At 35.4% G+C, this 72,089-nt stretch overlaps 1 long non-coding RNA gene across 1 annotated transcript; it reads left to right on the top strand.

Annotated features, from left to right (window-relative positions):
• Positions 1-12,365: 12,365 nt before the first annotated feature.
• On the top strand, positions 12,366-45,768 carry LOC147913774 (uncharacterized). Its single transcript, XR_015556307.1, has 3 exons — positions 12,366-12,509; positions 24,960-25,084; positions 44,682-45,768. It is a non-coding gene; the product is annotated as an uncharacterized LOC147913774 (long non-coding RNA).
• Positions 45,769-72,089: the final 26,321 nt, after the last annotated feature.

Genomic DNA, 72,089 nt, shown 5'->3' with positions numbered 1-72,089 from the left:
CCATAAAGTAAGTTTAGATATGAATATGTAGACATTTATTCAGAGCGTTATTACAGACTGAGATAATTGGCTCTGTAATTACGGTGTTTCTTTTTAGAAAAATGGAATCAGAGCACTTATCCTGCAATTTGTACATTGATCCCTTTATATCATTCTGTCAGACTTCTGGCCTTCAAAAGTTTCCTGAGTCTATTACAATATAGCATAATTCATCCATTTTGCTATCTGCACCATTTGCAAGAAGGTTCTCATTAATTACTTTCAATTTCAACCATTATGCCCTAATCCAAAACCATGTCCTTTTCCTCAACACTTTTGCCATGATGTTTTTAAACTCTTTCTCAGGGAAAAAATAATAGTCCCAGATCTTTGTGAAGACATGATGAACTATTTCCATTGAAGGCTCATTTACAAAAAACAACAAAGCGCTCTTATTAGAAACAAGGGAACAATCAGTTCAAATGAAAAAAGAAGTGACCTATGCCTATCCAAACCCAAATGAACCTTTGCTATGGTTAAAAATTTGGTTAGCTTATTTCTATTTGTTTTCTTTTTCATTTTCACGCTTCTATGCATTTCCAGCTGGACTGACTTTGGAAGGAGCAATATATTACAAGAACGCTTGTTCTCATATTTCCAGTCTGATTTCAACCCCTATAAGAAAAGTTAGGATAATGACAAGAATGTTGAGTATCTTATCTGGACCCCATCTTTAAACCTTGAAAGGCTTACCCATCACTAGTTCTTAATTTCCAGTATTCCCTTTTAGGCTAGAATATTTGTTATGATTAATGTATCTCTAATCTTTCCCTCTGTCTCTGTCTCCTTCTCTTTCTTCCTCTGTCTCCAAAGATAAAATCTTTCCAGTTTTCCTCTCCCATTGATTTGTTTATTTTCAGCTCTTTCATCTTTGAAAGGTTAACTTTGGAATCATGGCTAGAGAAAAACTGGAAAGTCTACTAGGAAAATATGTTAGATAAAGATTGTCAGTTAATTTTATGATTTTTCCTTTAAAAAAATCAGTCCAATATTAAGTTATTTGCATAGATTTTACAAGTAAAGTAGTATTGAACACATAATATTTCTCACTGTCAGGTAGTATGGTAATTGACTTTATTGTACAATTATATAATTAAGAGGTTTTAAACTACCTCTCTTATGTAAATATTTTCTTATTTAAAATGAAATAATTAAAAACATTATTTTCAAAATATGGTAATTTATTAGAGCAAGAAGTTGGAGTCATTATTGGCTTCATTTCAGTTTCTCTGCTCTGTGAACATAGAAATAAGAAAGAAGAAAACCAGGGACATTCAAATACTTTAAATTTAATTTACCATTTTACCACGAAGTCTGAAACTTGAGGAAAAGGGCTACATGGACGTCAGACTGAATTGAGAACCAACAAAGAGGATACTGGAGAAATAAAAAGAACTTCTCTTTATTCTCCATAATACTTTTTCTTAAATTGAGGTATTATTGACATACAACATTGTTAGTTTGAGGTATAGAACATAGTGATTCGATACTTATAAACATTAGGAAATGATCATCACAATAAGTCTAGTTACCATCTGTCCCCTATAAAGTTGCTACAATACTATTGACTATATTCTCTATGCTATATATTACATTCCCATGACTTATTTATTTTATAACTAGAAGTTTGAACCTCTTAATCCTCTTCACCTATTTTGCCCAGCCCCCCATTCCCCTCCGTTCTAGCAACCAGCAGTTTGTTCTCTGTATCTGTGAGTCTATTTCAGTTCTCCACAGCTTTGTTTTCTCGCTACATAGTGGTATTCAAAATTTCATTAAATGAGTTCTAGTCTAGGTCACTTATTATTAGAGATATTTTTAAATTCATAAAAAAATCTTTAAAAATACTATATAGGATTTTTATTTACTTAATCTTAAGACTTGTTTCTCTTGTAGGTGCTATACCTAGAATATATTTGAAAGCCAACTTCAAGAGTGGCTCAGTTTATGGAATAAGATTTAGACATTCAAAGAGATTCAAATCTCTAGCTCTTACTAACCTTCTAGATTTGGGCAAATAAATTAACTCTTAAGCCAGAATTTTCTGATAAGTATAATGGGAAAAATAGTATCTAACTTATATAATTATTGCAAGAATTAACCCTAATACAAATGGAAAAATACCATTGAGAATGCCTAAAAATGTATTCCATAGCCGTTATTGACAGCGGTGTTAAAAATTATCTGTTCAGATATTTCTCCAAAGAAGATATACAGATGGCCAACAGACACATGAAATGATGTTCAAAATCATTAACTATCAGGCAAATGCAAATCAAAACTACAATGAGATATCACCTCACGCCGGTCAGAATGGCTATAGTTAACAAGACAGGAAATAACATGTGTTGGAAAGGATGTGGAGAGAAGGGAACTCTCATACACTGCTGGTGGGAGTGCAAACTGGTGCAGCCACTGTGGAAAACACTATGGAGATTCCTCAAAAAATTAAAGATAGAACTACCATATGATCCAGCTATTCCACTGCTGGGGATTTATCCAAAGAACTTGAAAACACCAATGCGTAAAGATACATGCACCCCTGTGTTCATTGCAGCGTTATTCACAATAGCCAAGACTTGGAAGCAACCTAAGTGCCCATCAAGGGACGAATGGATAAAGAAGATGTGGTATATATACACAATGGAATACTACTCAGCCATAAGAAATGATGAAATCCAGCCATTTGTGACAACATGGATGGACATTGAGGGTATTATGCAAAGTGAAATAAGTCAGAGGGAGAAGGTCAAATACCGTATGATTTCCTTCATTAAGTAGTAGATAATAACAACAACAAACAAACACATAGAGACAGAGATTGGATTGGTGGTTACCAGAGGGGAAGGGGGGAGGGAGGAGGGTGAAAGGGATAATTGGGCACATGTGTGTGGTGGTGGGTTGTAATTAGTATTTGGGTGGTGAACATGATGTACTCTATGCAGAAATAGAAGTATAATGATGTACACCTGATATTTATACAATGCTATAAACCAATGTTACTGCAATAAACAAAAAAAATTTTTTAAAAAGGAAAAAAAAATTATCTGTTCATTTTTCTTTCCTTAAATTGAATATTAAGCTATTTATTACCCTGAAATTATTGATCTATAAAATTTATTAAACAATAACCTAAAATTAAATTGGTATATTATAATTGGCTTCCTTAGGAGAGGTATTTTAGAATACTGTATATTTCAATATGTATGTTCTCATTATACCCACATATATACATTGTTGAAGATAAATACAATAAACTGAGAAATCATAAGAAAACAAAAATGAGACTCTAGCAGATTGGACTTTGGAATCAGACAACTCCTCAGCCCAGATCAGAACTTTTCTGCTTTTAAGCTGATGACTTTATGCAAATTCCAACTTCTTGGTATCTCCAGTTTCCTCAATTGTAAAATAAAGATAATGGTGCCTGTCTCACAGAGTGGCTTTGAAAATAAATTAAGATGATGCTTAGCAGAGCTCTTCAAAGAGAGTAACAGTCAATGGGGTTAACAATAATAATTAGTATTAACATCGTTATTAATAAGATGATGCTTTCCCAGTATTTTTAAGTCAAAAGATTGACCCAGTAAGAAACTGTGGCCAACTGAAAGTGAAATGAACCTTTTAAAAATCTATAGGTCTTTATGTGATAAAGGATGCTGAGCTGACATTTTGTTACCATCACATTGGAAAACTTAAATGAGTATTTTTCATATATGTTAAATGATGGGAGGAACTAATTTTAAACACATGAACCACTTTGATGCAACCTTTTTTCCCCTGCCAAAATTCCACAAGGACTTTTTAAACTCCCTTGAGGTTATTGTCAATATGAAACTGTTTATTTCAATCTATAGAGCTGCTCTGTCCCCTTGTTCCTTCCATGGCCACATTTAACCAGTTTTAACTGGTGTCAACTCTTTGTGACCTCTAGTGAGGCAGACGGCTGAAGCGTCTGGCAGGTTCATTTGCACAGTAATGAGTTCTGTCTACTAGTCTGCTAGAGACTGATGGGGAGAAGGAGATTACCTTCCACCACTGCCTATTAAATGTGATTGACATGCCTGTATGATATCTGTCTTCCTTAACAGCCCTCTCTCTTCCCCTAGAAACAGTTCATGAGCGCGAAGAATTGTACTTAAATGAGATCTGAAGCATTGCTCTTCTACTTTCACATATTTTTGTTTCAATTCTTATTCTGTAAAACAACAGAATTTCTTTTAAAAAGGAAAAAGGATATGATACTGTGTATAACTGGTAAGAGAAGAAAACTTTTCATTATTAAAAGAATAAATTAATAAAATACTTTACCAAGTCTCCTACAGCAAAGAAATTATAATAGAAAACATTTCCTTAACTCGTTATGTTTTCTTTTGCATATTTACTTGTGCCATTTCATTTGATATTTTCAAACACTGGCATTTATTATAGCTTTGCAAGAATCATGGGCAAGTTGCATTGAAATTCTCTCCAATAGTGAAATGTGACAAGCATTTTCCATTGTTAGCTATTTAAATTCATTCTTGTGTATGTTTTATGATCTATATTTCATGTCAAACTTCAGCATGGTTCAATTTTTGAATGTGCCCAATCATAACATTATTAATGCTAAAGTCTGATGAATTAATAGCTTAAATAATTGCCCACTAACTTTGAACTACATGCATCGATCCCTGCATAAGCATCTTTCCCTATATGGCAACCAGGATATATCTATATAGTTAACATGAAGCTCTGTCGGTTTAAGTTTTGGGTCTAGCTCCAATTGGAACTACTGGAGGCATGAAATCCACCTTGCTATAACCTAGAAGTTCTGGATGTACCGGTTTAAATTCACTGCGTGACTAAAGCAATGTAGCCATGTAAGTGAGAATAGAGCAGAAACCTATTTACATTCACTCTACATTCATTTTCATCAGATGAGAGAGCAAGGGGCAGGCAGCTGCAGAAGAAAGGAGCAAAGGCTGCCGTTTGGAGTCACTAGGCAATTGTACCACATCAATTGTTTATAATATATTATTCCACAGTTTTGCTATTGCAGAACAGTAAGCGCTAAAGAAGAGAAGATAGCACACGTCAGCTCTAGCAAAACAGTTGTTCTCTATATTCTATATATGAAGACCAGAATCCTGCTTCTACACTGATGATTGCTTTATTAAAGTACAGAAAAAAAGCTATTGGGGACCCTTCTGGTATTAGTATTATAATTTAATTTAACTGAGGGCACAGCAGGAAATTGATTAATAGCTACAAAATGCCCACGTGATTAGAAAGCATGAAAAGTAATTACTTCACAGTTACAGAAAGTCCAAAACAGTTGTGATTGACAGAGCACAAGAAATACATTAGAGTTGAGAAAGTTGATTTGAAAAAAAAAGAGGAAGATATACAGTCTCTTGATTTTATTTATAAAGACACTTTTTTTGTTTGTATAATAAACTATTAAAATGAAACAATAAAATCAAGATTCATAAGTATCTCTAATCTTTAAATGACTTTAGATATGTGATGTTTTGGTGATCTGAGTCACCAAATTAAGGTTGGAACTTATCAATATTTAAAAATTATTCTAAGAAGCATTCAATGTACAATATAACAGAATACATGGTATCTTAAAGAAAAGCTGGAAGTTTTATTCAATATCAGAAATAAGGAAAAGAGAATTTGCTTTTAATTTTAAACTTTCCAAAAGGTTCAGGTATTACTTAATTTGAGAAATGGAAATGTAACCTGTGGAATTTTATTGTAGGACATGCAATCTTACGTAAATTTCAAGACACTATTCAAATCATCATTATAGAGGATATTTTTTATACATACAAAAGGCCAGGTCTTTTATTCTAGACACCTAACAGTAAAAACTTAACATTCTTCAAGCTTACAAATCTGTTTGATCTGTTTTGGTCCCTTACAAATCTGATAGATCTTTCAAATCTATCTTTTCCAAGTATCCTTTGTTTTGACAGACATTCTTATTTAATAACTCAAAAGGCCTTACATAAAACCAATTTCTTATCTTCTTTATTTCTTCACTCAATACATTTTCTGAGGGTCATGTGCTTATCACTGAGCATTACATTTACAGTCACACAGGGTGCTCAGAAAATATATATTGAAAGATTGAATATTGAACATTAGCATTGTTTTGGAGACAGTATTAATCATTGGACTTTAAATATTTTTGATCTGTGTGATAATTTATTTCAAATACAGAAATTTGGATCAGGGAATATAGTAAATAATTTCAGATATTTTGTCTTCCAATGACAGATCATACCTTTCGAAACGCAGATGTAAATAGCATTTCAAATAAGTTTTCTGCAATCTGTACTAAAACTTTCAGAATCTTTGAGTTGTATAATATTCCTTATTCTGAGACCATGCTCAGAAAGTGAATAAATAAATAAATAAGTAAACAAACTTCTGATTTCTCTATAAGTCTACCCATGTGGAAAAACTTTTTGTATTTATTGACTTCTGGAATTTCTTGTCCATGTGACAATGATTTCTGATTATGCGTTAGCTTCCCCTAAGCTGAATATATTGTTATATTCAATAATAGGTAAATAAATAATATTAAGTATTTTGAGCCAAGTAGGGTCAAGATTTGACGAAAGAAGTTGTCTCCACGGCCAGCCATTCTAGACATTTAGACATACGGTTTCTAGCATGTACCCACCAATACTGTAGTTAGTTTTTCCTCTAAAATTCCATGAATTGTCCTATGGGATGTTAATATCATTAATAGAACACCCTTTCAGAATCCATAGATAACATATTACCTGAACATACTAAAAATTTTTCCTTTCCTTAAGGATAATATACTTAGTCATGTGAACTGGTTGAAATAGTTTAGTTGTTTTAGATAAATCACTAATTGTTAAGATTTTTTAAAAGACCTTAATGAAACTGCTTGATGTACTCCATATAGTCCCAGAGGAAAAAGTAAATGTTCATTTCTGTGCCACGTTATTGCAGAAGCAATCTCAGTAGTTTCGAAAATCATAAATTGCTAGAGATTTAACATAATGAACACCCAAGGTGTACACATTAAATCATTAAAAAAGAGTTCAACCACCAAAGAAAACTTTGAATTTTAACCAAAGATCTTAAAATTAGTGCCAGATAGCTATAGAAATTCTCCATCCTTGAATGAATGAGAACAATATTGACAATGTTTAAAATTGTTTTTAAACTCTGACTTGCAAATGATCATATTAAAGTGTTGCTGTAAGAATTTGTTATAAATCTCTAATGCAGCCATTCAAGCTAATGCCCAAATCAAAGTCAACCAAAGTAAATGATTAAAACACATAATATTCATTAGAAAACAAGCTAGATACAGCACATGGACAACTAATCTTAAAATAAAAGGTTTCCTTCCAACTATAAATAGGCTAAAACTGGTAACCAATTCTTAAAATAGGCTTGTATAAAGGCAATCTTGATTCATAGATTATATCTATTTTTCCCTTTAGAAACAAAAAAAAATTATATATATACACACATATTATATATGAAGTCAGCATTTATATTTCATGTTTAATGTAAAATTTACCTAGCTTATCCTAAAGCCATTTATAACAAATTGCCTATACCTTATTCACTCTGTCGCCCTTAATGAAAAATTCATTTTCCCTTTTCTGATTTCTGGAAATAACTTGAATGTTTAGGATTCACTTTGGCCTCTTATTATTCGTTCAAATTCTCTTCTTTTCTGGGGGTAAAAGATATATATTTATGAATTATTCAGCATGTCAACCACATGTGGATTCTACAATGCTATGAGCATATGTTATTTGTACCCTGCTTTCTGATTTTCTGAATGACAGCATGAGTTTAAGGGTGACTAGACTTATTTCCTGCAGTTTAAGATCGATAGAAGTTTAGCAAAGCATATTCATTGATATATAATATTGCTTCCCTGATGACAGTGGAAATGAAAATTGACGTGCGAACTCTTTGAACTTCAGAAAGAGAAAAACTTTAACAGATTGTGGGCTTATGCAAATAGTGACTCAAATTAACTTTGAAAATGTTGAGAATACAACAGGAAGAAAGAAATTTGAAAGTGAGCCAATCATAATGTTAGGAAATTATAGAATCTTTTCAACCTTTTTTTTTATTTTCTGAATTGTACATTTGAGCATTATTCTTTTTTATAAGGTAAGTCTTACAAGTTTTACTAATTTGCATTCAGTAAAAGGAATCCAATTATATGATGACAATATTAAAATTCTACTGGAACTTCTTAAAAGAAATATATCACAACTTGGATTCTGTGATGGCAAGTTAGGACGTAAAATGTTGATATAAAACAATGAAAACTACTGAGAATATGTCATCACCACTGAAGCAGATACTGTCATAGAAGCTTAAGAAAAGAATTCAAGTTTTGATTTATATTTACAAGCAGTTAATATGGCTTCAATTTTCAAGATTTCAAGATTCAATTATTAAAGATCTCAATTATTCAAGATTTCGAAATTGGAAGATGAAGGTTCCATTTTTTTAGTCTAGCTAATCTTTCTTTTAGTCCTCAAATAGACCATAATCTCTCAGGTGTCCTTAATCTTCCTGATGCCTGGAACTCTGCAAGTACTTCGACCAGAATTTCTACCTACACTTTGGCTCTCAGCTTAGACATGACTTCCTCTAGGAAGAGATCCTCAGATACGGGTTAAATGCACCCTTCAAATGTTCCACAGACCCTTCGTTTTCTCTCTCTGAGATCTTATCATACACACTGTATTTGCCTGTTTACTTTTCTGTGTTCTTTATAAAATGTTCACGAGGACAGGAACCACATCTACTCACACAATGTCTAATATCAAGTATGTCAGCAATAAATAGTTATTGTATGAAACGAGTTAAACAGCATATCCATACACATGGGATATGAGCTTGTCTGTCTCCACATGCAATTACCATTTCTTTATAGATAACAATAGTGCATTATTAAACTCTTTATTTTCAATAACTATTACAGAGCCAGAAATATAATATATATTCAACAAATATTTTATTAAATAAATGTACATTCAAATAGGTTTTGGAGAGACACAACTGAATGAAGAGATAATCCACACCTTGTTATAAATTCCAAAACTGTTTCACTAAAGAAGAGTTCTTCCCTATGTCAGAAGAGAGCACTGCTTCCTGATCAGGAAGAGCTGTCTCTTACTTAGCAGAGTCTTTTCACTTACAATAAGTGCTGATATCATAGGCTAAAGTGAGACCCTCTTTCTGCTTCTCACCCCAGGTATAACCTAAAGTGCATCTCTCTTTTTCCCTTCAAATAGGCAAAGTAGTTTTTTGCTTAAAAAAAAAAAAAATAAGGTACTGTGTATTTTGGAGATGAAAAGAGACATATGCTCAGAATATAACATCTAAAAATAAAAAGATTTGTTGATGGCTTTTCACAATGGACAGGAACATGGATGGCCTTCACTGTCCATCTGTGTGTCTAGCTGAGTTTCACATATCGGGTTGTGGCAAAATTAGTATTCCATGATAAAAACATGGAATCATAAAAACCTCAGTGTTTTTGAATTCTGGTTCTGCTTCAGACTGGGTAAAACCTTGGGACAAATACTTAAGAATTTTAAATATCGATTCCTTCAGTTATAGATGGAGAAAATAATATCTAATTCATAGGACTTCTTGTAAGGATTAAGTGTGCAACCCTGTGAAATGCTCTTCTTTAGTTCCTCAAAAACTAGCTCTATAGCTTTCCTCTGAAAGAGCTGGAGGTCTATAATATCAAAACTAGCATTTTCCCAGATGCTCTGATTTCCTGATTATTTCAAGGCCAATGTTTCCTTATTGATCTTCTGTTTGGATGATCTATCCATTGGTGTAAGTGGAGTGTTAAAGTCCCCTACTATTATTGTGTTACTGTCTATTTCTGTTTTTATGTCTGTTAATAATTGCTTTATATATTTGGGTGCAACTACATTGGGTGCGTAGATATTTACAAGTGTTACATCCTCTTGTTGGATTGTTCCCTTGATCATTATGTAATGCCCTTCTTTGTCTCTTTTTACAGTTTTTGTTTTAAAGTCTATTTTGTCTGATATGAGTACTGCTACCCCAGCTTTATTTTCATTGCCATTTGCGTGGAGTATCTTTTTCCATCCCTTCACTTTCAGTTTGTGAGTGTCTTTAGGTCTGAAGTGTGTCTCTTGTATGTAGCATATATATGGGTCTTGTTGTTTTATCCAATCAGCCACCCTATGCCTTTTAATTGGAGCATTTAGTCCATTGACGTTTAAAGTAGCTATTGATAAGTATGTACTTACTGCCATTTTTTAACTTTTTTTTTTTCTCAGTGTTTTAGTAGTCCTTCTCTGTTCCTTACTTCTTCTATACAGAATTGATGGTCACTTTAGTTTGACCTCTGTCTGAAAGAGCTACTCTTTAACTCCCCTCCTCTCTCCTTTTATGTTTTTAATATCATATCTAACCTCTTTTTTGTGCATTTGTATCCATTACGTTCTAATCATGGAAATAGATAATTTTTCCTATTTGTGGTCTTCTCTTTTCCCCTTAAATCAGTCCCTTTAACATTTCTTGTAGCACTGGTTTCTTGGTGACAAACTCCTTTAATTTTTGCTTATCTGGGAAAATTTTGATCTCTCCTTCCATTTTGAATGATAACCTTGCTGGGTAGAGTATTCTTGGCTGTAAGTTTTTTCCTTTTAGCACTTTAAATATATCATGCCATTCTCTTCTAGCCTGTAAGGTTTCTGCTGAGAAGTCAGCTGATAGCCTTATGGGGTTTCCTTTGTATGTAACTTGACATTCTCTTGCGGCTTTTAGGATTCTCTCTTTATCTTTAATTCTGGATATTTTGATTATGATGTGTCTTGGTGTGGGCCTCTTTGGGTTTATCTTGTTTGGGGCTCTCTGTGATTCCTGTACCTGGATGTCTGTTTCCTTCCTTAGGTTAGGGAAGTTTTCATCTATTATTTCTTGAAATAGATTCTCTGCCCCCTTGTCTCGCTCTTCTCCTTCCGGGACACCTATAACACGGATGTTAGTGCGCTTGATGTTGTCCCAGAGGTCCCTTAGACTGTCCTCACTCTTTTTAATTCTTTTCTCTTTTACCTGTTCACCTTGGGTAATTTCTTCTAGTCTTTCTTCCAGCTCACAGATCCGTTCTTCTGTATCCTCTACTCTGCTTTTGAGTCCCTCTAATGAATTTTTCATTTCCAGTATTGTATTCTTCATTTCTGATTGGTTCTTTTTTATATCTTCCATTTCTTTGTTGACATTCTCACTGAGTTCATCTATTCTTCTCCCCAGATCAGTGAGCATCCTTAACACTCTTAGTTTGAACTCTCTGTTGGGTAGGTTGCTCATTTCTGTTTCACTTCATTCCTTTTCTGGGGTTTTGTCCTGTCCCCTTACTTGGAATGTATTCTTTTGCCTCCTCATTTTGCCTCTTTCCCTGTGCTTGTGTCTACGTATTAGATAGGTCAGCTACGTCTCCTGCTCTTGGATAGGTGACCTTATGTAAGTGATGCCTTAGGAGGCTTCCAGTGTGCTTCCCTCAGTTCTCAATGTTCCAGGGGTGGCCCCTATGTGGGCTACGTGTGTCCTTCTATTGTGGCCTGTTAGCTCTCCCTATAGGCGCCCAGGGAGGCTGAGTTATGCTCCTGGCCAGCTGTTGTAATGCTCAGCTGCTTGTAGTTGTTGTGGGCCCTTCAGTCTCTTTATCAGGTGTGGGGCACCCCAGCACAGTTGGCTGTAAGTTCTAATACCACATTTGTGTTGCAGTATTTCTTTTAACTGAGTAGGCCCCCAGCGTGGCAGGTTGTTTGGCTCAGGGCCTTACAATTGCTGCAAGCCTCTAGCCTATTATGTCTCTTGTCAGCTCTCTGAGGATTGCAGCTGGGTGGGGCTGGCCTCAGGCACAGGAACACCCAATTGTTTCAGGCTTTGGAAGGTGGGGCAAACCTCCTATGTGGGTCTTTGAGAAGCACAAGTCTTCTGCAGCTGACAAGCCCTGTTGCCCACAGGTCCACACACACAGTCAACACAGTCCTGCCCCGTGTGCATGCCCCAACCTCCCCAAGCAGACCCAGTCTCTCCATGGCGGGAGCCCCACACACTCCGCCACCGCCCCACACTCTCCACCCGCTCCTTGTGCACACCCTGCCCTTCTCAAGTCGGCTCAGTTGCCAGGCTGCAGAGAATCCAGTCACCAATCTATGCAGGCCCACACATTGCCTGAGGGCTTGTTGTTGGGTGGGGCCAGTCTCTAGGGTGGGCTGCCTGCCCTGGCTGAGCTGGATTAAATCGGGGCTCTAGGGGGTGGGGCAGACCCTGTGCTAGCTGGCCTCAGGGAGAACTCCAATGGCGTCTGTGTCAGCATGCCCACACCAGGCCACAACAATGGCCGCCGCCAATGTCCCAGTCCCTGGAGAGGTCTCACCCCTCGCCGAGATGCACTCAGGGCCTGTTAGGTGAGTCTGTTGTCACCAAAGCACTGTGCACCTTTCTTTCTGGTCATTTTAGGATGCTTTCTGGAACGGGTGAGTTTGTGCATGGGCCCTTTAAGAGCCAGTTTTAGTTTCTTTGTGAATCGGGTTTTCTGGGGGTCTCCCCAATGCTTTAGTAGCAGGCACAGTCAGATATTATGCCGCTGGTCTCGATTGTGCTGGGTCCACAAAATGCCCACAGCGGGGGCGCTCCCCGGCTCAGGACCTCGCGCCTCCAGGGAGGCTGTGTACCTGTGAGCTGCTCCCGGCGGCCGTGAAGCTGGCGGCTTGTGAAGGCGGTGTTTTTCTCTCCAGAAGGGAGTCTCTGCCTCTTCCACCTCAGTTAGGATTGTCCGTTGTTGTAGGAGTTCCTCTCATCCAGTTTTCAGTTCTGTCTCAGGGGTAATTTTTCCACGAGTAGTTGTAAATTGGCTGTGTCCACGGGAGGAGGTGAGTTCAGAGTCTGCCTACGCCACCATCTTGATTCCGCCCTCTCCTGACTATTTCATAGTCCCCAATAATGGTGTCCATGAGGCTTGGCAGTGACTACTGGTGACTGGATCATTCCTTTCCTAATCCAGGTACCTCCTGTGGGTGGCATTAGCCAAAGACAATCTATGTTCAAATCCTCAGGAGTGTTTAGGAATTCTTAAGGCTCTGATTCATAATTCAAACCATAGAGTCAGGGGGTAGAAAAATCATTACATTTGTCTCTAGTCAAGACACCGTATCTGATTTTCCCTTATCTGATTTGTGTTGTTAATTAAATTCTATTCTCTGGGTTCTCTAAGCTTCTTAGTTCCTTGAAGCTCAACACACATTTTCTTCTCAAATAGTCCCAATTCTACAATTATAATCCTGGCTTTCTGGAATAGTGCTTATTCTTTGGGTTTTAGGAGAAGTTTAATTTGAAATACAAAGTTGAGTGATGATGTCTTCCTTCTTGGATATATGTTCCTATCCCAAGGCAAATGGAAAGCTCTAGCAGCTGCTTAAAATATTAAGCATTTGTGACTAACTGGATCTATAAGTGATTCTGAAATAATAGTGAGTTAGTGCAAGGTTAATAATTATCTTAACCTCCATCGAGATGGAACTTCTGGCACTGCAGAAGGCCACTGTGTTGGGGGGGTGGGGATCAGCCAAACATTTTTCCATTCTCTGTTTTGCAAGTAAATTGGAGAACATTTTAGACTGGTTCCAAGCTTGCAAACCTAGTTTTACGCATCATGTAATGCCTCTCACTGCCTCCTATAACCTATAAGTAATAAAACTGAAGTTCTATAGCTATAGTTCACAAATGGTTGAGACATCTTTGTGTTCTTTCTCTTTGTTAAAACAATTTTGATTATTGCAGCCTTTTTCTTTTTACCTGTTGCTATATCTAGGAGAACAGCTCAAACTATTTTTCATCTCAAAGGAAGGCCTTGACTGGTGGTAGGTACTTAGGAATTCAGAGGAATTTGAAATAAGAGTCCACGTGCTCTTCTGACATGGCTCACCTAGGTAGCAAAACAGTTGTAAGATTTAAAAGGATCTCAGCACAAAAGACAGCAGACAGAGCTTGGCTGAGCTCAACAAGCGGCAAGCATACTCACAAACCTTTGCTTTTTGCTTCTCTGCTTCTGCCAGAGCAAACAGTCAGAATTTGATAACCAGTTGCCCTGAGCATTGTTGAAGCAAGAGATCTCAAATCATTGCTGATCCCATACTTTTGTCTTTTCCCCTGAGTTTAACCTTCCTTTGGGGGCTTTTGTGGCTGTTTAAAATTAAAGGCTAAAAGGAAGGTTTCAATGTGAGCGTCTTTGTTGCAGCGGTATTAGTTCTAGTTAATAAACTGAGTTTAAACTAGAAAGACTGTGCCAGCCATATTTCCTAAACACTGTGTAAAGAAGCGATAAACGGAAGCCATCTGCATTTCTAGTTTATCAAATTTTTATATTTTTAATAAGCCCAAGTCATTTGATAACATATGATGATAACACTTATGGCACTTGCAGATTAAAACAAATGTGCCTTGGCAAAAAGCTTTATGTAAACACGTGATTGCAAGTAGAGAGGAAGGGTGGTCACCTAGAGCAAAAGTAGAGATATGTTGGTGAGAAAAGCAAATGTCTGCTACACTTTTTTCTACAGACAAATTTTGTAGTCTGTTAAACCCCCAGTACAATATCAAGTCCTATAGAAAAAAATTATATATGTCTGTATATATGATATATGTATGTATATGCCCGTATACATGTACCTGCAAATACATATACATGTATGCATATGTACCTGCAAATACATACATACATGTGTATGTATATACACACACATATATATTTATATATTTGATGGTACTCTCATTTCTCTTAAAATAATTAAAAGTATTATGGGATGAAAGGCATAGGGAAGAACATTGAACCGATGCTTCTGTATCTTAAAATATTTAAGTCAACAAAATCAGTGTAACTACACAAAGCCATCTTTAGGAATATTACAGTTGGCTTCTATAGGCAAAACTTATCTGCACTCTTCCATTCATTTATTGATTCATTCTTGCATTCAATACAATTTATTTATCTTAACTATATACATAGAGTTGGAAAGGACAATTTTTAGTACCCTGAGGATAAAATTAGGGTCCAGGTAAGGAGCAAAAAGGGCCAGTGTAAGTGTGATGTCTCAACAGAGAGAGCACAACAGGGCCAGGCAGATGCAGCCAGCAGTATAGGAAATCTGGGTGAGTGAAGAAAGCTACATAGCTAACATGGCGCCAGGCATACAATTGGTTTCCCAGAACCACCCCCAGTCATCAAGAAGAGGGAATCATTTGCAAAAGCCAGATAGGAAGCAAGATTAGCAGATTTGAATCAGGTAATTATAACATTCATTGTTTTTTTTAAAAAAACTGCATTGGTGGTTTCTGTTTTTATAATTATTACTTTAGGTTGAACAGATAACAAGATTAATAACACAGAATATCTACCTTCAAAATCCAGCCATTTGTGACAACATGGATGGACATTGAGGGTATAATGCAAAGTGAAATAAGTCAGAGGGAGAAGGTCAAGTACCGCATGATTTCCTTCATTAAGTAGTAGATAATAACAACAATAAACAAACACATAGGGACAGAGATTGGATTGATGGTTACCAGAGGGGAAGGGGGGAGGAAGGAGGGTGAAAGGGATAATTCAGTACATGTGTGTGGTGATGGGTTGTAATTAGTATTTTGGTGGTGAACATGATGTAATCTATGCAGAAATAGAAGTACAATGATGTACACCTGAAATTTTTACAATGTCATAAGCCAATGTTTCTGCAATAAACAAAAAATTAAAAAAAAAAAATAACACAGAATATCTACCTTCAAAAACTTGACTCTCGGGGCCGGCCTGGTGGTGCAAGCAGTTAAGTGCGTGTGCTCCGCTGCAGCAGCCCAAGGTTCATAGGTTCAGATCCCAGGCACGCACTGATGCACAGCTTGTTAAGCCATGCTGTGGCAGCATCTCATATAATGTAGAGAAAGATGGCCATGGATGTTAGTTGAGGGCCAGTCTTCCTCAAGAAAAAAAGGGAGGATTGGCATCAGATGTTAGCTCAGGGCTAGTCCTCCTCACACACACACAAAAAAAAACAACTTGACTCTCAAATATGCAAAAACTTATTTGATGAGGTTGCATTTGCAATGTATTTAGAATATAGCAAGTTCCATATGAGATATTTCACAAACAAACCACAAATCAAAGAATATTTGCAAAGACAGCCTTTTGATATAAAAGGACTCGGGAAGTGGGTACGAAGACAAGGGTTCATTTATTTGAGTTGGTCTACTCCTGGGAACTAATGAAGAGACCTCCTCCTCTCTTCAGGCTGCTGATCCAGAGCATAGGTAAATCCAAAAGCTATTCTTGGCCATATTTTGCCATGCAGACCAACAAGCAGGAAAAGGTGGTTGACGACTAGAGGGAAGAATGAAGCAGATATGCAGACAGAAGTAAAAGGAAGTGAATCCAAGTGGGGGGAGTGGATGAGGGAAAACTGCAGAATAGAGGGAACGAGGGAGACAGAGAGAGAGAGAGAAGGAGAGAGAGACAGAGAGAAGTTTCTCAGTTTCCCCATTACTCTGCTTGTTTCTGTTTGTGATATGCATCTCAGACCTTGAATTCCCAGAGATACTATAGCACATGTCCAATGAATATTCTTTTTCAATTTTTAATTTTTTTTTAACACTAACCAAACAATGAAAAAACACAACTCCTTGAAGAAAATCTCAAGTCCAGAACCAGACTAGGAGAAAGGTTGATTGGATAAAGTGGCATCTGTTTTGGACCAGAAACCTGAAGCAAATTGTAGGCATAGGTGAACTTTTTGCCTGGATCTGTTTTCCTTTCTTTTGCTCCAAAGGTTTTGCTCCAAAGCCTAGTGGTTTTTTTCCCACATAAAAATGTGAACCATGTATTTGTAATCTGAATCCATCTCTTACATGTTCTAGTCAAAGTTCTTTTGGCCATAAGAAATGTAACTTGCTCAGGCTAGCTCATATAAAACTGGCAGGAATCATGAAATGAAATAATGCACAGCTAGGTCTTCAGAATCTAGAACAAGGAACCAAGAAGGTGCCAGGTTCTAAAGAAGCTATTCTCTTTATATTTCCTTACTTCTGAGATTCCTCTGGTTGCTTCTCTGTGCAAATTTACTAAATTTCTCTCCTTGAAAACTGTCATTCTCAGCTTAATCAAGATTTCTGCACACAATATAACTTGGGTTTGAATGTGACCTGAGCCAGCCAAAGTGCTGACTCTGATCCATATTATACATCAGCCACCCACTGTGAATTTACTGACTAATCTTGTTGCCTTTTGGAGATAAAGAGAAGAGAAGAGAATCTATAGTTGCTAGGTGGCTGATTGCTGGTAGATTGGACCTGGTTGGTTGAAAAAATTATTGCCAGGAGGCCATAGGATTAAAAAAGGATGTCCCTGATACATCTGAAGATTGTTTTCCAAAATATACAAAGAACTCTTAAAACTCAACAATAAGAAAACAAACAACCTGATTAAAAAATAGTCCAAAGACCTTAACAGACGCCTCACCAAAGAATATATACAGATGACAAATAAGCATATAAAAAATGCCCCATCTCATATGTCATCAGGGAAATGCAAATTAAAACAAGGATGATATACCACTACAGGCCTATTAGAATGGCCAAAATCCAAAATATTGACAACATGAAATGCTGATAAGGATGTAAAGCAACAGGAAACCTCTCATTGCTGCTAGGGATGCAAAATGATACAGCCACTTTGGAAAACAGTTTGCAGTTTCTTATAAAACTAAACATACTCTTACCATTTGATCCACAACTGTGCTCCTTGGTATTTACCCAAAGGAATTGAAACTTTATATCCACACAAAACCCTGCACATGGATGTTTATAGCAGCTTTATTCATAATAGCAAACAAGATGTCCTTCAGTAGATGAAAGAATAAACTATGGTACATCCAGACAATGGAATATTATCCAGCGATAAAAGAAAAACAAGAGCTATCGAGCCATGAAAAGACATGGAGGAAACTTAAATGCATATTACTAAGTGAAAGAAGCCAATCTGAGATGGCTATATACTCTATGATTCTAACTAAATGACATTCTGGAAAAGGCCAAACTATGAAGACAGCAAAAAGATCAGTGGTTTTGGGGGGTGGGGAGAGATGAATAGGCAGAGCACAGAAGATTTTTAGGGCAGAGAAAATATTCTGTTTGATACCATAATGATGGGTACATGTCATTACGCATTTGTCCAAACCCTTAGAAGGTACAACACCAAGAGTGAATCATAATGTAAACTACGGACTTTGCATGATTATGATGTGTCCATGTAGGTTCATCAATTGTAACGAATGCACCACTCTGGTGGGGGATGTTGTTAATGGGGGAGACTATGTACATGTAGTGGCAAGAAGTATATAGGAAATCTCTGCACTTCTCTGAACATTTTTTACAATGGTTCATTGACAGACAAGTTTGGAACAAGAGGTGTTTGTGTGTTGATTTTAAAAATACTTTTATAAATAAAATCAATTTGTAAATAAATGTGAAATTCACATTTTTTTTGGAATTCACATTTACTATCTTTAATCAAGGCAAGAGACTTTGGTTTGAACTAACTAATTGATTGACAGGAATTAATGAAATTATCTAATAGATTTTCCCTGTTACAGATTCATTTTTCAACTCTAATATACTCACAGAAATTAAAACAATCTTAAGACAAAGTATCAATGATGTACTACTGGAATTGCAAGTTAACTGAGAAGATAATTTGTCAAAGTGATTCTTATTACCCTTTATTGTTTACAAGCTGTCACTCAGTTATCTTTCCACTCCTTTCAGATGGAGAAAACAAGAGCCACCTTTTAAATCTCGTTTCAAACAGCATCTCCTCCACACTCTAGGAGGCTTTCTTGGTTCACTAGTTTGAAGTATTTTCTTTTCCTTTCAACTACTACAGCAATAATTTCCAGTATTATTCAGTTGTCTTAGGTGATACAATACCTTTTACAGGGAGCTATATGTTTTACTAGTATATTCTCTGCTAGCATACATATTCCATATCGGCAAAGACCATTTTATACTTCTCTATCTTCCTCAATTGCATGTAAACAAAATTTACTCAAAGTAATATTATATATTTTAAACAACCAAAAAGAAAAATTCCCAGTGACTGTTTGTATAAATCTAACCAAATGTGCCTCTGTCCACTCCTCAGCCCAGATCCCTCTTACCAGAGAGTTAAAACAACAACAACTTCTGTCATTGGTTCTCATTCTCTTTGCTCTACCAGTTCCTGAGGTCTTGAAGCTCCTTCTCATATTAATACATGTGACACTAGGTCCCTTAGTTTGATCAATTAATTATATAAGTTCATAGGGTCCCCAGATGGTGGACACCTCCATTGCTTTAGTATCCATTGGGAACCCTTGCCATGACAGGAAGCGCATGTTATACAGCCAGCCTTCCCAGGTACACCATGGTTCATGGATCCACTCCTATCTGAGGTCCCACTACCACTGCACAGGGGCACTGTTCTCCTGGGCTCAGGTCCTGCTATAAGGAATAAACCATTGTCCCCTTTTCAGCACTGGGAATGTTTCTATTCTCCCCTGCCAGGAGAGGTAGCTTCCACTTCTCCCTTACAAACGCTTTTCTCCATACCCTTCTCTTTGGTGATGGAAGTCTGGATCTCTCATGATTTCCCTTCAAAGAACCTTTAAAAATCCAATGTTGGTCTCTTTTTCCTTTTGTTTGACAGCTTGTTAAAAATGCTGAAATCCAAATTTTTTTTCTTACTAGGTCCCCTCGTTACACTGACGTAGCACACACAGTCCAACGCTAGCAAACATTTTTTAAATAGATTGTTTGATTTGTTAATATTTTAGTTTGTGGAAATGTAAACGGAGAGAAATAAGTCTTAGAACTTAAAAATTTCACTAAGCTTGTTAACCTGAGGCTACTATCTCACTGACTTACAGCAGACAGTATTAATAATATGCATTGCACATTATTGGACGTGAGCAAAGTTAGAAGAAATCTAATAAATTATCTTACTTCCCTTCTTGTTAAATTCCAAATTGGCCAATTTCCATATGAATAACATTTGCTCTAGATGAAAGGAAGTACTGTTCATTATTTATAATAAGTGTCTGACATCATGGACCAAATAATTAAATCATAAAATTGGCAATCCTGACCTGACATTCAGGAATAATACAGAACATAGAAACTTATATTTAAAAATAATAGCCCTTTCCTGAGTTACTAGCATGGAAAATTCTTACTAAAATGAATTATGAAATAGAACTGAGTTATTTTTAACTCTTAAAAATGTGTGCTGGGAAAGATAAAAACAATATTTAGAGCACTCACATCAACTTAAAATAAAGTGGGAAAATATTAATGAAAAAATTTAAATCATACATGTTTACAACATCAACAAACTAGAAATATCGCCATTATAAGATGTCATGTTAAGGTAGGCAAAAGATCTGGAAATTTTCATCCTCTGCAAATCCCCTAACTCTAAGGACAGGACAGAAAAAAGAAAAAGAAATTCTTAAACATTTGTTGCTACTGCCACAGATGAGTTATGTTCATTTTGAGAGTCCTCTAAAATTGGTAAACCAAACATTGCTTTTTATGCTTGATAACTTGCAGAGTTCCATGAACTCAATTAAAGTCTGTCAAGATCAATTCCAAACAACGTGCAGGAAGTTATGTAAAATAAGGTGCTTGGCAAAAAGACGTTATGCTGCTTGTCTCAACTTGTACAAAGACATTAGGACATCAAGCCTGAGGATTAGTCAAAATCAGATGTTTCTTAAAAGAAATATTGTAGCATTTCTAAAGAATATTGAAACAATATATGCTTTCAAGTTTATAGTCGATGGCAGTTATCATTAGGCCTCCTCTCCAAAGTCCCTGCTTAATCCCATCCCATACTATAAATAGTTGTGTAATTAAAGGAAATATTTTCCCAATTTATTATTTCCATTCAACTTGCATGTTCTATATAGAACTTATATTTCCTTGTCCGTGCTACATACTAGCTTCCATATTTGTGTAAATTTATTCCTGGGAAGAACTAATTTTAAGTAAAACATTTATCTTTGATTCTCACTACATCTAAATGCCAGCATGTTCACACTATGTTTATTTTATTTTAATCTATGTGCTTGATATAATATATAAATTGTGGAAGACAGACGTCCAAGATGGTACCCAAAGAGCCCAACCTGCTGGTGTCATGGCCTTGTGTAACCTCTTCCTCGGAGTAATTTGTTCTAACCAAGAGAATATGGAAACACTAAGAGGGAGTTACTTCATGATTAGGCTATAAGAGATTATGACTTTTGTCTTGCCACCAGATTCTCTTGTTGGCCTTGATGAAGCAAGATGCTGTGGAAAGGCCTACGCAACAAGGAATTGAGGGAAAACTCCAGGCCTCACCCAGTAAGGAATCAAGGGCCTCAGTTCAATAGTCCGAAAGGAACCGAATCCTGTCAACAGTCACCAAATGAGCTTGGAAGCAAATCTTTCTACACTCAAGCCTTCAGATAAGTCCCCAGCCCTGGCTGATACCTTGTGTCCAGTCTTGTGCGAGATCTTGAATCAGAGGACCCAACCAAGCCATGCCCAGACTCCTGACCAACAAGAACTATGAAAACATATACATATGCATAGTTTTAAATCACTGAATTTGTGATGATTTGTTAGGCTGTAACAGATAATGAACACATAGTATAATATAACAATCAAAATAAATCAAAAGAACAAAATTTAAAATGTCATGAATTGTTAATATGAAGAGCTTTTTTCACTCTCAAAATTATATTTATATCTTCTGAGATATTCTCTGTGTTAGTTTGGGAGTGTGGACCTAGCATTAATAATAACAAAATACCTACATCTGCTCAGTTGCTTACATCATGGTTCTTTAATCCTTGCCCCCTAACATCTATTCAATCACTAAGCCCATTTGATTCACACTCAAAAACTTTCCCATTTCCACCCACTTTTCTCCTTCCCCACTGCTTTCACAATTACCTGGCATCTGAAACACCACATCAAGCCCTCCCTGGTCACTTTCTAGGCCCTCTTTCTCCCTCTGATCCATTTTATTCAGATAATCCAGAGCCAATTTTTAAAATTCATGTCTGATCATGTTCTTAACCTTTTATGGCTTTTGTAGAATAAAGGCTCAAATCTTTAATAGAATGCACCTGTGTAAACATAACGTAGCACCTGCTGACCTCTCCAGGTTTCATATGATAGATTGCCCTCTATACATCAGATAGACTGGCATTTTGTTTTCATTTCTTCAAATGAGCTGTACTTTGTTCTTCTACACGCTTCTTCCTCTGTCTGGAGTGCTCTTTTCTTCTACACCCACCCCCCATTCTCAATCTCCTTTACTTAGCCTATTCTTTTAGAACTCTAATATCTCAGCTTACAATCACTTCTTGAAGGGGAGCTTTTACCAACCCCTGGTTTAGGTTAAACTTCCTTGTTGCATACTTTGATTTTACCCTATACCTCTTCATAGCACTTATTTAAAATTACTAGTTCAATATTTCTATTCCCTACTAGATTTTAGTTTGTTGAGGGAGCTAGAAAGCCTCTCATTTATTTTGTAATCTCAGCATCTAGCAAAATATGTAGGCTGCAACAGATATCTCTTCATTGGTGGTTCTTAATTGGGAAGGGGCTAGTTCCTCCCAGGGCACACTTGGCAATGTTTGGAGATATTTCGGTTGTCACAACTGGGTAGGGGGTGGGGGAAAAGGGATGATGCTACTAATATCTAGTGAGTAAATATCAAGGATGCTGCTATGCATCCTGCAATTCACTGGACAGCCCCCACAAGAAATATCCAGCCCAAAATGTCAATAGTGCTGAGATTGGGAAAATCTGCTCTACATATTAATATTTATTGAATGAATAAGTCAAATAACTGAGTAAACTAATCTTGTATTATGAAGAAATGCAAGGTTCAAGAACATGAATAAACAAAAATTGTTTCTATTAGTATTTTATTTTCCTCTACAATTCCTTTAATAAAGATAGATTCACTCACTTATTAAGTATTTATTGACTCTTAGGCATTGTGTTTCGTGGTGGTGGGGATTCTATGGTAAACCAGGACCCTATACTCAAGGATCTTATACACCAGTGGAAGAGAAAAATAATAAAAAGAATAAATAATTAGATTATGATAAATATTAGAAAATAAACAGAATGATATGATAGAAACTGGCATAGCAGATACAAGTTGGCAGCACTTTAACAAAGATATACAAGGAGCCAGTCATGCAAAGAACTGGGACAGAATATTACAGGTGTAGAAATAGTGGATGCAAACTCCACTAGACAGGAAAGACATTGGTGTATTCAGGAAACTTCAAGGATTCCAGTAAAGTTGGATCATACACATTTGAAATTATTTCAAAGGGCAAAGGGAATTTACTGAGTGGTTTGCAGTAGAAGAATAACATGATTTGATTTATATTTTTTAAATATCATTCTGGCTGCTGTGCGGAGCATGCATGAGGAGGAAAAGAGAGAAAGTAGAGAGTAAAATAAGACATTGCTTGCAGCAGGCCAGTGAAAAATAACGGTGATCTGGAGATGTAAAGAAATGGATGGATGTGAAGTACATTTGGAGATAAAATTTACATGACTTGCTGAACAATTGGATGTTGATGGTGAGAGAAAGAGATATATATAAATTGACACTACTTTTTTTTACTTGAGTAACTGAATTAAAGGTGATACCATTTATTGAGTTTATAAAGACTGAAGAAGAGAAAGATATGACAGGGAAAATCAAGAGTTCTGTCTTAGACATGTAATATTTGAGATACCCAAGGGTAATTCAATAAGAGATGGTATAGACTATGGTCAATTGACTATGACTCATGGGCCAAATATGGTCCACTGCTCCTTTTTGTAAGTAAAGTTTTATTAGAACACAGACACTCCTATTCATTTACATATTATCTCTGGCTGCTTCTGTGCTATAACAGCAGAATTGCAGAAATGTTGTCTTATAATAATATCATCTAAACTCTCATTAATTTATGTCTCATGCTAAAAATGTGCTTAATAACCAATAACTTTTGAGAAGAATTTAGATGCCCTAAAAGCTAATGAAGAGGACAAATGACATCATTATATACCATGTAGTTTATTTGGGGGAGCATGCACTGCAGAATATAAGAGATAATGCTGCACAAATAAAAATCAACATCAAAGGGATTATATTAATGCTTTTAGATTTATTTGCTCCAATAATGAGCATGTGCCCACACTTGCACATGTTCCCTCTTTGCATTCAAATGGAAAATTTAAACTTGAATTGTGTAGACTTTGAGGGTGAAAGGTGGATAAAATGTGACCACATTGTGTATCCACTAGAGAAAATTTTAAAATTTCCCCTTTAAAAAAATTAGTTTCTAAAGGAAGAACAAAATATGGTCATGAAGTAAGAATGAGAACAAGAAAGTATTATAAAGTGGTTTCTCTCAAAGAGAAGTCATTTAATACTATAACAAATATAAACGATAAGTCACAAACCCACTTTTGCAAGAAGTTGAATTTCTTTATATTCTATTATTCAATTAAATTTCTGGCTAAAATTCCTCAATGCAGACTAGTGAGAAACTTAACCTTGGAACTTCTTGGTATTTTCTTTCCTTTCAGTAAAGAAGGAGCTTCAAACACAAGGAGAAAAACTAATATCTACTATCCAAACACACTCTGAAAATGTAGTATAATTTTAAAACATTTTTGAGTACTCAGCTGAGGTTTGTGGTGATTACTTTAAAGTGATAAGAGCTGGCCCAGGTGTATGGCTTCTCTAACAACTTTGTGCTGCTGGAGAACAGGTGCATATGTGGAGACCATTTGGAGGGAGTGAGAAGAGTGTTACCAGACGCGTGCAGTGGAAGGAGTTTGCGTCAGTGAAGATGAGGATATTCACAACGGTGTAGTTATATATCACCATTATCAGGTATTAGTCGTGGGTTGATAGTTGTGTTATGATTTGGAGATTGTTTATGTGGTAAGTAATGTCATGGAAGGAGAATGGGCACCAGTCTCCAACCGAACTGAATATTTAAACTTTAAAAAACTAGCCTAAAAGCCTTCAGAGTGAAGTATGTATCTACTAGCATGTAAGCCGATAGCTTGAATAAGGTTGGCTCACACCAGGGATTCACCTTTGTTTCCTATTTTAGAATTTAGTAGCTTTCCGTTTTCATCATATGTGTGTATGTATATGCATGTATCTATATATATAATATTAACATAATATACTAATTATAATTAATTGAGTCATATATATAAATATAGAATACGATATAAAGATATATTTATCACGTAACAGAAACAGTTATTTGGACAGTGATTAAGAAGAAATTGAGGTTAGTATAAGAAAGTAAATCATGCTTGGGAATTTTTCTTGACATCTCAAGTGCAGGATTCTTCCCCATATCTCTTGCTTACAACTCACTAAAGTCCACATTACAGTTTCATCTGTTTTGTGCTGCTAATACAGGTGTACACACACATACACACACACACACACCTTGAGCAAGAGGCTAGTTTTTTAAAAATTACCCTATTAGAGTAGTTTGTTTCTAGTTCCAAATAAATCTTCTATAAAATCTGCTAGAGGGAACACAAAGATAAACTGCTTTTACTCCTGTCATTTTATTTACCTCTAAGGAAATATTGAATGCTGAAGGGAGTCTCAAAATACGTTGACAGATGAGGCAAATATTGAGTGTCCAAATTCTAAAGTCAATATTTACCTTGAACAATATATCTTAATACTTCCTCAAGCAAGAAACCAATATAACATATATCTATGACATCATATTTCAGTGTATATATGTCATAGATTTGATGGAATTAAAGAATTTTGGAAGTTATCCTGGCAGTTTTCATCTGGAAATTTCTCTATTATGGATATACTATAGAATATTTTAGGTTTTTTTATTTTTAAAAGGTTATTACAAGAGATCTGATTTTAACTGCTTAGAGTCTGTTTCTATAATCAACTAGTGATTAATACATCAAAATGATTAAGTTATTTTTACTCTCTCTCTTTAGACATAATGTTATGAACTTTATATGATTTTACTTTCTTACTAAATCATGCAAATAAAGTTGCTACAATAATGCCTCAGGGTTTTAGGCATAAAAAATATTTTCTGTGTATAGAGTGAGTGACTATTGATGCATATCCACAGATGCAAATAAAACTTAGGATGAATACATTAGAAAGAATCATGGGGTCACATGGTTAATATGTATTAGATTCCTAGGGTTATTGAAACAAATTACCAGACACTTGGTGGCTTAAAACAACATAAATTTATTCTCTCACAGTTCTGGAGGCTAGAAGCCTGAAATCAAGGTATCCACAAGGTTGTTTCCTTCTGGAGGCTCTGAGGGAGAATCTATTCCACACCTCTCTCCTAGTTTCTAGTTGTTGCCTGCGATCCTTGGTATTCCTTGGCTTGTAGATGGATCACTCCAATCTCGACTTCTGTTGTCACATGGCGTGCTCCCTGTGTGTCTTTGTCTCTGTGTCTCTTCTCCTTTTTTTATGAAGATATCAGTCATACTGGATATATGGCCTCCCTTAACCTAGTATGACCTCATTTTAATTTCATTATATTGCAAAGAACTTATTTCCAAATAAGGTCACATTCACAAGTTCCAAGTGGACATGAATTTTGGGGGGACACTATTCAACTCAGTACAATATATAATTAGGCTCATGAGGTGGATGGTCTACATGCACTCATTGCAGAACTAGGTTCATTTATCTGCCCATATTAAATATATAGAATTAGTCTAGGCACTTCTACTTCTGGAAATATGATAGACTAGATAACTGAAGAAATCCACTCAAAACTGGAAAATTAAAAATGTTGAGTGCAATATTTATTAATGCATCTTGGATTTATAGCTGAACTAGCAATTGTTGTTAGTGCCCTCCAGTGAATTCTGACTCCTAGCGACCCTGTGGACAGCAAAGCAGAACCCGGTCCCATCTTATTGCGCCATCCTCTCATCTTCCAGTGCTGTATCAGACAATGCTCTACTGCTATTCATAGGGTTTTCATGGCCAATTTTTTCAGAAGTGGGTGGCCAGGTCCTTCTTCCTAGTCTGTCTTAGTCTGGAGGCTCTGCTGAAACCTGTCCACCATGGGTGACCCTGCTGGTATTTGAAATACTGGAGGCATAGCTTTCAGCATCACAGCAACATGCAGCTGCCACAGCATGACAACTGACAGAGGGGTGGTGTGTCTCTCTTACTGGGAAATGAAGCTAAGCCATGGCAATAATAGCACCAAATCTTAACCACTACACCACCATGGCTGCTCACTGGCAATAAAGGGAGGGAAATTGTCAGGGAACAAAATTATGAGAAAATATGACTGTGGAGACGCCATCAAGGACTAAAGCCAACAGCTATCCATGAGACATCTGCCAGTCCTTGTCTACAGTTTTCCATTTTAAAAGTTCACATACCTGTGGGATGGAAAGCAAACTATAGGGCCTGTGTGAGAAGGGAAGTTGGATGGGTGCCTTCACATAATGCCATGACCCAAAAAGAGATGTTATGGAAGATTGTTGCAGCCTTAGTTATGGATAGGTGGTGGGGAAAAATAAAATCTCCCCCTAAGAATTTCTAATCAAAAACCAAAATTGAATTTAAAATAGTTCCAGATTGGTAGTGTCCCAAAGACCTGGCAGAAGGAAATAAAACTCCTCCCTCGAAGAAATCACCTTCAGCCCAGAGCTCAATGTCTTACCATAAGTAAAGTCCCATGGAAATTGAGTTCACAGTAAAAGCCATAAAATAAACAATGAAACAAGCCAGCATGAGAGTAAGAAATAATAAAAAACAGAAACAAATCCATAAAGACTGCAGATTTTAGCATTATATAAGATAGAATATAAAATAAGAATTATTTAATGTTTCAAATTAAAAAGAAGGTATTTAAATTATGACAAAGGAACAAGAGACTATAAAAAAAGATCCAGCAGAATTTTTTAAAGGACCAAATAAATCTTCTAGAAATAAAAAAAAAAAGTAACAATTAAAATTAAAAATTCTTTTATGGACTGAATAGTACATTGGAAACAGCTGAAGTGAGAACTTGTGACCTAGAAAATATATCTGAAGATTTTTCCCATAATGCAGAAAGAGAGACAAAAAGAGATTAAGATATGAGAAAAGTAGAATAAAGAGATTCAGAAAAAGAAAATAGATTATGAGTGAGAAATGAAATTCAAAGAGCTATTGGATGAGATGTCCAGAACTGACCCAAAGTACAAATAATCAGATTTAGGGGAGCAAAATAAACCTTACCATGATGAATAAAAAGAAATTTGGACTAAGACACATTATCATGAAACTTCAGATGAATGAAGATAAAGAGAATATCTCAAAAGAAACCAGAGAAAAAAAGACAAACTATTCCCCCCAAAATTAAAGACAAATAAAAATTAAACTGACACAGTTGATATTTTCAACTGCCACAATAGATATCAGAATTATATCCTCAAATAATTGAGAAAAAAACGATTAGCAACCTAAAACTATATACCTAGAGAAACTGTTATTCAATGAGAGTATATGAAACAGTTTTAAGAAAACTAAAAACTGAGATGACACAACCAACCAATAGAGCCTCGTTAAATGAATTTTTTAGATTATACAACAGGAATTAGCAAAATGAACCCAAAAGAAAAGTCTAAAATACACGAGCCAATGGTGAGTAAAGAAAATCCAAAAAGATAAACCTAAACAAGCTTAAACTGTACAAAATAATATTTGTTTTGTTGAATTATAAAAAAAGATGTAATTAAAATACTGTAAAACCTTATGAGTCATGAGGTTTCTAACTAGAACTAATATCTTCAAAGATCCTTACATTGTTTAGGTGGAAGATGTAACTATATCTCCCAATCAACAGAAAGGAGTAAAGTGAGGGAGGGCAGGGAATGTAAAAAGTGGGACAGAGAAAAACCAAAATAAAATGGTAGAAATCAATCCAAATTTTACTAGTAACCACACACCAAAAAAACCCTATCCCATCTATGTGATGTTTATAAAGACATATCACACATAAGGACAAATATTGAAAGTAAAATCCTGGAAAAATATGCAGATACATACAAATCAAAGGAAAGCTAGAGTAGCCATAGTAATGTCAGACCAAAGACTTTTAGGCCACAAGCATTACTAGAGAAACAGAACTACACATTATTTAAACACAAGGCAAATCATTTGGAAATCAATCACAAAAAGAGAAGTAGAATTAGAATAGCTGGATTAAGCCAAGAGCTCAACTAGTTTTCTATAAACTTAGAGGTTCCCAAGTTTCCTTGAGGATAGATAGCTTTGTGGCTTAGCTCTCAGAAATAGTAGGCCTTCCTCCAGGTACATAGTCTGCAAAGTGTTTTCAAGGAATTGAAGTTGTCTTGGGACATAGCTTGGATTTGAGTCATGAGTCCCAGACTGTTAGTGGATATGGCAGAACAGGCATAAAATGGGAAAGTTATTGATGGTGGGGAAAAGGGGAGATTTTACTGAAAAGCTTTGGACTACATTGCAATCAAAGTTAATGAAGAATATATATTATTTAAATACAAGAGAAAAGGAAATAACCTAACCAAGAGCACTGTGTGCTAGAATATTGGTTTAGGAATTAAGAAAGTAAGCTACCTCACCATATAAGATGGAGGAGTATATAGCTTTCTCTACTGCACCCCAAACCTTATCATATTTGATCACAGATAAGTATTACATTAAAAATTTTAAGGAAAGATCCTTTTAGAATTTTGATAAAAAATCCAATTAGAAAGGATTATTTTGTATAGTTATAGACTAGTTTCAAAACAGGCCTATTTGTAATGGACAGAGTCTTCATGACAAGTTTTATTATTATTACTAATTCTATTTGTTTTTAAAGGTTGTGCTTTATAAAAGAGTTCAGCAATATTTTAACCTTAACTCAAGCTCTGCTGAAAATTGTGGGAAAGTTCTTTATATTTACACAAAGATTATGCCATCCATTCTCATTACCTTACATTATCAATATTCAGGATTTTTGAAGCTTAAACTCTTCAGAGAAATAATGTCAATTGCCTCAAACTGGTTTCCTACTATGTAAGTAAAGTTAAAAGTGAATAACAGCATTAAAATCCACTTAGAATAAATATCCAAGGCTAAAACTAAAATTTTCCAAGGATGAACCCATGTTTTGATTTTTTTCTTAGATAATTTGAAGTCTGTCATTTTAAAGGAAATATTGGAGCTGCTTAAAAAAAACATATGTTCTAGAGTCAGAACTACACAGAAACAGAAATGCAAATATCTTGCTCTGAATAGTAACCATGTAAATGTAATTAAAAGACATATTGGGTTATTTCCTGTTCCTGTTAGCTAAGCTCATTCTGGAGCTGTTTATAATGGTAGTAATTTGCATCACATTATTTAAAATACTGACCTTTTTTCTCTAAGTAGGAAAAGAGTACTAGATAGAAAATTTTAAGGTTTTATTGTAGAACTTGTACTAAAATGTCTTAAGTAGATTGTCATTGTGAAAGGTAAAAATAATCTTGAGAAACTTCTTTGCATTTCTGTTGCATGTTTTTGTCTACGGAGATTTTTCCATTGGTTTCTTCAGGGAGTACACATCTGTTATACCCACACATATCTGGAGTACCGCTATTTCTCAAATTGAGTACACGTGTATTCATGTCTACATATACTCATCTTGATAGTTATAAATCAAAGGAAGCATTTTAAAAAGTCATCTGGTCCCTCTTCACATCTCCAGGCATAACTGCCTTGGAAAGAGACCAGAAAAGGAATGATCTGACTTAGCATTAATAACATCAGAGAAAATGATTCCACGCCTAAGCATATTCCTCCTCTTTAGCATTCCAAACCTTCAAAGAGTAAATTTCTACCCACTTTAACTTAAATACTTTTTGCCATCTGAGAAACCCATTAATTTATGTGCAGTATGCTAATAATCACTCTTTTCAACTACATAAAGACTAGCAAAATAATTTTTGCCTGGACTTTCTATCCCAAGTCCTTCTTCTTTTCACTGCTCTTTTAAAACCAGTGAAACGCTGTTCCAGATCTCATACATTTTCATACATAATGATTATTTTCTTTAGATTTCTTACCAAATACTGGCAGAATGTTCCTTGTCATTACGGCTCTACTAGAGTTTTAAGTGTGTATGTGTGTAAAGCTATTTTACTTTCTCAAGCACTTAGAACAAGCTCATATTTCTTCTAAGATATAGTTATTGAGATAGATCCATAGATAGATGGATACAGCTATTGATACAAAGCTGTAAGTCCTCCTTGTTACCCACAGTTATACAAATAAAAATCCTATAATATAAATAATAGCATAAACAATGAATTATAACAAAGATTTGTAAGTTCAAATAACCAGAGTGATATAATATAAATTATAATTGTTTTGAGGTTTTCAATTTAATTTTTCAAAAACAAATGACTTTTCCTCAAACAAAATTTTGATGTTTTCCCTAAACTACTAGCCCTGTACCTAGCACGTAAACCCTTCCTCTATGGTTTATATTTCTGTTTTCTTTCTGTTGACATTCACTTACTGATCTTAGAACCGGCCACCTTAACAGAAACCACTAAAACATACATTTGTTTACTATGTGGAAAGCATTGTTAGGAACCATTTGAATTCAAAGTGAATAAGCAAATACAGTATTCAAGAATGTATTCCCTGGTAGAAGAAATGTTTTTGAAAGCTACATATGAATCTATTACTTGTTTCATTTGAGAAACACAGTGGCAGAAACTCAATTAAATTGGATTAATCTGAGAATGGTAATTTATTGGCTCCAATAACTAAAATGTCAGGCTGCCACATCACACAATTCCAGGGGCATCATTCATACAGAACACAAATGAATGGTGCTCCCTGGAGTTAAGTAATACAGAATTCCTAACCCCAGAGTCTTAAAAATTTTTTGTTAGAATTTGACCTTTCTCTTTTCGTCTCTCATTTCTCCTCAATTCCATTTTAATCTGTATTGACTTGATTCTCAGGCAGGTCCTCTTCATGCCATTAATTCTGTCACTTAAGTGACTCCAGTAGAATGTGAACACATTCTTTATAGTGTCAGAAAAGTCCAAGTGTTGATGCTTGATTGCTCCGCCCTGCCCACTTGGATCACAAGCCAATGCACCACGGCCATGGGAACGAGGTCAATCCTACATGAAATGCATGGCCTGGATATTTACCTAATTGAAATTAGGCTGCCATCAACAGAAGCATATGGAATAGATGCTGAGCAGACAAGTAATGTGTATCAATTGAAGCAAATAAATATGATAAAGAAAGAAGTATGTAAGTACCAGGAGGAAGATCCGAAGATACTTCAGAAGAGTATCTTCAGGTGGGGAGAATTAAGGTGCGTCTAATTGAATACAAAGTATTTAATCTACGACATGAAAGATGCCTAGGATATTGACACTGAGAAATTGCAAAAAATGATATTCCAAGATGGGTAAAATAAAAACATGAAAAAAAACATTGAGGCAAGAAATAATGGAGTAAATATAGAAAACTCCGTTATATAATTATTCAAACTGTGATGAAACATAAAAGAATAAGATAAGAAAAATTGATGGGAAGCTGAAAATGAAGGGCTTTGAATGCCGGGAGGAAAACTGGGGACTATAAATAATAGTCAGTGATGGCTTTTGAGCAAGGGAGCCATACGTTCAAATTTGAGATTTGAAAAGATTCATATTGCAGCTGTGCATAAAAGGCATTGCGCCAGGAAAAGGCTATTTAGGAGGCAATGGCTGTAGCCCAAGTAAAATATAATGAGGCCATGAACCACAAAAGTGGTGCTGGAAGGAGGAGTGAAATTTACATGTCTCTTTCACGTAACTTTCCCTTGACCTCTGTCCCTCCTCTTTTCTATTACTTGGCTTATGTGTATGAAATATTAGACCTCCTCATGAAAAATCTGATGATCTTTCTGAAGCCTCATCTTCTTTGATGTCTTTTCATTTTTGTCACTGTGACCTAGTAATTCCTTTAAAAAGTCATTTTTCTCTTGGTTCTCCTGCTACTCACGACCACAGAAAAATTAATGCTTATGTATATCCCTCACTTCTGCAGTCTTCGAATCTCTCTCTCTGCCTTTCTCTCTCTCCGTTTCTCTCTCTGCCCTTCTCTCCATAGTCCCCTATTTTCTCACTCCTACATTCTTTCACTGTCAAGCTCCTTCTTTCACCAGTATGTGGCTGCCTCCTCAGTTGGTATTGTTAGCCCTAGCCTTTCTCTTGAGGTACAGACCCATATTTCTAATTGTCTACCTGGTAATTCAACAAGAATGCTTTATCTTCTAAAGCCTACCTTGCACAAAAACCAAATCTATCTTGTTTTCTAGGATCATTCACCCCTCCCCAATTTTCCCATAATTTTTTAATAATTTTATCATTCCCTTAGGCCCAGGTCAAATACTACCTCATCATGAAGACACTTATGACATGCCTGTCTATGTATATTATTTCCTTCTCTAAACTGCCATTATACCTGGTGTATGTCTGTCATGTCATATATATTAATATATTCATCAATATTTTTGTTAGTGCAACAAATATTTATTAAGCCTTATATGTTCAGGCTCTATGCTAGTAATTGAAAAATACTGCATTGAACAAACCACCAAGCATGATTGCCTGCTTATTGAACATTTATGTGCAACTGTAATGCCCCTGTGTGTAGACCACGTATCTGCATATAGCATAGGAATTGTCATTTATGGTTTTTATATATAAATATTTGTTGGATAAATTAATTAATAGATGGATGAGTCATCAAAACTTTATCCTTTTTAATGTTGAGATATTTTGGGTATTGGTGCATAAAACATTCGCAGTATAAGATTCTAGAGACAGCGTTGCGTCTTACCCTTTTTTATATAATCCACAATACCCAACTCACCATATTTCATGTTTTTCCCCTATGTTCTCATAACATCTGTTGACCATTTGATTGAAATGTTCTAATAAGTGTCAGATTGCCAATATATATATGTAACAGAAAACAATTAGGAAATATATAGATCGTTCTTTTGTTTACCCATTTCTAAAGGCTAAATGATAGTCTCAGAAAATAAACTCTTTCTGTGAAAATCTTTGGGTGAATTTCTTCTTATTACAGAAATTCTTTTCAATCATTCTGGAAACATGAAAAAGGTTCATGGTCAAATATGCATGAGTAAATGCCATGGGATTAACTTTATTTTCTAATCAGAAATATCAAAACTTTTTATCACGTAGCAGAGTTCTCGATAATTTAGCTCAATAAAAATTGTTAGACTAAGAATTTCCATAGTGACTTGGTGCAGTGAAAAGGTGCATGGAATAAGAGAATCATGAAAATGCCTTTTTTAAAACTGTTCAAAAAATTGTTAATCACACAGCTTTTTTTCTGTATAATTATTTTTCTGTAGTAGTTGATATAAAATATTAAATATAGGTCATATTGCCATTGTTAGATGTTTGTATATAAACACAAACAACACAGCATTATTTAATTACTTGCTTCCTTTCATGCAGGACAGATTCTACAGAACTTTTTAATTAGCCTTAGTGATGGCAAAGCAAGATCATCTTTACCTTAGTCAGGATTTCTGAACCCTGACACTATTGACATCATATGCCAGATAACTTTTTGTTGTGGCAGCTGTCTTGTGCATTGTACTTGTAGCATATACGTTCTCTGCCCATAGATGCCAGTAACATCCTCAGACGTGACAATCAAAAACGTCTCCAGACATTACTAAATGTCTCCGGAGTGGAGAGGTAAGGGGTGTGGAAATCGTCATGCTTGGGAACTACTGACTTTAGCGGTACTAAATTATCCCAAATCTTCTGGAACTAAAAAAAAGTCACTTTTTAAAAATTTTTCTGAGAAACTGAAAATATGTTTCAAATTAACTATTTTATCTGATTTGTGTGACTATTATGCAATTAAAAATATATACAGTTTTCTCCTTTCATTCTCAGTAAAGATAAATCCTTCCTTGCTCTCCATGTCTGAATCTAGGTCGAAGAAGGCTAGCGGTTCTTGGCTCTCTTTGGGGAGAACTGAACGTGATTACATATTTCTGATCAAACTTGTCTGGCAGGGCCTGTCCCATGAAAAATAAAATCACCATATGTAATGTGAAAGATAAAAATACATTAGGAAAAAAATCTGTTTAAATTTTTCCCAAATCATAATGAATTCCATATAGCCAGAGAATTTTATAACTATAATGTGATTATTCTTAACAAGTAGGTTAAACTAATGTTGTTTTGCCTTTCTCTGAGATAAAAACTGAAAGGTTTTCTTAGAAAGTTAAATTGATATAAGCACATTTTGGCACAAAAATATCAAGTATAATCCATGTGCCTTTAAGCTTTCATTTAAATGAATGAGCAAAAATATTTCATATTAGTTACTATTATCTTGAAAAAGACAAAAGAAAACCCACAGAATAAATGGAAACATATTTATCTTGCAAATGTAGCTTCAAAGGCAACAATTTGGAATTGTTTCAATCACATTTATATGTCCACCTGATTGTTTTCTCACAGTGGATTTAAAGAGCTTTCAAATAACAATTCCCTGGGCAGAGTAATTTTGCATGTGCAGCGCTGTCTCCTACAATGGAGAAAACAGAGCTAAAGGATGACGTTCCTATCATTTAAAGCCATTTTCTTTCACCTAAATAAAGAGAAATAAGAAAAGAAACATAGTCTGTGAGGCAGAAAAAAGAAAGAAAAAGGTGCAATGTATTGAACAACTGCAATTGTGACATATTGATTATTATATTTTCTATATTTAGGAGCAACTGTAAAATAAATGGAATTCCAGGCAAGCCTGAGTAATGACCAGTGGGCACTATCCCACTATAGGTCTCCAGACAAAGATTTCATTAAATGCCACTAAATTGTTTGCATCTGGTTTGGGCTCGGTAAGATGCACGGGTTAGAAATGGGGACGACGTTATGCATTGTCATTTAGAAGCTATAATTTTCCAAACTGAAGTATTTTCATTTAATCCAATAAGAACCATGTTCTCCAGTGCCGTTTTAAACAGATGTTCAAACAGCTTTAGATCATCTCCCAGTGAATCGATTTAGAGTTTGGTGAAACATCTTTTTCTTCTTATTAAAAGTTACCCTAGTTTTCATGTGTTGTTAGTTGGATTTTTAGAAAGTAGTTAATTTTGACTAATCAGCAGGGCTGTTACATATAGAGGGATTTCTAAAATATAGATAAATAAAATGCAGATAAAAAAAATAGCTATCACTACTTGTGATTCTATGCATATCCAGAGAGTTCTCTTAGTAGTCAAAACAACTTTGCCGGAATCTTTAAAACATCTTTTTTCAGAAGAACATTGTTACAGGATTTATTTTTTCTTTGTCATTTAAGAATTATGCGTATCTCAATAACAACTACAGTAAGTCACTATAAGGTAAAACAAGTTGATAAATATATAAGAAATTAATTCAGCATCTTGCATTGGTAGCCATATAACTTCATAGTCAGTTGAAGATGAAGACAAAAAAATCTATTTTAATAGAACTTTAAAAAGAAAATTCCATATTATCGTATATTTGGAACTTTAAAGTATCTCCCCATGTAACAAACTTTTGTTAATTTATTATCTGTATCTCCTACCTAAAATGTAAATTCTATGAGGTTCCAGAGTTTTGTCCATGTTCATTGTTTTAGGACTTACAGGTAGCAAAATGCCTGGTATATATTTGGCACACAATAAGTATTTGTTGAATGACTGGGTGAGTGAGTGAATAAAGTCTACTCAAATATGTTTCCAGAAAAAAAAATGAAAGAATTGTTTCCCCTCATTTTTCAAAATTTTAAATGCCAAAGTCTAACATAAAAACAATTTTGCTTATAAATCCAAACTTTTAATAGACCACAGATTTTTATATTGAGATTGATCTGAGTATAAATCTTGGTTGCTGCCACAGACTTTCTGTAACTTCAAGTAAGTAACTTAACCTCTCTGAGCTTTCATTTCCTTGTCTGTAAAATATGGCATCGACAAAAGTACCTGACAAAAAGTAGATGCTTAAATAAAAGTTGTTTTCGTTCTCTTTCAGAAATGTTGGAAATCACTTAAAGAGAACAAAACTACTAGTAAATGCCAAATGGAAACAGAATATTACTTTACGGCGTTCCTTTAAATACTTACACCACTGAAGTAGCTGAGAAGTTATGTATTTGACACCCCAAGCAAAAAAATAAACTATTGTCCTCTTCAATCGATCTATTCCATGTGTGGTTCTGCAAAGGGTAGACCTGCTGTGTAGTTGATGTGGTTTCGCTTTGGACTTTGTGCCTAGCATAATTATAGCAATAGGAGTATTACACCTACTGTCAGAGCATATTAATCCACTCTTATAGCAAATGGGGAAGAGGAGTATTTTTGGACAGCTTTTCTCAAGGTGATATAAAATAAAGACCTAGAGTCACTTGATATTCCTTCTACTTTCTCTTTTCCATTAGTGAAGTGCTCAATTAAATTTGAGACAGGTGGATCAAAAAGATCTTCTGCAGACAGAGGAATACAACTATGATTATGTTTTTCCAATGCCAAGATATCTACATTGAAAGTGACAAGATCAGTCAGTCATTCAGATGGATTTGTCTAATCACCCACAAGTGATTATTTCTGGTTAAGTTCAGTATTCAGAAGCAGTTGCTTTGTAGGAGTGAAGTCAGTGAAGTCAGTCAAACTGGGTTCTAATCTAGGATTTACTACGTAATAGCTGAACCACCTTAAGCAAATTATTTATCCTCAACCTTCCCAAATCTCTTTATCTTAACTTGCTATAATCTTTTTAGCATAGTATGTTTTGGATAATCTAAATTTTTTGAGATACTATACGTAAAGAGTCAAGGCCAAATCATATTTGATAATTAATAAATTATAGTTATTATTATTGTCTACTCCAAACTTATCCCTTCACATCTAGCATATAAGAGAACTCTACAACTAAGCCAAAAGTAACAAGCTAAGGATATTTTAGTGTCTTGGTAGCAATTGCCAATGACTCAGTCTGTGTCCGTGCTCCTTCTTAATTTATTTTTTCATCAAACTCCTGGCCCTCAGATTATATTTTATTTTTCACTGCCATATTGCCCATGCACCTACCTTTAATTATTCTCTTATTGGCTTGATTCCTACCATTTTCTAAAATTTATGGATTAGAATTCCTTTTTAAAATTCTGGTTAACAATACCTTGCTCTCAAGCCTCAGTATCAAATCTCTCCTCACCTAAAAGCTCTCCAGTGTCAAAAGGTTTGCAAAAGCCATCACGCTGATTTACATTGGGTAAGAAACCTAATTCTCTATTAGTCAGAGTAGACTCCCAAATGTGTAATGGCTGTAAGCAATGGAAATTTATTTTTTGTTCATTGTAATATGTTCTTCTCCTGATCAGAAAGTTGGTTCTCCTCCAAGTAATGATTCAGAAATGCAGCTCCTTTCTATCTTGTGGCTCTAACATCCCCTACATTTTCACTGTCATTTGCATCAAGGTCTCCAAAAGGAAATAGAATAGTGGGCTAGAAAGAACACACATATTTTATACTATTTTTCCCTTGACTAGAATTCAATCTCGTGGCCCCTCCTCACTGCAAGAGATGCTGGGAAATGTAATCTGGCTGTGTGCCCATAAAGAAAGGAGAACATGGGGCTGGCCCGGTGGCTCAGTGGGTAAGTTCACACACTGCTGCACCAGCCCAGAGTTCATAGGTTTGAATCCCAGGTGCAGACCTACGTGTCTCTCATCAAGCCATGCTGTGGCGGCATCCCATACACAAAATAGAGGAAGATGGGCACGGATGTTAGTTCGAGGCTAATCTTTCTCAGCAAAATAAGGACAACTGGCAACAGATGTTAGACCAAGGCCAAACTTCCTCACCAAAAAGAAAAAAAGAAAGGAGAACATGGACTTTGATGAACAGAAACAGTCTTTACCACAATTGTTAAATCTAACTTTAATGATCCAACGTCTGTCTATCTTTGTCATTTGTCTATCAGTTTCCTTCTGCTCTGGACTTAGTAAGCTTCTTTCTTTGCCCAAAATATTTTTAAAGCATTGAACTTACTGCTTCCTCTTGCGTGGAGTATTCTACTCCTAGATTACTTATTTCTGGATTTTTCTGATCCTTGAGATCGCAGCTCCAGTGTCACCCCTGGGAGCCATCTTCTGTGATTTCCCATTCTAAATACCAACTCACAGACATTCCCTTTCATATCACCTTGATTAACTGCTCCGAAAACATTTCACTGTCTGCAATGATTTCTGAGGCTAACTACCCAAAGTCAAACCAAACTTCACAGGGTAAGGGCACATTCTTTCACAAAACTGCCATCACTTCAGACATGATTCTCAAGCTTGGGGGTTCCTAGACGCCTGTAGTTTCTGTCAAACTGGCTACCAATTCAGGGGTTCCTACTACTCCCTCAGGTTTGCTAATTCACTAAGACAAAACATAAAACTCAGAAAAATGCTATACCTACAATTGTAGTTTTTATTATAGCAAAAATGACAAAATTAAAGACCAGCCAAAAGAAGAGACACATAGGACAAGGTCTGGGAGGGTCCTAAATGCAAAGCTACTGGTTCCCTCTCCCCGTGGAGTCAAGACAAGTCACTCTCTCTGCACATCAATGTGTTTTTCCAACCAACAAGTCTCACCAAAGCTTTGATGTCTAATTTTTATCGGGGTTTTATTATATTTATTGGAGATTTATTGATTGAGTTATTGGCCATGTGATTGAATTCAATCTCTAGCCCCTCTCCACCTCCCAGAGGTCGGCTGCTATCACTTTGCTCAAAACCTAACACTCTAATCACATGGTTAGTCTTTTTGGCATGGCCAGCCCCGATCCTGAGTCTTCTCATTAGTGTAAGCTACCTAGGAGCCCACCATAAATCATCTTGTTAGCATAAACTATCAGGATCCACCTTGAACAACAAAGACACTCCCATCATTTAGGAAATTCCAAGGATTTAGAGATTACCTCCCAAGAACTGAGGCAAAGGCCAGCCAAATTCTACATTATACAACAATTTCTCTGAAATGATCTTGTGCATTTATTTTTCAGTCTCTACTCTTACCAAATGTAAGCTTTATGAGGCCAAAAATCTTGTCTGCTTTGTTAGTGCAGAAGAGTAACTGGCAAATAATAGGTGCTAAATAAATTTTTATGAAATGAAAAAACTATGAATTATCAATTCTGGTCTGCGAAGTCCAATGGAAAGTTGGTAGCAAACAGTTGGTTCTTAAGGCAACTTAATTGTAGTGTTAATTATGAACAGAAATATATCTTTGACCGTTGTTGTCTGGTCTTAAATCTTAGCTCTACTACTTACACACTGTGTAAGCTGCTCTGTGCTTCATTTTCCAATTTTAACACAGTGATAACTCTTTCTATCTCTTTGTGAGAATCAAACGAGATGCTGTCTGAAAAGCTGTTTAAAGAGCACCTGATACATTAAAATCTTTAATAATCATCATTTATTATTGAAAATGCTGTGATTATGGTGTAGAAAGGTGTAAAGTTATTGAAATGAGAGGGTTACTGCAGTAAAGCAAGCATCATTAGTAACCTTACAGAGATCTGTACAATCTGGCCAAAAGCATTCATTGAATAACTTTTCTGTTCCCACAGAAGCACTTGATTAAAAATTTATTGGCTTTAATCTGAAATTCACTATGCTAGATGTGCTGTGGAAAAGTCAAATGGCCTATCCCTTAAAACCATACAAAATATCTACAGAAAAATGATTCACATCATAAGGATTATACCAGAATGTCCTTAAAGGCAGGAAATGTATTTATTCAGATTTGTCTGTCTCCTCAATGTCTTAACTGGAACCTGATAGTAAGATCTAACTAAATTAAGTAAATTTAGGAGATTAGAAAAATTGAGTACACTTGTATAATATATGTAAAAACGTATGTGTGTACTACATTTATCAGGTTATTTACATTTATGAAATTAATACTAGAAAATGGTTCTCAGATCAAAAAAAGTTAGGAGAATTCACTGTTGGACCTTTTCATTTCAAATCTTCAAATGTTGATTATGACTATATTAAGATTTAAATTATAAAAGCAAAAGATGTACTCATAAAAAAGTGGCCCTTAATTTAGCAGTTTCAGAAAGACATTTTTAAATACGCAGTTATTACTTTTACAATTAAAAAGATTAATAACCAAAAGTTAAAAACAATAAGTAACTTTTTTGTTTATATATCATATTAAATTAACTGACAGATTTAATTATATTTCTCATAAAATTAAAATAAACTGACCACATTTAGGAAAATCATATTTTCTCTTCTCTATACCAAGAATTTTATGTTGAATTTCATTTCAAAGCAAAGAGGCATTGCATTTTAGGTGCTGTAAACAGGTTCTGCAGACTTCTTAATTCATGAAATAGATATTTATTAAATGCCTAGTATGTGCCAGGCCCTCTCCTAGATTCTAGAATATAGAATGAAACAATACAGAAAAGAATTCCATTCCTCACGGAGCTTTCATTCAAGTCATGATACTGACTACTTTGGGAAAAAAAATTCTATAATTAAACCAACATAAAGCCAGATATTAATTTCACCTTATCATTCTATACTCAAAATTCCTTCAATATTTGGGCACATATTTATTTTGTCCCTCTTAAGTGTGAGATATGTGTTCAATCCTGACAATATGATATTGAAAAGGGGATAAGAGATCTGTGTCATGAGGAAGCAAAGAAAACACAGCAGAATTTCAGGGATAACAAAATTTTTAAATGATTCTCCAAATAATGGCTTGATTAAAGTTTTTATTTTGATGAGAAATATGTCTTTACGCTTTGTTAAATTTGAAAGGGCCTATCTTAGGAAGGTCTTTTCCATCATTTAAAAAGAAATGAACTGAGTTTCTAAAAGATTACATTATTTAATCCAGTTAAAGATAGAAGCAAGGATGAAACACATCTCCTGAGACCAAAACCAAAATTCTTTCCACCATAACACCCTCCTTTCAGTTTGTCATGAAAACATATGATCAACAGTGTGTTCGGAAAGATTCACACCCTAGAATCTCGGTGTCTGAAAAATGTTGACCAGATTCTTTAGCCTACTTTTCAGACTGATTTTTCTTCTTCATTTTGCAAATGTATGCTCTTTGGGACCAGAGTGGAAGAAAAAGGAGCTCATGCCCTACTCACTGAAGCTCAAATCTTAAGATCCTAAGAAGACTACAGAACCAAAACATTCTAGGCACCATCGTCAATATCCAACTTCAGGGGAGTGGATTAAAACTCTAAATAAACCAGAAAGAAAATGTCCTTCTCTCAGCATCCCAATCAGACCTTTCATATGTTCAGGTTGAAACTGAGTGATAATTAGGACTTTCTTGTTTTGTATTTCAAGTACGGTTGTCAGATAAATATAGGGTGCCCACATAAATTTGAATTTCAGATAAACAATAAATAATGTTTTGTGAAAGTATGTCCCATGAAATATTTTTATTTGCTAAAATTGTCAATCCTACTTTGAAGAGAAAGAAATTGCAGTTGCTCTCGTCAGTGAAAGATGTGGTTCAAAAAAAATTTTAAAACAGAAAAAGAATTCCTCAGCACCGTCATTCCTCAATATCTGAAGGGCTTTGGTTCCAGGACCCTCACAGATACCAAAATCCACAGATGCTCAAGTTCCTTATGTAAAACATTGTAGTGTTTGCATATAACCTATGCACATCCTCCCATATACTTGAAATCATCTCTAGATTATTCATAATACCTAGTAAAATGTAAATGCTATGTAAATAGTTGTTCTACCATATTGTTTAGGATATAATGACAATAAAAAAAAGTCTATACATGTTCCATCCATCGTGGGCCTATCGATCCACAGTTGGTTGACTGAGGATGTAAAACATGCAAATATGACGGGCTGACTGTATTTTTCTGACACATCCACAGTGAGATTTAAAAAAAAAAAGGTGCAATAAATGTGTTAAAGTATTGAAATAGTTGTATATCTAATTCATGACTTACCAAAACACCCATAAACGCTTGATTCAGCTTCATTGTGATGAAAATTTTTACCCGTGAAGATTTCCTCAGAACCCGCACAACGAGCTATTGCTCTGTCTAGGATCGATTTTGTATCTGTATTTTAGGATGAATCAAGTTGAGTTGCTTCCAGTTTTATACACATTTGGCATTTATATTTCTGTACTGACTGGGCCTGACAAACAAAGAGAATATGCCTTCATCCTCACGTTTTCCTCAGCTGAATTGTAACGGAGTAGAATAGTGAATGGTTTTACAATGGATAATTTGCTTGAACCTCCTCTAAATCTCCTTGTTTTGTGGCCAATTTTCTCTATTAACAGCATTGTCACTCTTGATGATTTTATTAGCACAGAGGAATATGCCCTATGGTGTATGGATCCTACTAATTCAATAATAAAAAAAAAGATTAAGAAATTTAGACTGAAAATCATATTTTTAGATGCACGTGTTATTCAAAAGCCTATACGTAAAGAGATCAAAATGACAATGATCCTTGTTAATCAACATGTTTATTGATTTTCATAGAAAACAAATCTATATTTTCAAGTATAAATCAATACTGATAGAAAGAATTGCTCCTTTAAATCAGCATTTTCTGTTACTTAATTCTAGTGAATATCTAGTATTCTCAAATTTAAAATGTTCTAATTTTATTGATGAACTATAATAGTGAATGTTTTGCTGTACCTTCTTTATTTTATTTTATTTTTTTGCTGAAGAAGACCAGCTCTGAGCTAACATCCCTTGCCGATCCTCCTCCTTTTTTTTCCCCAAAGCCCCAGTAGATAGTTGTATGTCATAGTTGCACATCCTTCTAGTTGCTGTATGTGGGACGTGGCCTCAGCAGGGCCGGAGAAGGGGTGCACCGGTGCGTGGGCGGATCTGAACCCAGGCTGCCAGTAGCGGAGCGGCACTTAACCGCTAAGCCATGGGGCCGGCCTCTTACTGTACCTTCTTTAAAGAATCAAAATTAAACAAGCTATAACCTCATTATAAAGTATAATTTTAAAGTTGTACCTTCATTTAAAAAAAACACATTGTTGGGGCCGTCCCCACAGCGCAACAGTTAAGTGCGTGCTCCACTGCTGGCGCCCAGGGTTCGGATCCTGGGCACGCACCCACGCACAACTTGTCAGGCCACACTGTGGTGGCGTCCCACATAAAGTGGAAGAAGATTGGCACAGATGTTAGCTCAGGGCTGATCTTCCTCACAAAACAAAACAAAAAACAAAAAAACACACATTGTTATAAAACTGAAAGGGGTGTTGCTGATATGTTCAAAAAAAGTGATGATTATAATATGTTATAAAACTGAAAAAAAATGAACTTTAAGGACTCTCTCTTAAAATGTCTTGACCACAGCTGCCAAATACTGACAACTGTCTTTCTTCATGCAGATATGAGCTGATTATAGCAGAAGACTCCAATACACCTGTCCTGACATCAAACAAAAAGATCAGAGATGGGAGACATGTAGAAGAATCACCAGCAAGACTGATTAAGTAACCATGGAAAAGATCAAGACTCCTGCCATTTTGAAGAACTGGTTTTCAGTCTAGGGAGAAAATATATTGCAGAGAGCAGGGAATATGAACCTACATCCATTCATTGGTTGAATTAGATTAAGAATACAGAGTTTACACAATTGGAAATTTCCTAATTTCGCTCTATGGCAATGGCAAAAATCTTGACACCTCTTTCTGGAGAGTATTCTAACTCATAAATTATTGGTCAAACAGCAGGTGTAAGTTGCCTGCCAGAGCATCCTAAACAGTGCTTCTATCTTGGCTTGAATATCTCTAAAGGGAATAGATCTTTCAAATCTATTCCAATCAGTCTAACTCTTGAGCTGTTTTGGCTGGAAGAAAAAGAATATCTTGTAAAGTGAGTAAATAAACAAAACACATGTAGAAGATGGGACACTCTCAAATCTCTAGGTCAAAAACATGTTTTATTTGTCTCTCTAGTTAATAGGTTAGTAATTTATATAAAAAATTACAGTGGAAGTATTCACCTGAAGGAACAGCCAATGGCCAGTTGGGGAGGAAGCAGAGATGAAACTTGAGATATCATTTACTGAAACTGTGCTCCACTTGATTTGAGTATGGTTAGATCAGGTATTGTTTTTAACAGAGAATAATGTACATAACAGAGAAAACTTTGGAAGTTTTAGCATACAGCTGTAGAAGCAGCCCTGAAATGAATGAATATTTTAATTTCATTACAACAAACATTTTTTGCCTTGGTTATATGCCAAAGACAGCATTCAGAACCACAACTACCACAAATAGGATAATTCATGGAACGTGTTCATAGAAAAATTGTGGTAGTATATATATGAAACAATAATAATAACAATATGCAATTTCTCTAGAAAACTTACTCTAGGGCATTCACAGTAAAATGTTCTTCTAGGTAGCCATTTCTTTCTCCACAGTGCCTAGTATGCTCCTTGGAAAATTCAATAAATAATTGTTTAATGAATGCATAAATGAGTTGTGAAATACCAGAAGAGAGAGTAATTAATTCTGCGTGAGAGATTCTGGAAAAGTTTCAAAGAGAAGTTGACATTTGAATTGGGTCTTAAAAAATAAATGAAATATTAACAAGCAGTCAGAAAGAGCAAAACATCCAAGCCAGAAGCAACAGCATGCAAAATAGGTGCAATTTCCTGTTATATTCAGGAAGAGTGTTTGGTCTGGTTTTGTTGAGCTATAAGCTGTATATAAAATGTGAGAGGTCCGTAGTAGACGATGTGAAAATGTAGATTGACGCCAGATTATAAATAATGATCTGAATTCAAGTCAGTTTTAATTTATATAGCACTGTAAGTTCATGCAGTCTAAATGCCTGATAATTTTTTTGTGGATCTTTAGTTATTTAATGTGTATTGATCAACATGAGGCAGATACTGGCCTAATCACTAGGGCACAGGCTCAAACAAATGACAAAAGACCATTCTTACACAGAGAATATAGCCTAGCTCCCTAGGGTGACAGATAGTTAGAGAGACAGAAGCAAGTAAATGTACCAAAAATCTATAATATTTATTTATTTTGCAAATATTTATTGAGTACCTCTGTGTGCCAATCACCATTTAAAATACACAAAAATCTTTGCACTATAGATTTATGTTAGATAAAAAATGTTAAGACCAAAAAATCAGGACATGAGGCTAAAGAGTTACTGAAGCCAGTTTTGGAGAGTTCGTTATATTTAACAGAATCATCAGGAAATATCTCTAAACAAAAGAGGACATTTGAGCAAAGACCTTAAAAAAATGAGGAAGAGGAGTCGAAAGAACATGGTAGAAGAAACCCAAAATTGGAGTATCGTTGTTGTGGTCCAGAAAAGTCTGTGGATAATGTGCCTGGAGTACATCAAATGAGAAGGGAAATCAGAGGAGCTAAGGTCAGAGAATTATCTGGGGCCATGATTATGAGTTCCTCATTAGCCAAGAGAAAAATGGGGACATATTGGAGGGTTTTCAGCACAGAAGTGACTGGATGTGATTTATTATTTTACATAACCCAATTGTGGTGTCGAAAAGAGAGAAAAGTGTAGACACAGAGAAAGGAGTTAGGTGTGACTGCAACAATGCTGGTAAGAGACGGTGGCTTGGTCACATTCTAGATGATTTTCAGAGGTAGAGTCAGCAGGATTTGTTAATAAATTGAATGTGAAGAAAGAGAAAAAGGGAACATCAAGGGATGCACTTGATACAGTGCATCAAGGATGATCTAAGCAAATGGAAAGACCGAGTTGACATATACTCAGGAATCAGCATTTGCAAGGAAAAAGCAGAAGTTCAGTTTTATATACATTAACATTGGGGGTGCCTAACGGTACATTCAAGTAAAAATGTTAAATAGGCAGTTGAAATATTTAAATATGGTGTTCAGGAGAGTGGATTCAGCTGACGATGTAAATTTGAAGTAATCAGCATTTAGATGATATTTAAATATACACTCTGGATAAGATCAAAATAGATTAATTGTAGATAAAGAAGAAAAGTACGGGACTGAACCCTGTGAAGCTGCAGTATTTAGAAGTCAGGTAAAGAAGGAGAAAACTGCAAAGAAGAAATAACTAATAATGTAGGAGAACCACGTGAGACTGATAGATTGTATTCAAGTGATGAAGGGGTTCCAAATGGTGGTGGGTTAGCAGTGTTGAGGGCTGCGGAGTGGTCCAATGAGATGTGGAATGAGAGTTGACCCTGGGATTTCACAATGTAGACATCACAGGTCACCTTGACCAGAGTGGTTTTAGTGGAATGATGGTGACAAAAAAAAATTATATATATATATACATATATAGGAGTAGGTAATACCAGAATGGGAGGAGAGGAAATGGAGCTATTAAAACTCTCTAGACTTTAAAGAATTGGGGCATTACATGTAGGGAGTGTGGGGTTAAGGGAGAAGTACTTTAAAAAGACAGCTAACATAGGGCCGGCCCGGTGGGGTAATGGTTAAGGCGTGCAGTCTGTTTTGGCGGCCTGGGGTTCGCAGGTTCGGATCCTGGGCACGCACGGACGCACAGCTTATCAAGCCATGCTGTGGCGGTGTCCCATGTAAAGTGGAGGAAGACGGGCATGGATGTTAGCCCAGGGCCAGTCTTCCTCGGCAAAACAGGAGGATTGACATCTGATGTTAGCTCAGGGCTGATCTTCCTCACAAAAAAAAAACGAGAGAGAGAGAGAGAACTAACATAATATGTTTGTGCTCCAGTGGAAGAGATAGCAAAGAAGAAAAATTGATGACACGGAAGAGAAAGTGAAGAAAATCAGAAGTGAATCCTTGAGGAGGTGAGGAGATGGGATGGACAAGTGGAGGAGCTGGCCTGAGAGCAAGAATGGCTCATCCATTGTAACTGAAGCAAAGGAAAAATATGCGGGTACAGACTCTGGTAGAATGATAGATTTAATGATAAGGTTTTTAAAAATTCTCTTCTGATTGCATCTCTTATCTTAGTAATTGAGAAGCAAAGTTATCATCTGAGAATGAGGAGATAGAAGAGTTGTGAAATAGTCATGTAAAAAATAGAAGAGTAAATTGACCAGGAAAATGTAGTCAAATTGCCTGGCAGTGCTAAGGGCCCACTTGGGATTCCTGATCATGAAATTAAAGTGAGATCAGCCATGGTTTTCTATTTTTCTATGTCTATAATAGCTGCTATCATGGAGTCGAGTAGGTGGCGAAATGAATTAAAGAAGTATTGCAGTTGTTACAACAGTTGCTTAGGTTGCTACAGTATTCAAGTAACCAAATATATAGGAAAGAACTTTGAAAGTTGTAAAATACCATAGAGGTATACTTCATCACTGGGCTCCAGTACTGTAAGGTTCTATGTGGTAGCTTTGCTTTATGAATGAATGTCAGAGTGCCATGTATTGGTGCCAGTCTTTAAAGTAGATCAAATATGCCTAGTAGCCTCACAAGTCTTGAAGCCTGTACCTGACAGATCATAAAATAAATTAAATTTCACATTACTACATGAAGAGAATTACAAGGACCTGGCCCAGAATGTACAGATATAACTGAGCCAAGTGCTGTGGGTTTTTTCATTTTTCAGGATGCTTGCAAACTCCCTGGAAGCCAGTATTATTGTGAGACTCTAATAGACAAGTTTTGCTTTAGGATATAAAATGTCCATGCTTTCTCTTATATGTCATATTAGTAAGTTTCCTTCCATTAAAAAAAGGATGCTTTTGCCAGTTATTTCCCTGAAGATTCCTCTGTGCAACAAGTATTCCACTCCGAGAAATTCTTTTCATATTGCAAGATTAGATCAATTTTATTCATTACTATCACCTTTGGCAATCCCTGTAGGACTTTTTTGGAATAATTGAGTAATTCAAGAAATTCAACAATGGCTTCGTCTTTCCCATAACTCAAGAATGGTTTTTTACAATCTTTGTTTTCCATTCAAAGCTTTGGGAAGGAAATTGCAATTTTAAAGGCAAGAAAGAATATGCATTTGACTGTATGGATTTTCACTATTTGCTTTGAAATTAACTTCTTTCTGAGCAGGGTAACATTTTACCATTCCTATTCAATCACTTTTTTTACAACTTCCTACATTGCCTCTCAGTTTCATATATTCCTTTATATTTAAACATATGTTCTTTATCAGGTAATAATATTCATTTATTTTATGACTACATAAAAATTGGTGTTTAGTTTTTGAATAATTTTTGAAAATATTTGATTGTTGGGTATTATAAAAATATCAATATGATGATTTGAAAATGGTCATGTTCAAGAAAATTCTTAAAATTGCTTTAACTAAGATGATAAGAAGATTATAGCTTACTCAAATATAAGTTCCTAAGATCAATTAGGAAGAGTAAAGAAAAAAGAAAGAAAACTAATTACTAGTATTTATGTACTTACAAAAGGAGTAGAACAATTAAATATGTGTGATCCCCAACTTAACTTTGTAAGTTATTATGAATAGTTGAGGAGATAATTTGGTTTAGTCCAAATTTCAACAATTACAAATCTAAATCTGATGATTTCTTTTAGGTATGTATAGCTGAAATTTTCAGTGAGACTATTTTATTATGATTTTTATAACCCATCAAGGAAAAGTATGATAAAATTGTATTCAAATGAATAAAAAGTTACAAGGAAATAAAGATTTTTCTCCTCAAAATATTAAACATATTTGACATAAAAAATTATTATATTTGACATAAAATTAAGTTGTTAAGCAATAAGTGCATGGCATCATAATACTATATTGGAAATGGTACAAAGGATCACAAACCTAGAAAGAGCTCGTTCAATTCCTCCTCTTTTTATGGAAATGGGAAAACTGAGACTTAAAGAATTTAAATTTCCTACCTACGCTGTGAAACTCTACTAAATTCTCGAAATCTCCTGACTTAAATTCTTATGCTCTTTCCTCCATATTTAATAAGTAATCACACATTTTTTAAAATTAAGACAACAGAGAATACAGACATATCTAGGGTTGTGTCTAAATCTAAGTGTCTAGATATGTCTAGATAGATATCTCATCTCATGTTATGAAGTGAGACGAAAGGTACATATCATCCTCTGAGGATGGAAGAGAATCATAGGATGATTTATTGGGCAATACTCACACTGGCAAAAGTATCCTCCATGAGGGTCTTAGAAGGGGGCATATGGACATTCTCAGATGAAAAAAAATAGATAAATTGTAGCCTAGCAAACCTGCCCTTAAAATAAGGCTAAAGGGAATTCTCAAACTAGAAAGAAAACAATAGCAAAGGAAGACTTGGAAAGAAAAGAAAAATATTGGAATTGTTAGAAAGTAAGGAAAATATGGACTACCTACTTCTCATAAGTCTCTTAAATCATATTTGATAGTTGAAGCAAAGTTATCATCTCATGTGGTGCTCAACGTATATAGAGGAAATACTTAATTATAATCTAAAAAGTGGGGAGGGTAAAGAGACCTAAATGGAAGTAAGTTTTCTATATTTCACTTTAAGGCCATATAAAATGTCAATATCAGTAAATGATGATAAGTTATGTATGTAACCACTAGAACAACCACTAAGAAAACTGCACAATGAGATACTCAAACACACTAGAAATAAATCAAGATGGAATCCTAACGTCTTCCAAAGAGGTCCAAGAGACTAAGAGAAATCAGTTCTTCTTTAATCTCTGATGGGGACCTATTTTCACCTCTATCATTTATTGCTTGCATAACCTGGTAGAAATTACTTACTATCTATAGGCCTGTCTATAAACTGAAAATAATAACAATTCTATCACATGATGTTATTACTAGGATTAATTGAGAACTTAGAACCATGTTAATTAAGCACATAGTAAACCCTTAACAAATGTTACATATTATTATTGTTATCATCTGTATTACTAAAAGTTAGGCTTGGAGATTTTATCTTCACTCAAGAAAATCTAAGAAGGTAAGAAAACCTCTGAGGATGCTGTTTGACATGAGTATCATACAAAATATACAACCCTAGAAAATAGTCATCAAAAGTCTCTTTCCTGATAGACATTGTGAAGTCATTTCTGTGTGCTGGGTAAAATATGTCCCTTTGAAACAAGCTAAACATGTTACACTGCTCACTCCAGATGGAATCTGCTGGTTTCATAGGCATAAAATATTTCCCAGGTTATTATGAATAGGATTTGTTTGGACCTTCTATAAGAAACTTCAGAACCCACAAGAATTAATGAGAGATGAAGGAAAACAATGCTTAAAATGCTAGTTATTTCATAGACTGGTCCCAAAACCCAATTTGCTCTATACTGTAGGTGAGAAAATCATTTTATCAGTTAGTCAATATGTTCTTGTGAGGAGTGACATACAAATGAATTTTAGACCACACCTTTTTCAGAAGCTAAGTATTCTCTATATAAGTACAAATTTACATCAATATCCTTTTCATATTTAGTAGGCTCCTTCTTTTCTAAATGAGTGTAGTCTGCTATCTCCCATGTTTAAGTGACTGTACATGTCACCTTCAATAAAGCATGAGGTTGGCAAACTTTTTACGTAAATGGCCAGTTAATAAATATTTTAGGCTTTGCAGGCTAAATAATCTCTGTGGAAAATACTTAATTTTGCCTGTGTAACCTGAAAGCAGTCATAGGCAAGATGTGATCAAATGGGAATGGTGAGATTTCAATAAAAGTTTATTTACAAAAACAGGTGTTGGAACAAATTTGTCCCATGGGTCATAGTTTGCCAACTCTAGGAAGGATGCTTCAAGTTGAGGATTTTACAGTAGAACCTAGAGACTTTATCAAAGGTGAATGTTTTGGCTATCACATTACTCTGATTAATAGCCATTGCTTGGGAAAATGGAAATTTAGTGAGCATGAATAAAGTAATGTCAGTACTCAGTCATTCCTGAGAAGTGAATGCCTTCATTTCAGTCATGCTTAATTTGAAATCATCATGTTGCTTTCTTTTATGGCTAGAACTACAAGATATTTATTATTTACTTAATAAACGCAATCTTGTGACAAAAGAATGTATGCATTATTCAAACTCGTGATAGTTTTAGTCTCTCTTGTATAAAGTTTTTTAAAAAGCAGTGTAGAGTATAAAATCTAAGCCTTTATTTTTATGGAAAATGGAAGTGAAACACAGAGAGATTAAGTAACTGAAAAATTAAATTGCTAGATTTGTGTCAGATAAGAAATAGCACTGAGGCCTGGCCAAAAGACCAGTGTTATTTTCTTATTTTGAAGTTCAGAAATATATACTCATGTCTGAAAGATTTTCAACAGAGTTGCAAAAGCAATTCCAGGGAGAAAAGACAGCCTTTTCAATAAATGTTACTGGAGCAATTGGACGTCCATAGGCAGAAAAAAAAAAAAAACACCTCAACCTAAACTTTGCACTCTACAAAAAAATTAATTCTAAATGGATCACTGACTTAAATGTAAAACCACAAAACTTTTAGGGGAAAAGAAAAACAGAAGAAAATCTTTGGGATTTAGGGCTAGGCAGAGAGTTCTTATACTTGACACCAAAAGAAAAACCCATAAAAGGGAAAATTGATAAATTGGACTTTATCAAAATTTACAACTTTAGCTTTATCAAATTCCTTTTGAAGAGGATGAAAAGACAAGCTATACACAGGGAGAAAATACATGCAAACTACATATCCAGTAAAGGACTGGTATCTAGATATATAAAGAATTCTTGGAGCTCCACAGTAAAAAAAGAAGCAAACAATTCAATTGGAAAATGGGCAAAAGAGAGAGATTTTACTGAAGAGGATACACAGCAAGTAAGTACATTAAAAATGTTCCACATTGTTAGCCATTTTGTTTGTTATTAGTGCCGTGGAGCCTATTCCAACTCCTACCCACCCTGTGCACAGCAGAGTGGAACTCTGTCTGGTCTTTTTGCGCCATCCTCTCACCTTCTGGCGCTGTATCAATGCTCTGCTGCTATTCATAGGGTTTTCATGGTCCATCTTTTCAGAAGTGGGTGACCAGCATCTTCTTCCTAGTCTGTCTTATTCTGGAAGCTCCGCTGAAACCTGTCCATCATGGGTGACCTTCTGGTATTTGGAATACTGATGTCACAGGTTTCAGCATCACAGCAACGCACAGCTGCCACAGTATGACAACCGACAGATGGGTGATGTGTTTCCTTGACCAGGAAAGGAACCTTGGCCTTGGCAGTGAGACTGCCAAATCTTAACCACTAGACCACTAGTGGTTAGTGGGAAAAGCAAATGAAAACAACAATATATCACTGCATACCTATCAGAATGGCTAAAATTTAAAAATAAAAAAGAGTGATAACACAAAATTCTGGCAAGACTGTGGATTGTCAAAGGGTAAATATTTTCCCCTATGAACAACAGTCTGAAAATTTCTTGTAAAACTAAACATATAATTACTATAAGACCCAGCAAATGCACTCTTGGACATTTATTCCAGAGAAATGAAAAACTTATGTTCATCTGTACATGACTCTTTACTAGCTTTTTTGTTATAGCCAAAAACTGGAAACAATCCAGATGTTCTTCAATGGGTGAATGTTTAAGCAAACTGTGGTGCATTCATACCATCGGGTACTAATCAGCAATAAAAAGGAAGGAACTATTGGTACATGATACAGCTTGGATGAATCTTCAGGGAATTATGCTGACTGCAAAAAGCCAATAGCAAAGGGTTACATACTATATGATTCCACTTATATAACATTCTTGAAATGAAAAAAAAAAAGAGAAATGAAGAACAAATTATTAATTGTCATGGGTTAAGGTTGGAATTTGGAGGAGTAGAGGGAGGACAGACAACAGGCCAACACAGGTTTCCATGCTGTAATGTAATTGTTCTGTATCTTAAAGGTGGTGATGGATGCACAAGTAGATACACATGAAAATTTTTGTAGTCCAAAGTACACATACACACACACACACACACACACACACACACGGATGAGTACATGAAAAACTTGGGAAATATAAATAACATAGCGGATTGTAACAATGTCAATTTCTTGGATGGGATATTGTACTACAGTTTTCAGAGATGGCATCGTGTGAAACCGGATCAAAGATACATAGGATCTGTCTATATTATTTCTGACAACTGCACATGAATCTTCAATTATCTAAAAAAAAGAATAAGAATAAAATGTGTTTGTGTGTATGTATATATACATATTCTGTTTTATTGATTTCAATATTAATTTTCCCATTTTAAGATATCTGAAATGAGGATTTTTTTTACTAATGTCTGTATGTCGTTATATGGTACTTTTTTTTTTAATTGCACATAAATTAAAGATGTATTTACTATTTATGGCATCTTAGACTCAATGAAATACAATAATAGTCTTTCAGAATATAGTTTTAAAACCATATATATTCAACATTAAGTAGAAAAATACCATCAATCACTCCTAAATCACAAGGGAGTCCACACACATATTTGTATTTTCAGATTCTCAGTTAAAAATTTGAATTATTAATATATTTCTGAAAGATATTCACATCAGATCTACTGAATTTAAAGTAGACTAGGCAATTAATATTGTGAGTTTCCTCAATGCATTTCAATAAGTTCTGTATTTTCACATAACCTCAGGGAAGACAAGAGATACACTTGATTAATAAAAACCCCCTTCTCCAATGTCAGGTAGCCGTTTTAGCTCTGAAGCTGACAAGAAAAAATGATTTGAGCATAAAAACTCCTGAGGATTTTATCCATGAAGCCAGTGCCTCGGTTTTCAAAAGGTCAGGCAAGGGTACCATTGTATTTAGCCTTGTTTTCCTAATCTCCACCACAGTGCCTTTTGAAAGAATGAATAAATAATTGTCAATACAATTGGAATATTGAATATAAATCTCCAAATTATAGTGCTCTTGGAACATTCATTCCCAAAGCTTCTCTATGCATTCAGTCAAGACATCTTCTACAGAAAGGACCAAGTATTGCAGAGAGATTTTCTACGAGATGGTAGATTTTATTTTACCGTTAATCTTATCACTGTTTTTGGCAACAGAGTTGTGCAGAAGCAATTACAATTCTTTATAAGTTCCAAAGGGGAAAATCTAATCATGTGGAGATATCTTTTCAGAAAATCCTTTATACTGGTCTGAAAAAATAGTGGACAATGTATTTCCACTGAATAGAACTGAGGCCTAATCCGGGAATATTCCCTTATCATCAGGGTAGGGGGCCTTCACCACACTTGACTAGAGGATTTCAGAATTACTATTGACCAGTGACTGCTGTGTGCCTCCCATTCTTCCCCTTTATACTCTAGACACTAGAGTGTATAATGCAGTCACTGTGTACCTGTTTTCCATTGTATGTTGTGTAAGTGGGAGAAACATAACTTTTATTTTTTTATTTTTAACTTTTTAGTTCACTTATATGTGTTGGAAGAAAAGGCACATCTAAAGTGATATAGAGATTATCTTGAGATCCTGGACTTGGGGTCTAATGCCATGATTGAATGAGACTTTGGGGTGTGTTCCTTAGGAAAGAGCGAGTGAATTTTGCATGCAGAAAGTAAGTAAATATTTTTTGTGTATAGGAGGGAGAGAATTAGCATGGTTTCTATCGTTTCTAACTATTTGTTCTCCCTCCCTGTAAGAGGATTAAATATCCTTGCCAATTGCTATGCATCCAGCAGTAACTTCTTGTGGAAAGAGTATACTTTCCCATCCCATGGACACTGGGCTTAGCCATCTGACTTCCTCTGTCCATGGCATACAAAATGACTTTTGTGTGCCAAATCCAAGTTTATCATTACGAACATCTCATTTGAGATAAATTCAAACTACCCATTAAATTAAATTACTCCAGACTGCTTTTTATTTAAAGTCTTCAAGCTTTGACTTAAGGGACATTCCAGAGAAAGAAATTCTTATTACCATATGGTAATTTCTTGGGGGAGTTTGAAGTCTCTTTTGGTAATGGACCTAATAGATCATAACGAAATTATTATCTTTTTTTTTTTTAATTTTCATGTGCTCAACCTTAGGCTGCTGATATTATCTGAAGAAAGCAAACTATGCCAATTAGCTCTCCTACAGATATGGCCATCTGACCTAAATTTGACATATAATAGTGCTTGGCAATCTTTATTTTAATTTCTTATTGGTTTGGTATTGTAGTATTTACCAAATTGTATACTGCAGAATATTATTACCGTGTGATATTCCAGGAACAAAGAACTCCATGGTCCATGGTCTAGTAAATTAGGAAACTGTTATATAATATATCCATTTTTGTGAAAATATACAACACATAATGATATACTTCAGACACAGTGAAAAGTCCAGAGACTAGAAAGATGAACAACCATATACCAATATAGAGCTGTATTGCATGTGTTTTGCCTCACTTCATTTTATTTTATGGACAAAACAATATAGATATTACCGAAGCCTCTCTGCGTAGCCCTCTTGATAGGAGGGAATATTATTATTCCTATTTTACTGGTCTTGAAACATGCTGAGGGGTGATCTTACTCAAGATCACAAAGCTAGTAAGGAACTTAAGTGCCTCCTAAACTGGTTCTGGCTCATAATCCAGTTTTAGTTCCTGAAAATAAATGACAGGGATAATGTAGGTTCATCTAAAGTATATATATATAGGTATATAGATGTATGTCACAATGTCTCTTGCTAAGATTTTGAAATTAAACATCTAATCTAAAATTTCTGTAAATGATAGCCTATAAATATAGAACAAATCTGTGTATAAATCTACACAAACCTATCTCCTAAGATATAATTTCATATTAATTCAGTCATTTGTCTGTTTTCCTCCCTTGAATTTACACTCCCTTTAAGAAGATACCATCTTTTTAACAAAGATCTTGCAGATAGTAGGTGTTCATTAAAGACTCAGTGAATGTGACCAGATTCACAACAAGTAAAAAAGTGTAGAAAAAGCTACATGCAATTAAAATATTCTTTAAAACTGTCGAGAGTCACAATATTCTTCACAATCGTAAAACAGATTATAATGAATCTGAAATTATTTAAAAAAAAATTCCTAAAATGAACATTTCACTTTGCAGAAGAGGCAAACTTTGCCAATTTTTTTCTTATTTCACTGTATACTCCATTTTTAATGAGAGTTAAGAAAAGCCACACAGCGCAAACCTCTTTAGACATGATGATCAAATCAAACACTACCATAAGGTGACCTTATGCAGTTACATAGTCTTCAAATACTCGTTTACTATATTTATTTTTTGCCAACATCAGCCACTGCATACTAATTTTTCTGTGCTGACCGAATGTCCCACTTGACAGCTAGTTTAGAAGCATAAAACTATTTTGAAGTAAAACATCTGAACTCTCAATTTTTTAATTGATGAGGAAATAAAAAAACAAACAAACAGAATAAACAGAGAAACAAACAGCTCCATGCCATAAGGTGATAAAATTACATATGGATAAAAAGAGCTGTTTTTAATTGTTTTAACAACAATATAATTTGTTAAAGCCTACAGAATTTGAAAGATAACTTAGAGTAAGAAAGATTATGATTTTCCCTCAGGCAGATAAAAGAATGAAAAAATTTGCAACTAAACAGCAGCTAAATGTCAGGTTTTCTGTCTCTTGATCCTTATGTCGGAGTGATACTTAAGATTTTTTAAAAGGAAACTTACCTAATTTTCTCCTCCATCTTGAATCCTTGTATCAAATTGTTTAAAGAACTTTTGTAACTTGACAGTTTTCTAATTATTCAGTTGCTTGTAATGATGCGTTGTACAGTAATTAAGCAAAAAGTATAAAGTTTTGAGTCCAGTTGTGACTTTTGTGACATATGTATTGTAGGGGAAGAAAAAGGTTTTCTCGACCCTCTTAGGATCCCTGACTGGGTCTGAAAATTAAACGGACGAAGACAGATTAACAGGAGAAGAACATACAGGTATATTTAATGTAAATTTTATGTGACATGGTAGCCTTCCTAAGGAAATGAAGATCCGAAGAAACAGTTAGACCTGAGTATTTTTATGCGAGGTTTGACGAAGGGTGAACAGTCATGGGGAATATGATAGTTCAAGGAATGTGATGTAAGTGTAGTAAATGGGAAACAGCAAGGCCTGTTTGTCTGGATTCTCGTCACTGCCCATTTGTCTTTGGAAATGAGGATGCTCCTTTCCTCCTGGTATAGAAGGGCGTCTCTCACAAGAGGGTTCTATCATCTGTTTCAGGGGCTGAGCATGGAGGAAGGTCCAAGTGCCCTTCTGTTTCTGCTGTTTTCTCAAACGCCTTCAGGTTAAAATATGCAATATGCTGGGGGCGTAGTGGTTAAGTCTGTGCACTGCGCTTCGGCGCCGCAGGGTACACGGCTTTGGATCCCAGCGCAGACCTATGCACCCCTCATCAAGCCATGCTGTGGCGGCATCCCCTATACAAAATAGAGGAAGATGGGCACAGATGTTAGCTCAGGGCCAATCTTCCTCCCCGAAAAAAAAAAAAATAATCCATATGCTAAGGTGCCATATTTTGGGATGGCATGTCCTGAACCCCATCACTGTCAAATTATAATGCTGAATATTCAGTTTATATTTTAAACAGGTTAATCCACTCTTAAAATTGTATCCTGAAAGTGGAAAGGGTGTTGTGGATATAATACATTAGCCAATAGATAAGATTAAATCAGTATCTTGGGTCAGCATGATGATAACAGAAGTATAATAAGTATATATATGAGATTATATATATATATAGCTCCTCAGTCATTCATACATAGAAAAATATCAGTCAGAGTAGAAAGTCGACTTGAAGTCAACAAAAGAAATAAAATAAGTTGAGCTTTATCAGAGACCATTGTAAAACCAAAATTGATAAAATCAAACAAGAAGTTACTTTATTATTATCATAGACTATGATCTCATCATTAGTCTGTGGACTCTGGAGGGTCCTTGAAACACTTTCAGAAGGTCATTAAGGTCAAAATTATTTTTATAAGACATTTTTGCCTTGCCTTTTTCACATGTTGACGTTACACTGATGATGGTGAGTAAAATGCTGGTCCCTGAGCGTGAGACAAGACAGTGACACCAAATTGTGGTAGTCATTCTAATCGTCACAACCTACCATGCACTCATAGTAAAAAAAAAAATCCGGGCTTACACGAGTGCCCTTGATGAAGCAGTAAAAATTAGTCATGTATATTAAATATTAATACTTGAATATGCATCTTTTTAATATTCTGCCTGATGCATCTTCTTCACGCTGAAGTACAATGGTTGTCTCCAGGAAAAGCACTTTTGTGATTGAGTGGTGAGCTGAACTAGCAGCTTGTTTCATGGAAGAACATTTGTACTTGAAAGAACAACTGACAAACTATGGTTATTCCCGCTTAGGTATTTGGCAGATATTTTGTCAGAAATGAACAAAGTGAGCTTGTCACTTCCAGGAAAAGAGATTACAGTATTTGTTGCCAATGATAAAATTTGAACTTGCAAAGAAAAATTGTAATTTTAGAAAAATTACATCCACCACCATGAGCTTGACAGTTTCCTAACACATAGAGACTTTTCTGAGGATATTGGTGGTGAGATTAGCAAGTGATATTTTAATATTGTATAATAAAATGTGTTGAAATTTGGAAGATCTGCATAACTCAGGGAACTAATGTTTTCAATACACTAATGTGAGTGGTTACAAAATAATGCATAGGTAAAAGATCCATTTAAAGTATAAGAGAAACCAATGGATTTTAATGAAACATAATGCAAATCATACATTGATATTTCGGATTCCGCATTGCCACTAACATGTAAGAAATTGCCACTTGTGAAGTTTTTGTTTAGTATCAAAGGAGAAGATCTGCAATTGTCTGACAAGGATATTAAAATGCTTCTCCCTTTTTTAACTACATATGGGTATAAGGCTAGATTTTCTTCATGTACTTCAATCAAAGCGGCATAGAGCGATGGGTTGAATGCAGAAGCAGATATGTGAATTCAGGGGGTCTGCAATGAAGCCAGGCATTGGATCTGCAAAACTGTAAAATAATACCAATATTCTCACTATTTTTTGTCTGGTAAAATATAGTCAGGTTATATAAAACATGCTATTTCTGTTAACATTAAAGAGCTTATTCTAGTTATTATTAAATGAATTAATAAGTATTTTAAAATTACTCCATCTCAATGTCTAATATTGATAAATATAAATTATAAAAATAAGGGTTCTTTCTTGTCTTCAATAATAAACCTCTTTATACTCTTATCCTTTTAAGATTATATAGGGATCTTGAGATCAAAATGTTAGAGAATCCCAGCCATGGACTTTTAAACACTTTGCCCCACTCTCTGGATTGTGATTTCTCAATTGCTGTCCATTTGTAACGCCTCTGCCGGGTAGCCTTCCTAAAGACTGATGACATCACTTTTGTAGATCACCAAAGGTCAACGGCTCTCTTCCTTGTCTGCTTAGCCAGGTCACTTCCCTGCTTTTATGTTTTTGCCTATGCCGGTAATGTCCTTTCCCCACAATTCTGCCTTTCAAATACTTTCCATGTTGCAAGATCCATTCAAATGCTAACTCCTCTTCAAAACTTCTTCTTGGATGCACCTGTTGCTTTCCACAGGAAGTCATCTTTCTCTGCCCCTGGGCCCATTAGGAAGTTCTTTAATCACTTTTACACATTTGCAGTATTATACATTTTAGCACAAGCATAGTTGTCTTTCTCATCCTATTATTTTTTCAGATTCTTGAAAGCAGAGTCATGCCTTTCACAGCGCCTTACGTATAGTAGGTATTTTTTATCCATTCATCCATTTATCCAGCAAACATTAATGCTTACCTACCATGTGCTGGAGAATAAATGATTGGTTAGATACAGAACTTTGCATCATGGCTGTTGGTATTAATTACAGAAACAATTTGGTCTTGTTTTACGTAAAATTCTTCCCATATAACTGCATTAAATCTCTACTCTGTCTATAGCTGTTTAGCTAATTAATTCTCAATGTTTTGTGGGTTACATTCACACACGACTCAATTCATGAAATTGAATGTATATCAAATGTGTTTGTATAAGAATATATAGAATAATAAATAAAAGTTTATAGAGTAATAAATCAGTTCAGATATAGTCTAAATGTGTTTTTCACACAAACACATTTTTTTGTGAGAACACATTTTTTGTGAGAAACACATTTCTTGCTTCACACAAAGCGAGAGTATATCTCTGTGTCACAGCCATAGCTCTAAAGATGTCACTCTGGGCAGTTATGCTAAAATGAGATTATAACTCTGTGAGTTAATACGATCACTATAATTATTCTAAAAGGTTCTGTTCTACCTTCTCTTTCATAGTACTTTCTGTAGTTACAGTTTCATTTTTGTTGATGATTATTTGATTACTATTTGATTTTTCCAGTGGACTCCAAGCTCGTAAGGGCAAGAACATCACTACTGCTTATTCTTGCATCCTCAGAACCTAATACTGTGCCTGGCACATAGGTGATCCTACATATTTGTTAAATAAATAATTGTAAAGAAATAAATGCTCCAAGATATTAATAACATATGCTTTCACTGTGATTTTCACAATCCTATGATGCGCTTCTATGTATGTCAATGTTGTATTTCCAATGTAATTGATGTTTTGTTTTTACAATTACTAGCAGGGAATAGGAAGGACTCATTTAAGATAGTTGTGTCTACTTTAGTAGTACTTTTGTTTTAACAAAAGCCATAGACAATACTGAAAATATTAGATGCATAAGCCAGAGCTGCTTTTTAAGTGCTATAACATATGATTAATAATATTATGTATTTGGCAATAATGTTTGTATTCAGAATATGAGGCAATAGTCAAAAAGTCTGTGCGTTGGCCTTTTAGAGAAAGTTAAATATTTGCCTTGGTTACATTATTGTTTTGCTTGTCAAATTATCCTTATTCACAGGAATGGAGATAGCTATTGCAATTGCTTCTAAGCTGGACCAGCAGCCTCCATTTTCTCTCTGTTCCCTCCACTTTACGTACAATACTTATTTGTCCTGCCACCAGAATTTCCTCGCTAAAGCCTAAACCTCATCATATAACTCCATTACATGAAACTCTTTCATGATTATCAAACCCAGTGGTTCTCCACTTGGGAGCAACTTCTCCCTCCCAGGGAACATTTGGCAATGTCTGGAGATATTTTGGGTTTGCCACAACTGGGGAAGGGGGAGCATTACTCTACTCTAGTGGGTAGAGGCCAAGGAGGCTGCTAAACATTCTACAATGCACAAGCAAGCCCTCGATGACAAAGAACTATCAGGATCAAAAAGTCCATAGCGCTGAGGTTGAGAAATTTTAAGCAAAGAATAAAGTCCAAATTGGTGTACATCCCAAGTGAAATACTTGTAGTTTAAGGGACACATCTGGCAAGCATATGTGTTTTAGTTTATTGTCTGTCCTTTTTGGATGCTTCAGATGCTTTTCTGTTTGCCACATCCTCCACCACTTGTTACTGTCTTCATCCACCTGTCTTCACTTATTCATGTTTCCCACCTTACCTGAGACATCCAGTCTTGGCAAACCCTATTCACACCCACACAAGAGCCATACTAACCCGCCTAGTTCCCTCAATATGCTCTTTTATGCGTCCATATTTTTGCTTATGCAACAAAATCTAACTGAAATTTTCTACAATTGTGCTTCTCAAGCCCCATTTGCCTATTGAATTAATCCATCTTCTTCCAAATTCACACCCTTCATTTGTGTCTGAGCTATACATTTTATTGTGTCTGTTATAACAGAGTTTGCACGGAGTAACATTTTGGTGTTTATCCCTTTGCCTTCCCTTTCACTAGGTTTTGAGGTCGTTCAAAATTGTTTACTGTTACTTGTCTTCAAGTCAGCTCTGACTCCTGGCAACCCTAGGAATGAGTGATGTCCACAGTGTCCTGTCCTCAACAGCCCTACTCAGACCCTGTAGACTCATGCTTGTGGCTTCCTTTATGGGATCAATCCATTTCATATCTGGTCTCCCTCTTTTCTTACTGGCTTCTACTTTTCCCAGCATTACTATCGTTTCCAAACAATCCTGCCTTCTCCTGATGTGCCCAAAGTAGGACAGTGTCAGTTTTATAAATTTTGCCTCCAGCGATAGTTCAGGCTTAGTTTGCTCTAGGACCCACCTGTTCGTCTTGCTGGCCATCCAGGCTATCCACAGAGCTCTCCTCCAACACCATATTTCAAATGAATCAATTCTTTTCCTGTCAACCTTCTTCATTGTCCAGCTTTCACACCTGTACCTAGTAATTGGGAATACCAAGATGTGGATAATCTTGGCCTTAATCTTTAATAACATTTCCTTACACTTGCTCATTTTTCCTAATTCTTGCCTTGCCACTCTTCCAAATCTCAGTCTTTCTTGATTTCTTGGCTGCAGTCTTCATTTAAATTGATGACAGAACCAAGGTAAACATAATCTTTAACAATTTTAATTCTTCATTGACTATGTTAAAGTTGTTTAGTTCTTCTGTAGTCATGATTTTTGTCTTCTTCATATTCAGATGCAGTCCTGCTTTGGCACTTTCATCAGAAGTCGTTTTGCCAGCCAGATGGTGTCATCTGCATGTCTTAGATTGGTGATATTTCTTCCACCAATTTTCACTTCTTCTTCATCTGAGTCTAGCCCAGTTTTTCATATGATATGTTCTGCATACAGATTCAACTCTTCAAAATTAGGGCCATGCTATAATTAGCATGCTGTCTCCACAGCTCTTAAGACAGTGCCTGGGTATAAATTTGATAAATTTTTGTTGAATCTCTATAATTAAATCAATTTCTAGTGCACCCTTTAACTTTATTATCACAACTGCCATACACTTAATCATTTTGGAATCTAAGTAAAGAACATTTTACACTATTTTTCTGTCCTCAAAGTTATAGGCAGCAGAATCAACATTGTTTTCTTTTGAGACGGCAGGTATTAGACTATATTAAAAAAGAAGAAAATATCTATGGCAAGACTAAAGAGTAGTTCATGTATTTAGCAGGGAAGAATAATTTTCAAAATTAATGAATTTTAAGTCATGGAATTTGGGATAATTTAGATGTCTGTTTGTATTTATCTGTATATTCTAAGTTTTCTAAAGTAACCATATGATGCTTTTAAAATCAGAAAATAAGATAAAAAGGAAAAGTATATTTATATTTACCTTTTAAAGAATAATGATTTTTTTAGATTAGGATTCAGTTTCTTTATTATTAGATCAGAATAGGAAATGGCTAATTGGGCATCCATTCTTGCTGATAAGAACAAATAAAAAAACTCATAGTGCGGCCATTGTAGAAACAGTATGGAGGTTTCTTAAAAAATTAAAAAGAGAACTACCTTATAATCTAGCAATCCTACTTCTGGGTATATATCCAAAGGAAATGAAATCAGGATCTCAAAAAGAGATACCTGCACTCCCACGTTCATTTCAGCATTATTTATAATACTCGAAATATGGAAACAACCTAAATGTCCACGATGGATAAATGGATAAAGAAAATGTGTGATTTTCTCAATAGAAGATTATTCAACCTTAAAAAAGAAGGAAATCCTGCCATTTGCAGCAACATGGATGAACTTGGAGGACATTGTGCTAAGTGAAATAAGCCAGACACAGAAAGACAAATACTGCATGATCTCACTTATGTGTGAAATCTAAAATGGTCAAATTCACAGAAACAGAGAGAAGAATAGTAATTACCAGGGGCTGGGAGAATAGGGAAATGGGGAGATGTTGGTCAAGGGATACAAAGCTTTGGTTATGCAAGATGGATGTTCTAGAGATCTAATGCACAACAATGTGACTATATTTAAGAATATTGTAGCATATAATTGAAGTTTTCTAGCAGAATAGATCTTAACCATTCTCACCATAAAAAATAAAAAAGAAAGAAAAAGAAAATGGTAACTATGTGAGGTGATGGATATGTTAATTGTGGTGAATATTTCACAATGTGTATGTATATCAAATCAAGTTGTACATCTTAAATATATGCAATTTTTAATTGCTAATTATATGTCAGTGAAGCTGGGGGTGGGGAGGAAGCTCATAGTGTGACCATAATAATATAAACCAACACATTTTACATTTCTTCAAGCATTTTGGAAGCACCTTTCAATGTGCATAGCACTATGTGAAAACCACAATTCATTTGGCCTAGTGACTACCCTAACCTTAGAGACCTATCCTATTTTTGCATTTTATTTTATTTTGCGTGGTAGATTTATCATAAGCTAATTTGTTCCTCAAAATTAGTAGATTTAGTTTGATAAATAAGCCCATAATAGAGAGAAGTGGGTGAGGTAATCTCACTTGTCAGGTAGTATGTTATAGTCATAGCAAGTCTCTGATTGAATTCTATCTCAACTACAAATATGCATAAAAGTAAACACACCTCCACTATTTAAGTTTGGTGAACTTCTAGGTCTCTTTGAAGTGTTTAAACAGCATAAGGCAGATGCAACAATAATATTGTGGCAGGATTTGGCTAAACATTTAGCTAAAGATCTAATTTGTGAGGTGACAACAATCTTCTGACAAATCATAAATCAGGGCAGAATCCTAAACCAAGGACATTCATTCTAAGGAATCTAGTCTATTCAGCTTTCTAGATTCTTACACCCACTTTAAACAAGGGTAGGTGTTCCTCGCCAATCCCAGTACTTAAATACCACTTATTTCATTAAAAAATTATTTGTAACATTTATTAGGCTTATAACTAACCGGCCTCTGTCATTTATAAGGCTGGTTAATTATGTGATTTATATAAAACTAGATAAATTCATATGCTTGTATTACACTTCTGTAGTATGGGCTTCTGAGTGGATCTTTCAAATTAATACAAATGACCCCTGGTATGTACACTGCAAATCAGGGGACTTCAATATTAGCTAATTGTCCATACAGTATAATAAAGATTAAAACTAACTAGCACACACACATGCTGTTTATACCGAAGTAGATTTAAATAACTTACAAATAATATAAAACCATGGCTAATTTTAATGTAGGCATACCTTAAAGGTAAATTAATTTCAATAGTAGAAATGTAAGTAGTTAAAATTCTGCTAATGAAATAATGGCTAGTACTTAATGAGAATTTACCGGTGCCATTACTATGTGCTTGGACTATTTCCTGCCTCATTATAGATACTCCATCAACTTTAGTAATGAATGAATAAATACATCAATAAATGAATGAATGAACACTGAGCACTCTGCTAAGTACTTTACAAGGAGTGTCTTATGAAATCCTCACAACGACCCTACAAAGTGACACTTCACAAATGCATTTTCTGAGGCTGAGACATTAAGAATTTTAATGTGGTGGCACCCCATTGTAATTTGGTTATTAGGCATTTTTGTTTGACTGTTTTATTCTCTTTCACTCACATTCACGTGCATTTATAGCACATAAGTTGAATACGGGTGTTGAGTGAACAAAGGCATATCGCCAGGGGCACACACACACCAGGCCTGATGGAACAGCGTTTAATGGAGAAAGCTCAGAGACAAGAGCAAAAGCAGGCATTCAGATCCCCATTAAGCACAGTGATCTAGCAGATCTAGAAGTCAGATTTTTTTTTAAATTTTTATTTATTTATTTATTTCCCCCAAAGCCCCAGTAGATAGTTGTATGTCATAGCTGCACATCCTTCTAGGTGCTGTATGTGGGACGCTGCCTCAGCATGGCCGGAGCAGCAGTGTGTCGGTGCGCCAGCAGTGGAACGTGCACACTCAACCGCTAAGCCACGGGGCCTGCCCTAGAAGTCAGATTTGAAAGTGGCAAACAGCTGTTGATGATTAAGCAGCTAGAACCATGGGGTATTGGAATTTGCCAACTCAAAACATGTCTCTGCCTGAATGACATTTTGGCCCCCACCCCCACTAACTGACCAAAGGAGTTTGGGATGGGAGGCCTGCCCCCAGAACACGCCATTACCATAGACATCTCCAGTGTCTGTGTGGGTCGGTGCTAAACCCATTCTTAGTTCTGGTTACCCTTTATGAGAGACATTTACATTTGAAAAGAAAATCTCCATCTGTAAAGGTATCTTCTTCCCTGTACCAGGAAGAAGTGGGGATGGCCTTACCTAGAAACTTATCAGAACAGAAGATGAGCACTTAAATCTGCATGATAAACTTACCCATTGTTAACTGTGCTGTTTAGGTAATATGCTATCTGACTCCCACTAGGTTCCTACAGGTAACATCCCCCTGGAGTCGGGGTCATCAAGGTAATGGATGTCTGAGCTATTTTTTCAGGAACTGAACCCTTGTCCACTTCAGGCCAGATTGAGACCACCAACCCATCAACTGGGCCCTTTTGACGGCAAGAGGTTGGAACCCCACCCTCAGGGCAGGCTAATACCGCAATTCTGTGAACATGCGTCCTACAAAGAGACATGAAGTCTGACTACGCTTGCGCAGATCATCAGTTCCCTCACCTCCCCTCACCTCCAATCATTTCAGACCACCTTGCCCCCTTCCCCGTAAATACCCCTGAGTCCCTATTTTCGAGGAGGCAGATTTGAGACTTGTTCTCCCGTTTTCCTCACTTGGCTGCCTTGTGATTAAACCCTCTCTCTCTGCAATCTCGTCGTCTGGGTGATGGGCTTTCTGGGCCGTGGGCAAAAACGGACCTGATGTGGTAACAGATTCTAGGAGCTAGACCTCAAATTTGAGCTGTGTGACTTCTAAGCTAGATGTTGGAGAAGAAACAGCTTCCCTTGGTGTGATGGATGTCAAGGGGGCGCTGGCATCTGAGTCCTGTGGTAAACCAAAATTGATTACCACAAGCTCTAGGCCACTCTGGTTTCCGTGGAGCTTGGGAGGGAGCTCAACTCTTTCCTGGGAGGCTCACCTGTAAAGGATCAGCCTTGGACTAATTCACCCTTAACTCTCAAAGTTAAATCTTAATAATGTTTCCTATTATTTATTGAGCACTTACTCTACCAGAACTAAGTGCCTGGAACAATTGCCTGAGCCAGCCTCTAAACTATGATAATTCCAATGCAAACCACATAAAAAACCTATCTAGAAACACTAAAGCAAAAGTCCTTTATTTCTGCCAGTAAATAAAATCCGCAGAAGTGAACAAGATTGACAATTAAGATACAGCTTCTCGTCGGCTTTTTTAGTCTGAGTAGGATCAGGTTGCTTGCAAATAACGATCCATCTGAAATAACTGTTTAAGAACAGACAATAGTTTTTCACTAAAAAGCTTAACATAATTATTACATTCAATTCAAATCTAGGTCTAAAGAGCAAAAGCTTTACCCTCATAACAAAACCTTCATTAAAAAACAAACTCAAAGAGTAATTTAAATGGGATTTGCAAACCTCCAGGTTACACATTTCTTATGAAATCCAATTAAGTCAAATAAATATCAAATCCTGTGAAAATGTTAAGAATTCAGTCTATTCTATTTAGTTGAATGACGCCATATTCTATTTAGTTGAATGACGCCAAATTTATTGGAGCAGAGATTTTCAACTTCTTTTAGCCCAGTACTTCTTAAAGGAATTTGTAATAGTATGTACTTCCTCACAGATTTTTAGCTTAAAATATTTCATAAATTTAAATACTAGCAAAAGAACTGATTTTTTCATATAGGTAATTTTGACTTTTTAAAATAAATTAGTTGCAATGCTTTAAAAAAAGGAATTCATGGGGCTGGCCCAGTGGCATGGTAGTTATGTTCCTGCACTCTGCTTCAGCAGCGTGGTGTTCACCGGGTCGGATCCCGGGCACAGACCTATGTACCGCTCATCAAGCCATGCTGTGGCAGCCATCCCACATAAAGTAGAGGAAGATGGGCATGAATGTTAGCCCAGGGCCAATCTTCCTCAGCAAAAAAGAGGAGGATTGGCAACAGATGTTAGCTCAGGGCTAATCTTCCTCTCAAAAAAAAAAATAATAATAATTCAATGGTCCCTAAATACCATAGGTATTTAATTCCTATGATTATACATTTTTTAAATACATGAAAATTTCTTCTTTATAAACATTCTTAATTTTTGCATTGTCATTTTTTAACTCATATTTCCAGTCCACTTCTCTGATAGAATATGATCCTAAAATATATTTTGTTGCCTGAAAATACTTGATTGATCACCTATGATACTTCTCTGACACAGAACTATAAATTAACATTTGATATTTTCCTATAATCAAACAACAAAAAAATTCAACTGAGTAATTTAAAAGATCAAATTGGCTTTATTGAATGATTCATGAGTTGGGCACCATCCCATCTGGCAAATAGAAAGGGGCTCTGCTGAGCTAGCAGAAAAGGAAAGGTTTTTAAAGACAGAGAGGGAGCAGAAAAAAGGAAATTATTAGCAGAGAATGCATTGTTTTAGGCAAGGTTGCTCTCCTGAGGGGAATGGAAGGGGCCTGTAGGTGGAACTTTCCAGTGCTGACCAGGAAATTCCAGATGGGCTGGTTAAAGGTCACCTTCCCGGGAAGGTTGAAACTGTAATTAGGTTAGGTACGAAGTCTTGGTTTGCCGGGCCTAACACAAGTGACTCCATTGGGGGCCTCTTGTCTCCTTTTCAACAGATCAAAAAATGCTCAAATTTTCTTCTGGATTAAATTATTATTACAAATATTATAGATATACTATTGACTAAAACTATAAATACAATGCAATTTGATGGATAATTTAAAAAATTAACTTTCAATGCAATGGAAGAAACTTTTTTTTTTTTACCAGTTGTTTTGTGTATCCTTGGAGAACTATAACTTATTGCTAGGTTGAGACTGGGTTCAGCATCAATTCTATTCCCAATTCCTTAAACAGATGTTGGCACTGATGACCACCTTCTCAAAAATAAGCAGATGGGAATGCAAGAACAATTTTACAGCTATGCCCCTCAATTATTTCTTCTTAGTTATATATCAATAATCTCACAGTGATCAGCTAGAGAAATTAACTTACTCAGGTGACAATTAGGCCAGTTTCAACCTTGTTGTATACAAAAATCAGAAACAACCAGACTTTAATAGGGCTTATAATCCAGTTATTAGAGTCGTTTATTTTTGAACATAAACCAATATTTGAACTTGTCCACTGTTTGGTGCCGTGGAAATTTTATACTCTGGAGCAATGCACCGCAGTAAGATTTAAAATAAGTGAGGGATATGCGTGTATTTTGAAAGTTGGAGAAAGTGAACGTAAAAAACAAAGAAAAATCTGTGGAAAAGGACAATTATAAGGTCTTGGCTGACATTCTCAGGCACATCAGTTTTAAACGCTAGTATAAATGAAGGTTATGAATACCCAAATCAGTTTGCAAAACACTATGTAACGCTTGAAAATGTGTCCTCTCAGTCTTTTGTTTTAGAGCACCAATTACCATCACAATAGAATAGATGGTTGGGGTTAAAATCCTTGCAGTACCAGATTTTATTGTTTAAAATAAAGATCTTATTTTCTCCATACATAGAGAAATGTGCACACATTCGAAGAATACAATTCAAAAGATTTTAAACAGCGAGTTCACCTATTAACCAGCATGGAGATAAAGAAACAGAATAACATCAATATCTCAGATGCCACCCTAAGCCCCCTTTCAGTCACGCACCTCTCTACACTCTAAGGAAACCATTATCCTGATTTCTACACTATAAATTAGTTTTGTTTGTTTTTGACCTTTATATAAATGGAAATGTTTGGTAGATTTCTTTTGACTCTGGTTTCTTTTAGTCGGTACTATGTTTGTGAGATTCATCCACAGTGTTCTCATTCATCTAGTCTATTCACTCCCACAGACCGAGTCTGGCCCACCACCTGTTTTTGCAAATAAACTTGCACTGGAATGTAATTCTACTCATTCTTTTACATATAGTCTATAGCTGCCTTTGCACTACCACAGCAGAACTTAGTGACAGAGATCTTATGGTATGCAAAGCCTAAGATATTTATAAATTACTTGTGCCCTTTAAGGAAAAATGTGCCCACTTCTCTAAAATATTCCCTAGTATAAATATATCACTATCCATTTTTCTATTCCAGAGGATGGAAAACTGTGGCTCATGAACAAAATCTAACCCATGACCTGTTTTTGTATATGGCCTGTGAGTTAATAATAGTTTTTATACTTTTAAAAGATTATTTAAAAAAAAAAAGGGAAAGAATATATAACAGGAACTATATGTGTCTCACAAAGCCTAAAATATTTACTATTTGGCTCTTTTCAGAAAAAGATTGCTGATCCCTGATCCATTCTAATGTTGACAGATGTTTGGGTTTTTTCCAGATTTTGCTGTTATGAATAATGCTACTGTGTACATATTCTGGCCCATGCCTTTTAGGGAACATACGTATATATTTCTATTGGATATATATTTAGAGTATAATTACTAGGTCATTAAAATATGGTATGTTCAGTTTTCCAAAGCGGTAGTACCAATTTACCCTCCTGCCATCATTATATGCGCATTCTAGCTGCTCTATATCCTTGTAAAACTTCACAGAGTAGTGGCAAGGTCACATTGTCAGATAAGAGAGATTATTTGGACAATATACTTCTGACAATATGATAAATTGGAAAATACGGTCTACCAGAAACTGTATATATTATTTGTTTTTGTGGAGATCTGTTGGCTGTGAATTCTCTGAATTTTTGTTTGTCTGAAAATGTCTTCATTTCATCTATGATTTTGAAGGATATTTTTCTTGGAAGAATAATAATAATAATTCTCAGAATTCTAGGTTCTCTTAAAATTTTAAAGACATCAGTCCATTGACTTACGATTTTTAATATTTATATTAAGTCAACTCTTAATCTTACTGTTGATCCTTTGAAGGTGATG

Source organism: Ceratotherium simum, chromosome 25, assembly GCF_057802395.1.
Source record: "Ceratotherium simum simum isolate JZ-2026a chromosome 25, ASM5780239v1, whole genome shotgun sequence".
In the NCBI taxonomy this organism is placed as follows: Eukaryota; Metazoa; Chordata; class Mammalia; order Perissodactyla; family Rhinocerotidae; genus Ceratotherium; species Ceratotherium simum.
Note: the sequence above shows the minus strand (reverse complement) of the source record. Positions and strands in the feature narration are given on the sequence as shown.